General features: G+C 40.7%; 1 protein-coding gene across 2 annotated transcripts; it reads left to right on the top strand.

Moving 5' to 3' along the window:
* The first annotated feature begins 30,231 nt into the window (after window positions 1-30,231).
* Window positions 30,232-38,959, top strand: si:ch211-76l23.4 (uncharacterized). 2 transcript variants are annotated; one of them, XM_052020946.1, is made up of 4 exons: window positions 30,232-30,250; window positions 34,251-34,389; window positions 34,958-35,087; window positions 36,929-38,959. In XM_052020946.1, the coding sequence occupies exons 2-4, from the start codon at window positions 34,290-34,292 to the stop codon at window positions 37,143-37,145; spliced, it is 447 nt and encodes a 148-aa protein (XP_051876906.1). In that variant the 5' UTR covers window positions 30,232-30,250; window positions 34,251-34,289; the 3' UTR covers window positions 37,146-38,959. The 2 variants fall into 2 exon arrangements, with proteins under 2 accessions (XP_051876906.1, XP_051876905.1); XM_052020945.1 differs by lacking the exon at window positions 30,232-30,250 and adding an exon at window positions 33,957-34,069.
* The last annotated feature ends 33,130 nt before the right edge of the window (window positions 38,960-72,089 follow it).

The following is a 72,089-nucleotide window of genomic DNA, read 5'->3' as shown; positions in this document are numbered from 1 at the left end:
TTGCCAATAGACTACGTCAATAAATTTTTGAATTGATACTTGTAGGTAATGTTGTAAAAAAATAAAAGCATTGCAATTGTATTGAAGTTCTGCTGGTCTCCCACTACCTTTGCTGGAAAGATGATGGAATCCTTAAGATAAGTGGAGGCAAAGAAAGGTTTTAGCAGTTCCTAGATTTTCAATGGTTTAGAGCTGCAAGTTAAAACAGGAGACTAGTGACACTGCTGTAGAATTTTACAGCCAAAAATAATAGTACTGCTCAATATGTTATTTGAACTGTCATATTGCTTCTGTAAGGATAGCTCAAACCACGTGATGAAAACAATAATGCAAACTTGGAAAAGAATACTTATTGGTTTACTGAGAAAAATATTTTAGTTCGTGTGGATGAAGCCAGGAAAGAACAGTTCATCTGGAACCAGCAACAGAACTTTGATGTAAATTGATAGTATTCTTTCAAAAATGCAGAGGAGAATAATGGATAATAGCCCCTTTTGTGCAGGTAGTAAATGTATTAACTACTCATTATATATGTACGGTGTTTGTATGTGATTCCTGAACTGTATGTTTTGATCTTTAGAACAGAAAAACAATTGACGCTATGAAAAAAAAACTTGGAAAACATAACATCCTGAAAATTAGATTGAAGCAACATGTGCCAGTATTAATATGGTTTGACAACGTGGCAGTATTGTTAGGGATTTCATTCCCTTAAATAGGCAGCATTCACTTTTGCTTTCTTGGTTTGCATAGCTCAATTTAAATAACTTAAGGACTTTTCCATAAACAAATGCAACTTAGTAATTAATTATTTCTGGTGCATTTTTTTTAAACCAAAGCATAAACAGAGCAATTGCTCTCAAGTGCAAACAAATTACAGTCGAATTCTGATTGGCATTAATTGACGCTTGCATTGGTCTAAACAATGCTTATTGGAATTATTTTATATTGGACTTCTGTTTGTTTATAGAGTCATAGCATTGTACAGCATAGAAACAGGCTCCTCTGTCCACAGCGTCTATGCTGACCATCATGCCTATCCAAACTTATTCCACTTGCCTGCATTAATTCCATGTCCCTCCATGCCCCGCTAATTCAAGTACCTATCCAGATGCCTCTTAAATGTTGTTACTGCTCTTGCCTCCATCACCTCCTCTGGCAGCTCATTCTAGGTACCATATTTCACACCATACTCATGTGAAATATCTCTCCCTCAGACTCCCTTTAAACCTTCTCCTCATCTTAAACCTATCTGCCCTAGTTTTAGACACCCCTACCATGGGAAACAAACTCTGGGTATCTAGCCTGTTTATGCCTCTATCATGTCCCCTCTCAGCCTCCTTCCCTCTGTGGAAAACAGACCCAGCCTACCTAATCTCTCCTTATAACTCAAGCCCGCCAATTCAGGTAACATCCTTGTGAATCCTTTATGCACCCTCTCTAGCTTAATTACATCTTTTCTGTAGTTTGGCAACCAGAACTGCATTCAATACTCCAAGTGTGACCTAACCAACATTCTACAGTAACATGGCATCCCAACTCAGTGCCTCAGCTGATGAAGGCAAGCATGGCGTTCGCCTTTTTCACCACCTTGTCTACCAGGGTATGACTTTCACAATGAATAGTAGAGCCCTGGGGGGTGTTGTAGAACAGACTGACCTAGGAGTACAAGGACATAGTTCCCTGAAACTGGCATCATAGGAAGACAGGGTGGGGAAACCGGCTCTTGGCATGCTGGTCTTCATCAGTCAGGGCATTGAGTATTGGGATTTTACTTTGCAGTTGGACAAGATGTTGGTGAGGCCGTACTCGGACTATTGTGTTCAGTTTTGGCCACCCTGCTATAGGAAAGATGCCGTTAAGCTGAAAATAGTGCAGAAAAGATTTACGAGGATGTTGTCAGGACTCGAGGGACTGGGTTATAGGGAGGGGTTGAGCAGACTAGGAATTTATTCCTTGGAGCGTAGGAGACTGAGGGATGATCTTATAGAGGCGTAGGAAATCATGGGGGGCATAGAAATGAATGTGCACAGTCTTTTTCCCAGGGTTGGGGAATCAAGAACTAGAGAGCATAGATTTGAGGTGAGAGGGGAAAAGTTTAATAGGTACTTGAGGGGCAACTTTTTCACACAGAAGACAGTACATACTGTATATGGAATGAGCTGCCAGAAGAAGTGGTTGAGGCAAGTACAATAACAACAGTTACAACATTTGGACATGTAAATGGATAGGAAATGTTTAGAGGAATATAGGTCAAACAAGGACAAATGGGACTAGCTTAGATGGGCATCTTGGTTGGCATGGACAAGTTAGGCTGTGCTACTTCCATGCTGTATGACTCTATCACTCTATGGATCTACTTGTGTTGACACTTTCAGGGAACTATGTACTTGCACACAGTCTAATTGTAAAGCTGTCACAATTTAGACCTTATGGCATAGCTGCCTCAATTGTCATTAAAACTTGTTTGTATCACATTTATAAAATCTACAGAGTAAGGTTAATTATAATATTGATATCTTTAATTGCTGGAACACAGGAAGAAGACTAGAAAATAGAAGCAGGAGTAGGCCACCTGGTCCCTCAAGCTTGCCCCACCATTCAATATATTCATGGCTGATCTATCCCAGGCTTCAACTCTTCCTCGTGCTAGATCCCCACAGCCCTCATTTCCCTGGTCTTTCAAAAATGTATCTACCAGTTTTTAATGTTTCTAATTATCTAGCCTCTACTACTTTCTGTGATTCACTACCCTCTGTGAGAAGAAATTTCTATGTACCTCAGTTTAAAATGAGTGGCCTGTTATTTTGTAACTATGCCCCCTTGTTCGAGATTTCCCACTAGTGAAAACATCTCAACATCTACCCTGTTATTCCCCATTTGGATCTTATATGTTTCAATGAGATCACCCCTCATTCTTCTGACCTACAATGCAGACCTTACCTGTTAAGTCTCTCTTGATAAAACAATTCACTCATCCCAGGAATTAGCCTGGTGAATCTCCTTTGGACTGCCTCCAATGATACTATATCCTTTCTTAGATGAGGAGATATACCAATCAGATATAAACGTGTCCACAAATATAAACAAATGTTATTATTTGTGTAACTTCCTTTTTATGCTGATCAATGGACTTTAGTAGACAATGCAGCAAAGTAACTAATCTTTATTAATGTTAATCTCTTAGACAATCCAAAATCTCCTTAAATTGCAGGAATAAGTTAGCTTACTTCAGCTCTTTATCATATTGGAAATTTCTTAATTGAGTTTTTTTTTCAAAAATTTCTCATAAAATTTAGTTTAAATAGGTTATTAACAATATTGGCTTGAGGCATTTACAATATCATCAAAGTATCCTGATAATGACGTTTTGCTCTGGGATACTGTTAAATGAGTGCTTAATATATTTGCATAAAATTCCTCTGAGTAGTTTTTAATGAATTTTTGTAAGTGATTTGGATGAAACTGCAGGTGGGTTGATTAGTAAGTTTGCAGCCAACATGAAAGTGTGGATAGTGAGGAAGGTTGCCAAAGGATTCAGCAAGATATAGGTCAGTTGGGCAGAGAAATGGCAGATGGAGTTTAATGTGAGCAAGTGTGAGGTGTTGCATTTTGGGAGGTCAAATGTAAGGGAAAAGTATACAGTAAATGGTAGAGCATTGAAGTACAGAGGGATCTTGAGTGCAAGTCCATAGATCCCTGGAAGTGGCAACACAAATAGATAGGTGGTAAAGAAGGTATACAGCATCCTTGCCTTCAGTCAGGATGTTGAGTATAAAAGTCAGGAAGTCATTTTGCAGCTGTATAAAACTTTGGGCCATATATGAAGTATTGTATGCAGTTCTGGTCACCACTTTACAGGAAGGATGTGGAGGTTTTGGAGACGGTGCAGAAGAGGTTCACTAGGATGTTGCCTGGATTAGAGAGTATTAGCTGTAAAGGAGAGGTTGGACAAACTTGGATTATTTTCTGTGGAGTGGCAGAGGTTCAGGGGAAACCCGAACGAAGTATATAAAATTGTGAGAGGTATAGATAGGGTAGATGGGGTCTTTTTCCTAGGGTGGAAATATCAAATACTAGACAGCATAGCTTTAAGGTAAAAGGGGGAAAGTTTAAAGGAGGTTTATAAAGTGAGTTTTTTACACAGAGAATGGTAGGTGTCTGGATCATGCTGCCAGAGAAAGTGGTAGAAGCAGAAATGATAGTGATGTTTCAAAGGCAATTATACAGGTTCATGACAGGCAGGGAATGGAGGGATATTGACCATGTGCAGGCAGATAGGATTATTTTGGATGGGCATTATGGTTGGCACAGACACTGTGGGCTGATGGGCCTGTCCCCGTGCGGTACTGTTCTATGTTCTTAACCTACTTACATTTACAGGCTAAAATATGAGGGGAATTTCACAAGACTTTGTTAAGTATTTAAGCGTTCTTATATTAGGTTTCTTCGTTATATCTAATGGCTGCTAAATATTCATCAGAATCTTCCAACAATACAAGACTTTCAAGGAAGGCATGTGGATGAAATTAGATTTATTTCCTGTAGATAGAAACATGCTTCTTGTTGGCACCTCACAAGTACCAGCAGAAATAATATTGCATTTTAGAGTAAGAACCAAGACAGCAAACGCCAGGCACTCCCAATGGGCGAGGGAACATCTGTGTCTTTAATAGATTTAGAAATGTGCCTTTTGACAACTCCTAATCTCTTCATTCCTTCTCATTTCTCCTTATGACATAGAAAGAGGTTACTTAGCCCTTCAAATCTGTTCTTGCTCCCAGAGCAATCCCATTCCCCTGCTTTCCTCCTCTCCTGCTTCATTTCATTTCATTCTGAACGCAGTGCTTTATTATAGTTTAATCTCAAAATAGTCTATCAAACCTGCTGTCAAAGTGGATAATGTTATTTTATGGTGGAGAGATTCTAATATGTCATGTTGGAATATGAATTAATAGCACAACTGGATGACAAAGCAACCGCTGAACACCAAACCATCATGTCCCAGATGTTATTACTCTCAGTTTTTCTAGAGATCTTCCTGCTGTCATGACCTCCAACCTCATGGATCCTCAAAACCTATGTGGTCTGTTTCTACCTCCTATCCAATATGTACTAAATGGACCATTATTGATCAAGATGTCACTCCAGCCTGTTGCTGTCTCACTAACCATCTTTCATTTTTGCTTCATTATTCTTCGCTCATTTGTCTAGTCTCTATCCAGTCAGGTATGTGACTACTGCCACTCTCTGGGGTCTTGTTATTCTCTCCTTTTCTTTTTAGCATGGATATTCAGTCTCTCCACATTCCTTAACCATTGCCAAGATACGAAGGCCTTCTGTTTGCAGCTCAAAAGTAGCCCAAACCTTATACCCAACATCACCTCTCTTCTGCCTGACTAAACATGCTCTCACATTGCACAATCATTCCTTTAACTCCACTCAGTTCCTTCAGATATAAGTTGTAGCCATGGAAATCCAACAGCTTTCAGGAATGCCTGTATTCTTGTAGAATATATCGACCAATGTTCATCCAAACTCCTTTCCCACTATATTAAATACTTCTTTGACACTGCTTTGTCACTTTGAAGGTTATTAATCTTGCTTCACATTTCATCTCTGGCCCTTCAGTCTGTTCCCACAATTCTCTACCTCAAGAGGGGAACATCTTTTCTAAGCCTACTGGCTCCCACGCCGACCTGGAGGACATCTTTTCCAAAATAAAAGGGATGCAAAGCACTCATCAGGTCAGACAACATCAGTGGGGAAACAGAGTCAATGTTTCGGGTTAAGAGCCTTCATTGGAACCGGAAAAGTGAGATAAAACATTTATTAAAGTTGTAGAGAGGGGAAGGTGGAGAGAAGAGGGAATATCCATGAATAGATGCAGACTATAATTGTTAAGGTAACAATTGCTTTGAAAACTAACAGTTGGAGACAGAAAAGAGAAACAAATTGAAACAGAAGTGTACAACTACATCTGTGGAAAGAGAGAAAGATGGAATGGCTATCCAAGATTGTTAAATTCCCTATCAAGTCTCAAAGACTTCAACATTCCCAGACACAAGATGAGGTGTGGTTCCTCAAGCTTATATTAGGCATTGTCTGAACAATGTAAGAGGGTGAAATCAAGAGGTTAGAGTGGGAATTGGGTGGAAAATTAAAAAGACAAGAGATTGGAAATTGGGGGTTGTCATTGTGGACTGACCAGGTGTTCTGCCAATCTGTGTTTGCTTTCTCCAAAGTAGAGGGAACCACAACATAGCACTGAATACAAGACACAAGAGCAGAGAAAATGTAAGTGAATTGCTGCTTCACTTGGAATGACTCTTTGGGTCCCTGGATGATGGAAAGGGAAGAGGGAATAGAGCAGGTGCTGTATCTTCCTTGGTTGCATGGAAAAGAAGGAGTGGTTAGTGGGGTTGGAAGAGGGACCAGGGAGTTCTAGGGAGAATGGTCTCTTCTAATTGCTGAAATGGAGGTGGGGCAAGGTGTAGTGGAGTCCCATTGTAGGTGGAATCTTCTTGGAGGTGACGGAAATGATCGAGGATAATCCATTGAATGTGGAGTCTGGTGGGGTGAATTTGCTGGAATCAAAGGTACAACCATGACATATGGTTTAATTATGGTATAACTATCTGCACTTCCATCTTCATCAACCACTCTCATTCTCAAGGCATTTTTCCATGCAATTGCAAGCGTTACAACACCTGGTCTTTCTCTCTTCCCTTCTCACCAACCAGGGACCCAAAGTCCTTCCAGGTAAAGTAGCTTTTCACTTGCAGTCGTTCCAATTTAGTGTATCGCAATCAATGCTCGTGGTATAGTCTCCTATAGACTGGAGAAACCAAATACGGATTGGATGACTGCTTTGCTGAACAACTCCATTCAGTACATGAGAGCGACCCTGACCTTGCAGTTGTCTGTCACTTTAAGTTTCCATACCATCCCCACTATGACCTCTGCTTTCAGTGCCTTACATTGCTCAAAGATGTCCAATAGAAGCCCAAGGAACAACACCTCATCTTCTATCTGGGTAATTTGAAGATTTTGGAACTTAGTATTAATACTTGGTTGGCGTGGATTTGATGGGACAAAGGGCCTGTTTCTGTGCTGTTTCTATGGCTAGGACTTAATTTTTTCTCTCTCTCTGTATGGCTGTACTGCACCTTACTGTTTCAATCTGTTTCTTTTTTTACTTTTCGGACTCCTACCACTGGTTTTTAAAGTAATTAAGTTAGGGTGATCTGCACCCTATCAAAGATGCTCTCTCTGTTTTTTACCTCTCCTCCTCTCTGCAACTTAACAAGCTTGTTTTTCCTCACTTTTTCAATTTTGATGAAAAGTTTTTGAACTGAAATTTTGACTCTGTTTCTCTCCAAGTTGTTGCTGCCTGACCAATGGAGTGCTTCCAGCATAATCTGTTTTTGATCTGTTTTTGTTTTAGATTTCAAGTATCTGCAGTTTTTTTTGCTCCAATGATATATTTATCCCATTCTTCAAGGTATGTATTCTGTATTCCAGTTCTTCTCCATTCTACTTGATCTAATGTAGAAACCTTTCACATTAGAACTTACTCTTTTCATTCCTGAGTGAGAATATCTCTCACTGGGATAAAGAAGGTCCTGGGTTGGTTCTGGCTTAATTCCTGTACATCTGCCGATATTGCCCAACCCTCGTCTTTCTCACAGTACAATGTTGTGGATACCCTTGTGTTTACTCTCTACCCTGCACCTTCAACAATTTGTTACTTCTAAGTAACATATATTAGGACATGGCTATTGGTCCCCTCCCTGCCTTCCTTCACCTTTCTAAAGACTCCCATAGGACACTGGTTCTTCCTTTCACCAATCCTACCAAATTCTTGTCTTCTCATGCAAGTGTTACAGATATAATGTCTACTCATTCATCTCATGCATTGGTGTCCTGAGGTCCAAATGCTTGCTCCTCCCAGGAGTGAACTTTCTCTAACCTGTCTTTGCTGTTTGGACAATAAGGCTACTACTAGTGGGAAGACATAATTAAATTCTGTGTCATTTCTGTCATACCAAAATAAGTTCAATGACCTTGCCAGAGCTGTTAAGGTAACAATACAGTTGTATTATTCTCTGTACATATCCATCTGCACTTACAGAACTCCACTTCTAACCATTCTTCTACAGTCATTGAACTACATTTCACTATAATTCCTCACAATAGCAGTAGATATGTAAACTTTTAACTTTTGTTATTATTGTAGCTTTAACTATCCTACCTGTGACATCCACCACTCTTCATGATAATTACATTCTCAATAAACTTGACAACACTCAGTGGAGAGAAACAGATGGAGGACGTTCTGGTCGGGTTATGTGAAGAGGGTGGGCAGAAACTTGAGTAGAGCATAAGTTCTGGCATATTTAAGATGGGTAAATGGTCTGTTTCTATGTCGTATCCATCACCAACACATTACCTACTTTCTTGCAGGAGAAGGTCACACCCTACTCCAGAAGTGGCCAACAAGCAGAGCACTGGAGAAACAAAGGACTGCAGACACTGGAATCTTGATGAAAAACACAATGATGCTGGAGGAACTCAGCAGGCCAGGCAGCATCTGTGGAGAAAAGCAGGTGGTCAACGTTTCGGGTCAGGACTCTTCTTCAGGACTGAAGATAGGAAAAGGGGAAGCCAAGTATATAGGAGGGAAAAGCAGAGCAGATTTAAACTGTTTGTACATCCACTTCCACCCCAACAAAATGTGCTGTTGATAAAAGGCAAGGGTTGGAGTCATGGAGGGGGAATCCTTTGCTTTATCTTCTTTTTCTCTTATTGCTTCTGCCTCACCCCACAGGGAAACAGCAGATGCTTTCAATGACAACTCTCTTTCTCTCTTCATTCTCCCTTTAAACTTTTAATTAGTGATTGTTCTCCTGGCTCTGATGGTGTGAAGACACCTCTGTCACTTCAGGAACAGCAAGCCTGTGTTTTAGATGAAGCAGAATCATTCTTCACTTCACTAGCACCGTGCAAGTTAGGGGTTAGGCTACACAAGTTGTCCTCAGATAATGACTTAGCAGGCATAAGTGGACAGCAGCTAGGGCAGGCACTAGTGTCACCTCATTAAAGGACAATACTATATTCTGTATTACCTTTGTCATGGAGCCCAGCCTGCATAAGGAAGCTTCTGGCCATGTACCATGAAAGTGTAGGTGCAATGGGTAAACTGCTAGTGAGCTTGTTCCCATGGAATTTGTCTGTTCTGATTTGGGGCAAGACTTTGCTTAGAGCATGGAGGCCGTGTTGTCCAACTGTAATTATCTCCATCAACCCACCAGAAATGCCAACTGTCATGAAGGAGCTCAACTGCTATTATGGAAACTTGGAAAGCTGTCATTTTGGCTGAGGGACTGCAATTGAAAGAGGGTTCCCAATTGTTATCTCAGTAGTGCACCCTATTCTTTTGCAGGGCTGTTGGAGTACTGAAGCACATTCCTGGGAGAGAGGTGTTGGTTCCAGGGAAGAGGGAACTGTCAGGAACACAACTTTCCATTATCCACTCTCCAGTGCCCTTGTTAGTCCCATGTGGGCAGCTGCTCCATGCTGAGATCCTGCTTTGGGGCCAGAAGGCTTTGATCAGTTCAAAAAAAAACATAGGCAGGCCATCTGAAATAGCATAAATATTGATCTATTGGGAATTAGAGGAATGGTTTTGGTGAAGGGTTCTTCAATGATTTACTCTTCTTGAGAGCTCTGGTTGCCCAAGTGGTGGTGATGGCTGCCTCCATATGATGCCATGATGCCAAAGTTAAGGAGTCTGTGGCAAGTGGCTTCAAATCTGATACCTGTTCAGCGTCATACTGCGAAGCTCCTCCCACAAGGTCCAGACAATGGCAGTATTACTCTCACGTGACATTTGTTTCTTTGGTCATGTTGTGGGACATAAGTACTTCAGAGTCAGGAGAGAACTGGAATCTGGAAAACTCTGGAGCAGATCAAAGAAAACAATATTGACTAAAACAGCATTAATTTCAATAACTACTGTCATCTACATCAGCTCACATTCCCTGTGGTGGCAGAATTCTAATTGTAAGCCAGCACTGCAACTGCTGTGAGAAAATATTAAATTGTCCATTCTAGCATGAAAGATTTTTGAAAAGTTTATTATCTGAATGGTGAGGGATTACAAAGCTTTGAGATGCAGAGGGATCTGTGTGTCTTGGCACAAGATATTTGCAGAAAACTAGTATGCCTAGCACAGCAAGTAATAGAAAAACTAACAGAATGTGATTGTTCATTGCTGGGGGAATTGAATACAAAAGTAGGAAAGACATGCTTTGGTTAAATAAGGAATTGGTGAGACCACACCTGGAGTATTGAGCTCCTTAGATTAAGGAAGGTTAATGCATTGGAAGTAATCAGGGAAGAATTAGTAGGCTAATGCCTGGAACAGGAGGATTGTCTTTTGAGGAAAGGTTGAACCATCTGGGCTTGTATCTGTCAGAGTTCAGAACAGCAAGAGGAAACCTGATTGAAATGTGTAAGATCCTGAAGGGTCTTAACAGGCTGGGTATGGAGAGGATGTTCCCTCTTTCAGGAGAATCTATAACTAGCTATCATTGTTTAAAAGTAAGGGATCATTCATTTAAGAGAAAGGATCATGAATCCTTGGAATTCTCTTTTTCCAAGGGCAGTGGAACAGAGTCTTCTATTACTTTTAAGGCAGACACTGATACATACTTGCTAAACAAGGTTACTGCAGCCGGACAGGAATGGAGGTCAGGTTATAGTCAAATCAGTCATGACCTTATGAAGTGGCTGAGCAGGTTTAGGGGCTTGAATGCCCTTCTCCTGTTCCTAATTTTAAAAGTCCGTATGTTCACATGTTTCTGCTAGAAGGCATGAGCCAGCTTTGGATGGCTGGTGCAAGACGAATAAATCAAAGTTCTGCAGATGCTGGAAACTTGAAACCAAATAGAACATGTAGGTCAGACAGCATCTGTGGAGACAGAAGCAGATCTTGTGTTTCAAGTCAATGCCTTGCTTCAAAATGGATAAAATCATGACCACTCCCAGGAAAGGATGCTTTGACCCACATGTTGCAAAGTCTTTGGTCAATAAACGACTGAACTTTGTGTGGAGAAATCCCTTTTGATAGATAAAGATGCCAAGTAGTGTTGGGGAGCATACAAGGTAAAGTGGGTGTGGTTTATGGTTCCCTGCAGCCCAGTGAAGTATCCTGTGTGAATGAAGCTAGTAAGATAAGATTTCTTTATTACTCACATGTACATTGAAACACACAGTGAAATACATCTTTTGCGTAGAGTGTTCTGGGGACAGCCTGCAAGTGTCGCCAGGCTTCACAGTCTCTACAGAGAAATAGATTCCATGATGCAGGGAGGCTTAGTGACTTTACTGATAATTGGTGAACTGTGAACTGTGAACTGTGATGTTGCAATCTGTAAGGAGCCCAATGCCAAAAAATGAAGCACTCACAGTGATCATGATAGCCAGAGATGACAATGTTCATGCCTTGGATTTTGGATGGTAGCTTCATCAGGTGACACCAACCTAGGTGAAGGCACCTCATCCCCTGGTCTCAGTGAGGTTAATGCAGGGGTTCTGCTTTCCAAATACCTACCCGGGATATGGCGTCCTGGTACCCTCCTGACAGCTGTTCCTTCTCTCTGCTACCTTTGTTGCTATTTCTCCTCCACTTCCATAACCAAGGGCAGACCTGCCGCACATGACTCCAGTCAAATTGTTTATAGGTCAGACAAAAACAGTGAAATACTAGCAAAATGATGATCATGTCAGATAACAGGCCAAAGAATCATAAGTTATCTCAAAGCACACGGAAAGACAGATGCTCGAGCATATCAAAATCAGAATTCTCCAATAACTGTAGAGGCTTAATCTGAGTACACTGTTTTCCATAGTTTGGGATTGTACAGTGAATGCCTAATCCACTATGGTAGGCATCGCATGTCCGGCTTGAAATCATTACACACCTCTTATTCACAATTTTGGAAGAACTATTTAGCATCCAAATATTTTTTATGACATGATCAGATTTATGGATACAAATCCACAAATCCTCCTCACTAACATCAAGGGAGCTATGCACATCCCAAAGGATGCAGTTAGGTGGAAGTACTTGTAAGGTATATTTATGAATGAAACCTGCTGATTTCTCTATGTCTACGTGCTGTGATGCAGTCAGACAACACTCATTTGTTGTGCTGCTTCTTAATGTAACAGTTTGCAGCAAGTCAAAGTATTATCTTGTAAGTAGCCTTGGTGTGCTATTTTACGAACATGTATCGTCTGTATCTTTAATGTGTTTATGAAGAAATTATATCATCAGTTAAGAAGAATCACAGGAGGAAAGAGAAAATGTGGTGGCAGAAGAGTAGGAAACAAATCTGATGATGCCACATCCATCTCATATGTGCTAAATATACACACAAACATGCAGTGTGGTTGGTGGTGTTTACTTGTAAACTTTGAACAGAAAGCGAAGCAGGGGTAAAGAGTGGGCAATGATGAACTGTCTCACAATAAAGCATCCTGACAGCTAATAGCAGACATAAGCCAGTAAGACGAACTGCTGGTCATCACATCATTTACACATTAGTTGTCTGCAAACCCTTGTGATTCATGAGGGTACTTGTCTTTTTTGAGAATGTATGAAAGCAATGGGACTGTTCACTTGGGAAACCTCAAACCCTATGCAGTTTCCAAGTATGTGTGGTGATGCTGATGAAAGGATTTTATTTGAGGCAGTATTGCATTACTAACTCTTATGCCTGATTTTACTGATGTCCCCTTTGGTAGACCCACAGGCAATAATGCTGTGCACTGAAATTATTTTGCAACAAGCAATATTGTACCGGCATGTAGCTGTTAGTCGGAGTCTACTACAGGGGAAAGCACAACCTCTAATGTCTCCCTAGAGAGATACAAACCTATTATGTATGGGTCCTCATAAAACATCAGGTATGTTGTCCTGGATCTGTGCACTTGGTTGCAAAGGCAAGTTTTTATTTTACTGCCTTTGTAACAGCAGCTCTCTAGTCTACTCTGCCCAGACACTACTTTCTGCAGCTTGACTGCAGATGCCAAAAGGATGCAATGATTATATATTTTGGGGACAAAAATAGGTCTAGAATCTTCTACATTAAGAAACCTACATCATAATAGAAGCAAAATATCTTGGGTAACTTTGTGTTATTTTACTCAAGAAAAATTGAATCTTTTCTCTGTCCTATCCATCCCTCCCCAACCTCTCTGCAACTTAAAACCAATGCACTTTCTCTTTCACAATTCTTGCAAGGGATATGAAATATTAACTCTGTTTCTCTTTACGTAAATGCTACCTTACCTACTGAGTTTTTCCAGCATTTTCTGTTTATGTCTCAATGTTCTCCGACTTGTGCTTCCTATATCTTGGGAACCTAATTTGAATTTACTTATTGTACTTTCACCTGATTCTGATGAATGTCCTGTCTGTCCTATCAGGCATATCAACAGTTATAAATAAAATAACTCCACTTTGCTACTCTGTGAGTACTAAAACAAGGCAGTAACAAAAATCATCCCCTTGATTTCATTTAAAATGTTTAATTTCTCAGAGGGAAGTTAATCCCTGGATTCTGAGGGTGGTAGAGGACAGATCATCAGAAATATTTAAGGAGTAGATAGATCAATATTTGAAAAATCAAGGAATTGAGGGCTATGGGGAACTAGCACAGAAAAGGAGATGAGCTGTGATCATATTGAATGCTGGGGCAGAATTGAGGGACCTGGTGTCCTATTTTTGTTCCTATTTTCTTGTGTTTTTCCACTTGTAAATCATTTGGTGATGTCTGTCTTGAACAATAACCTCCTGTGACATTTGATAGTTGTCTCACACAGCTAAATATTCACCTATTCAAAACCAATAATGCACACCAAGATGGATTCAAAGTATCTGCCACAGACACCATTACCCAAACGAGTCCAGTTATCATTGATCAGGCCTCATTGATTCTGACGTTGATCGTCTGATAGTAACTGAAGTGGTAAACGTCATGAGACTTTGCTTGTTTGGAAACACTGTGCGAGTGAACACCTTGATCGAACACATCAGAGCCCTGCACAAATCATAGATGGCCTACCACTGGACTGGAGCTGACACTGTTATTGACCATGGCTGCTTGAGACTGATCAGAACAGGGCTGCATCTTGAGATGACCACTGTGCTCTGGCCAAGGACAATCAACTGAGGAGAAGAATGGCAAAGACCAGAGAGTGTTTCAATTACTTTCCAAGCTGTTAAAGCAAATGGATTAATTAGGCAACAAGGAGAATTTATACAAATGTTCATTTAATTCTTGTCCCTTGATGTGGTATAGACTGATTGGGCCCTTTTGCTCATCTGATGGTGTTGTTCTTTATGGGTCTTCTTCCAGTCACACACAACACTCTTCTCAAGTGCCTTATTTAGGTTGTCACTAGTATCCTTTGGTTCTTTGTAACTAAGGGCACACGAGTTTCTGCCAAAGTCCAACTCCTCATCCTCGGTGAGACATCCCAGACACAGCAAAGGAGCTGTGGTGAAGTTAAAGGCTAATAATAAAAAATAATTAATGTGTTTTCCTTTTATGGGAACATCTTAAAAACAGATGGAAATCAAATTGGAATGTTTGCCAAAACTTTGATCAATTTACCAATAAAAATCACAGCAAGACAGCCTTGCACTCCTTCATTAGAGAAAGAAACATCTTTGCAAAGTGAACCTAACAAGCTTGTAAATGGCTGTCCGGAAAAGTTTTTAATAACATGGCACTATAATATAACCAGAAACATCTGTACTTAAGTTTGAACTCCGCATGTCCATTTTAGAGTATTACCCTTTTATAGTAAAGTGAGGTGCATGAAAGGAAATATGTAACACAAAGCAACATACTATGAATGCTGAAAGTCTGAAACGAAAACAGAAAATGCTGGAAATAGTTGCAGATCAGGTAGCAATATGAAAAGTGACAAAATTAATATTTAGGCTTCTTCTGTCACAACCAATACCCACTGCCCTTCTCACAGTACCTTCCCATGCAATCACAGAGGATGCAACACTTGCCCATTATCTGCACGGTAGTGTAGTGGTTAGCGTAATGCTTTACAGCGCTAGCGACCCGGGTTCAATTCCGGCCACTGCCTGTAAGGAGTTTGTATGTTCTCTCCATGTCTGTATGGGTTTCCTCTGGGTACTCCGGTTTCTTCCCACATTCCAAAGGTGTACAGGTTAGGAAGTTGTGGACTTACTATGTTGGCGCCGGAAGCATGGCGACACTTGCGGGCTATCCCCAGAACACTCTACGCAAAAGATGCATTTCACTGTGTGTTTCGATGTACATATGACTAATAAAGACATCATATCTTATCTTATCTCTTCTCTTTCCACCATTCAGGAAGACAAACACTGCTTTCAAGTAAATCACTAATATATTTGTATGTTTTGCATTATTGTGTATTGCCTTCAGCACTCACAATGTGATCTCTACATTGGAGAAGCCAAACACCGATTGGCTGAACAGTTTGTAGAACAGTTGCATTCAGTTTGGAAGAGTAACCCTGAGCTTCCAGCTTCCTGTCACTTTAATTCTCTATCCCACTCTGACCTCCCGGTCTTTAGCCTCTTAGACTGTTTTGACCTAACATGATCTTGTGGAACAACCCTCACTCCTTCCTCTGCACCTGTCTGATGTTTGATTTCTAACTTTTCTCAATTCTGCTGAAACCACATTGACCTGAAATATTAATTCTGTTTCTCTCTCTATACCCACTGCTGAATAGTCTGGAATTCTCTTTTTTTAAATTCTAAGTTAGCTGTGTAACAGTTTTAAGCAAATGCAGGGGAGGGAAGAGGGGAGGAAAGATTTAGTAATGTTTTCCTGCCAAGTAAATACACTTGAAGTGAACCATGCACAGGAAACAATGTCTGAATAGAAGTCACCCTCATTGTGCTGCTTAAAGTGATCCTAATTTTATTTGCAGGCTTGTTGGTTATTGCATGGGAAGAGAGTGTTTTTAGAAGAAATGCACTGCAGTATGGTGTTCAACATCATCTTGAGAATGGAGATGGAGACTACCATTTTGTTTAACAAAAATGGGAATTTTAATTGTAATTCACTTGTCTTCCAATATGATTCCGAAGACAATTTTTGCTTACCAGACGAGGCCAAAGGTAAAGGAGGATAGAGGTTCTGGCCATGAGGACCTAAACTCCAAAAGTCTTCCTGTAGTAACAGTTTCATGGCAGAGATAATATACCTGGAGGCTAATATTCTTCAAGATGCTATTCATTGCCGAGAGAGCTCCAGCCCATGGGCAGTGCCTGGATTGCTTTGGCTGAGGCAGTGAAGATCAAAGCAGTCTTCAACTTCTTAGGCTCTGCACCATTTCAGACATGTGTCCAAGTATGCAGCCCTTTGATGCATCAGGGAGAAATAAATGGTGAACACCATTCTTCCAGGAAGCTTAGGTGACTTGTTCATTTTCAGCTCGTCCACTGTGCCTCTATCAACAACTTCCTCCTGGGGGAAACAAGGACTATCCCTTTAATTTCTGGTGTCTGCCTTCCAGCCAGCCTTGCTGGATGCTCATATATGAGCCATAGAGCTATGCATAACATATATACAAGCTATACATAACCTAACAAAGGTTCCAAAGGAGGTGTACTGTAAGACTCTCTTATTTCATCATCAATTACAGCTCCTACACAATCTGGATATTACACAGGCACTGGCTTTGCCTGTGGCAGGTGGAGGAGATTTGGTGAAGAGTTCAAAGTTCAAAGCAAGAACTGACAACAAGTACGTACTGTTGGCTGTAGATTTCATTTCACCTGATTGAGGCTCAGATAAAAGGACAGTCCATGGTCAACTGCAAGACCTCATGACATTCCAGCTTGGGTGAACAAGTAGTGAGCTACCTTCACACTGCTCAAGTGTTGACTCCCACAATAGAAAGTCTAATTGTTGCCCTTTGAAATTCAGTGGTAGCACCATGGTTATTATGGACTATCGACCCTCAAGCTTGAAGTAATGATTTATAATGAATTTAAATGGTTAAATAATCTGGAATAATTTTAAAAATCCCGGTATTGATAATCGTAACCATGAAACTATCTGGTTCATTAATGTCCATCAGTGAAGGAAATCTCCTAGTCAGGCTCCAGGGCTACAGCAATGTGTTTGGCTGTTAAGTGTCCTCTGAAACTGAGTAAGTCACTCAGTTGTACCAAATTGCTACATATAAATGTAATAAGAATAAAATCAAGCAGGCCACATAGCAACAAACCAGGCATCAGATTTGGACACAATGAAGAAAGCCCAGTTGAGACTGCAAAGTCATCCTCACAGACATCTGGAGTTTGGTGTCTACATTTGGGAGAGCTGTTCCACAGATCATTCAAGCAACACCCTGACATAATTACATAATCATCTTACAGACAGTGTGTCAGACTTCTCCGTCACAATCCCTGTCCCACTGGCAAGATAGACCCATTAGAGATGGTGGTACAGTGGTATATGGGTGCAAAGGAGTCACTCAATATCGACTCTAGATCCCATGAAGGCTCATGCCATTCAGTCAAACATGAATAAAGAAACATTTTCCTAATTGCTACCCAGGGTCTGCTTGCAGCTTATGAATAAGTGCTCTTCTATGTTGAAAACAACACTGAAAAATCAGGGAGACTAATAAGGAAACAGAATGAACATTGGGTGGGGACTTCAATGTCTATCATCAAGAATGGCTCATGAAGTACTGAAGGTTGAGGTGCCAGGATGAGTTTGCATCATGTGGAGAGAGAACCATAAAGGGGGATAAACTAACTGATTTTGTCTTCTTCAATTTACCTTTTGCAGATGTATCTGTCCATTGGTAGGAGGAACCCTCTGCATAATTCTTCACATTGAGGTACCCTCCAACTTATCAAATGGGTTAGACAGATTGATGATAGATGTAGCAGCTCAAAACTGGAAATCCATAAGGTACTGTTGGTCATCAACAATATGGAATTGTGTTTTTCACCGATATTATGACCCTAAGACTCGCCATTAGAATCAGGTCAGGCTAGTGGACCAATCCTGTTCAATGATGAGCGTAGAAGGATATGCCAGGAACAGTAACAGCCCAGGGTGCCAAATGGGTGAAGTATAAACATAGGACGAGATGAAAACCAGCATATAACAGAGCTAACCAATCCCGCAACCAATAGATCAAATCAAACATTTGAAGTCCTGCCACATCCAACCATGAATGGTGGTGAACAATCATTCTGCTAATGAAATGAGTAGGCTCTGTGGAGAGCACCATTCCCTGCATCATGATGACACAGACAATAAAACTTTATTTTAAGTTATTATGTATACAGACATTTTCCAATGCAACCAAAAGTTATTCAAATGCAGAGTGTTTTGCTATATTTTTAAGAAGTTGTGCCTGAAAAAAATGATTTGTTTTCATAAAGAGGCACTTGAATTTCAAAAATATCTTAATATTGTCCTGAATTTAATGTGATACAGTCTGGCCCTAATTTCAAATACCATGAATATGATTTAATATGTTTCACATGTGCAACAAAGAACATTTCTTTTTATCCTTTAGTCATTATTGCAGATTTTCCTAATAGGCCTCCAAGTGGACAGGCACCATATGGTATTAATTATCTTGAGTGTTGATTGGTGCACTAACTGTGACTGAAGTTTTAAGTTAATTTGAGTTAAATCACAGGACTAAACTCTCGTGTGGATAACATGGAAGAAATGACTGTTTCATGTAGTGAAAAGGAAATCCTCTGCTATTCATGGAAACATAGAAACCTATGGCACAGAGGAGACCCATCAGCCCATTGTGTCTGTACTAGAAAGAGTGGCATGATCAGTCTCACATCCCAGCGTTTTGTTCATAAACCTATTAGCTTCTCATCCTCCAAACCCTGACTAACTCCTTTTAAAAAAATATTTACGGAATCTGCTTCCACTGTCTCCTTCAGGGAGAAAGTTCTAGTTCCTAACAACTTTCTAAGCGAAAACTAAACATTATCTTTTTCCTCAATTTCTTGCCAATAATTTAAAACCCATAGAACACTAGCCAGAGGGAACGGTTTGTCTCTATTAAAACCTCTCATCATTCTTGGAAACTTCTATTAGCCTTTTTTATTCCAAGGAGATTAGATTTGACTTTTCCAATCTCTCCTCATAACTGAAGTCCCTTACAAATCCAGTCACGTCCTGGTAAATCATTACATTTTCCTTAAATGCGATGTCCAGAACTCTCCACAATTTATTAGCTGAAGGCCAACCAGTCATTTATAATGGCTGCTCTTTTTTTTAATTCCATTCTTCTATTTCTAAACACAAGTACTGTTTTGGATCAAGATGTGTTTCTTTTTTCTAACCACTTTTAAGCGTTAGTTTATATGGACATTGAGATCTCACTGCTCATCTATATACACTGCTCCTCTATTCAATATACTCAACTATCCTCTCATATGGGTCCTCTCAAAGTGTGTCACTTTACACTTCTCTGCGCTGATCTCCATCTGCCACACCTCTGTCCATTTCTCCACCCCATCCAGGACATCCTCATTACTGTCAGCTACTCTGCCAGGTCTCATGTAATCTGCAAACTTTATTAGAATGTGTATAAACATTGAAAAAGGCACCTGACCCAAAAAGGATTGTTGGTGAACACCACTGCAACCTATCTCTCAGTCTGAAAAATACCTTTCTGCCACTACCAGTTGTCTCTTGACACTGGATCAACTTTGTAACCATACTTTTACTTTCCCCATAATTCCATGGGTCCCCATCTTTTTGGCAAGCCTCCTATGTCAAATGCCTTCTGATAGTCTATATTTATAAATATTAACCAGACTAACCTTCCATGTTACTTCATCAAAAAGTGCAAATGAGTTGATCAGATATGAATTACCTTCAATAAATACATGCTGGTTCTCTTTGACTAATCCATGACTTTCTAAATGAAGGTTACTGTGTTCTTAATAATGATTTTCAATAACTTTCCCATTACATATTTTAGGTTGGCTGATCTGTAGTTTACTGGTTTATCTAACTTCCCTTTCTTAAATATTACATAAATTTTGTCTGGCACAAATTTTGTATTAAATGCTGATTGCAAATTTATTACCAATGCCTCCGACATTTCCACCTTGGTTTCTTCAAGCAACCTAGGATGTACTACATTCCAATCAGTGATTTACTAATTTTGACTAACATTAATCTGTCTAACACGTTTTTCTCCTCCATTCCTGGTCAAGAAAAAGAAGGAAGCATACATTGAGTTGAGAAGATTGGGGACGAGTGAATCCCTTGGTGACTATAAAAAGATTAAGAATACTCTTAAGAGGGAAATCAGGAGGCCAAAGAGAAGGTATGAGATGGATCTGGCAGGTAAGATTAAGAAACGTCCCGAGAGGTTCTATAGCTATATAAAGAGTAAAAAGGTGGCTAGGGAGAGAGTAGGTTCCCTTAAAGATCAGCAGGGCCACCTATGTCTCAAGCCGCAGGAGATACATGGGATTTTTAATGGATATTTCTCCTCGGTGTTTACTGAGGAGAAAATCATGGTTGCTCAAGAGATAAGGGAAACTAGTGGAGATGTTTTGGAGAAAATTCATATTACCAGGGAGGAAGTATTTGCAGCCATACAGCACATTAATGTGGATAAATCCCCAGGGGCCTGACCAAGTGCATCCTCAGACCTTGTGGGAGGCTAGAGAAGAAATTGCAGAGGCCCTTGCAGAGATGTTTGCTTCATCATTTGCCACTGGTGAAGTTCCCGAAGACTGGAAGTGGCTAATGTCATTCCTTTGTTTAAGAAGAGTAGCAAGGACAAGCCAGGGAACTACAGGCCAGTCAGCCTGACATCAGTAGTGGGGAAGTTACTGGAAGGAATTCTAAGGGATAGGATGTACCAGCATTTGGATAGACAGTGCCTGATTAGGAGGAGTCAGCATGGCTTTGTGCATGGAAAGTCGTGTTTGACGAACCTTTTAGAGTTTTTTGAAGAGGAAACCAAAAAGGTAGATGAGGGTAGGGCAGTGGATGTTGTCTATTTGGACTTTAGCAAGGCCGTCAAAAAGGTCCCACATGGTAGGCTGGTCTGGAAGGTTAGGTGTCATGGAATCCAGGGAGAGTCAGTTAGGTGGATTCAAAATTGGCTCGGAGGTAGGAAGCAGAGGGTGGTGATTGAAGGTTGTTTCTCGGTGTTACGAACCAGCAACAAACGCAACACACTGAGTCATGATTCAGTGTTAAAAACTATTTTATTAATCACTACTTATGATAATTCAAAAAATAAAAGTAAAAATGTTAGTATGTTAGAATTCAAAAATGTTAAACCTTGAACATTAACCCCAAAAACTAAACTCTTCATGTGTGTGTGGCAAAGTCCCAAACTCCAAGTCCAACGAATGGTTCTTAAAGTTCAGTTCCGCAAGCCGTATGGTGAAACATGAGCAAAGGCTTCTTCAACAACCACCGTTGTCCGAAGATAAGACGTAGATGTAGAGAACATAGGGAGAGTAATTACGAAATCCAAATGTTCCACGATGGAACCCAAACGACACGTCAGTGTTTACTCGGTAGTGACTTCCTCGCCCCGAAAAGCATCCAAATTGTGGTCGTCCACACAAATACCTGTTTCCTTCTACAGGTCAGCAACAAAGTGAACTCCACCGGATTACCTCCAATTTCCATACATGGATTTCAGTGGCAGACACAGTTATTGTTTCTCATCCATCGATAGAGAAAACTAGCAGGCTGGTGTCTCTCTCCCTTCTCTCTCTCTCTCTCTTCCTTCGACTGACCTCTTCAACAACGTCATTACGTCCTTTATCTTCTATTGACGTAAGCACGCCACACACACACACACACACACACACACACACACACACACACACACACACACACACACACACACACACACACACACACACACACACACACACACACACACACTCTACCTTAAAGGGACATTCACTGAGTCCGTAACACTCGGAATGGAGGCCGGTGACTTGTGGTGTGTCATAGGGGTCGGTTTTGGGACCCTTGTTATTTGTTATTTATATAAATGTTTTGGATACGAATGCAGAAGGCTTGATCGGTAAGTTTGCAAATGACATGAAATTGGGAGGTGTTGTTGATAGTGAAGAAGGTTATGTTAGATTACAGGGGGATCTTGATCCCTTAGGGAAGTGGGCCAAGGAGTGGCAAATGGATTTCAATACAAATAAGTGTGAGATAGTGCATTTTGGAAAGTCAAACCAGCGTAGGACTTGTACTATGAGTGGTAGGGCACCAGGGAGTGCAATGGAACAGAGGGACCTAGAAGTGCAACTGTATAGTTCGTTGAAAGCAGTGTCATAGGTAGACAGGGTGGCGTTTAGCATGCTGGCCTTCATCAGTCAGGGTACTGAGTATAGGAGTTGGGACATTATGTTGCAGTTGTATAAGTCATTAGTGAGGCTGCACTTGGAGTACTGTTTATAGTTTTGGAAAGACATGGTCAAACTGGAAAGAATGCAGAAAAGATTTACAAGAATGTTGCCAGGACTAGAGGGCCTGAGTTATAGGGAGAGGTTGGCAAGGCTAAGTTTTATTCCTTGGAAAGTAGGAGAATGAGGGGTGACCTTATAGAAATGTTTAAAATTATGAGAGGCATAGATAAGGTGGACGGTAGCAGTCTTTTGCCCAGGGTAAGGGACTCCAAACCTAGGGAGCATAGGTTTAGGGTGAGAAGGGAAAAATTTAAAAGAGACCTGGGGGGCAACTTTTTCACGCAGAAGGTGGTGAGCATATGGAACGAGCTGCCAGAGGAAGTGGTTGAGGCAGGTACCATAGTACTATTTAAGAAGTACTTGGATAGGTACATGGAGGGGCGGGACTTAGAGGGATATGGGCTTGATGCAGGAAATTGGGGCCAGCAGGGTGGGCCCCATGGTCAGCATGGACTGGTCGGGCTGAAGGACCTGTATCTGTACTGTATTGCTCTATGACAATTACTATCCTGTCTATAACTTCCTTTTCTCCATTAGTGTAACCTTCACACCACTCGACTGCTTTGTGAAGATCAATGTTACACATTAATTTAATACTTTAACCCTGCCGTCTTTCTCTTGATAAGATTTCTTTTTGGGTTTTCTCATGGCCAACCACACAGGATTTTATTTGCAATATGTTTTGGTGTTCAGGTTAATGTTCCTGCTAATCTATTCTTTTATTCTCTCATTATTACTGTATTAACTATTTCAGTTTTCTCTGGTACTTTCTATAATCTACTTGTTTATTAAATAAATCTTGCTCCTGCATGCTTACTTTGTACCAAAGTTATCACTTCCCTGAATATTCTCCATTGCTTGTTTACTGCTTTGGCTTGAAATTGCCTTCTTAAATCTCAGAAATGAGCTCTTCTGTACTGAGCATTTTACCTTCGATATTTTCTGGTCTCTTTCCATAAGTGTTGATATCTGGATTATGTTGTGGTTGTTATTTTCCAGTTGATCTATTGTGACATGCTTCACTTGCCCTACATCATTCCTCCAAAGTCTCACTGGGCTGGAGACATACTGAATGAAAAGGTTCTGCAGAGAAATAAGAAATTACTTTCCTCTTCTGCTCTTAAAGCTATTTTAAGGTAATTAAAATTTCCTAACTTTTGTCAAACAAATTTGTTTTCCAAACAAATTTGCTTATCTGTTTCCTTAGTATTTCTATGAGAAGAAATCCCCTCAATAGCACAGCTGCTCCCAATATTTCTGACGTCATGTCAAAGAGATTCAAGAGAAACAAAGGACTGCAGATGCTGGAATCTAGATGAATAACACAATGATGCTGGAGGAACTCAGCAGGCCAGGCAGCATCCGTGGAGAAAAGCAGGTGGTCAACGTTTGGGTTCAGGACCCTTCTTCAGGACTCTTTTCCCCAGGGTAGGGGAGTCCAAACCTAGGGAGCATCAAGGGTACATCCTGTTTAGCAATGTAACCTCATCCTTACTCAGTATTGCCACATCGCTCCTCTTTGCTGTGATCCCTGAGTTCTTTTAACCAAGAATATTCAAAATCCATTTCTGGCCTTGCTTTGGTAATGTCTTTGTTAATGCAGCTATCTTATAATCCCAAGTGCGCCTTTTCCCTGCAACTCAGAATTCTTAGTAGTTACTTGATGAGCATTGATGTCTATTTTAATATCCTTTCAATCCAGTCCTTCCAACTTCTTGAATATTTCTTATCTTATTGCTGAATTTTCAGACTTCCTTTTCCCATACCAAGCTAATGTAAACCCTTCCCAACAGGACCGGGGAACTTCACAGTGTGATTATTTGTCCTGGCTTTGTCTGGGTGCAGACTACCAATGTGCAGGTGCCCATTTCTCCAGAACCAGTCTCCTTACCAGGAAGGGTGCAGTTCCAACAACACTCATTAAACTTGGCACCAACAAGGACAAAGTGCATGCATAAGTGGCACCCCATCTACCACCCTAAGCATTCATTCCCTCCATCACCTCTGACCTCTGTCACAGGGGCAGCGGGCAATTGGAGTACCACCATTTACAGGTTCATTCTCTAAGTTGCACATCATCCTGATTTGGAAGTATATCTCTAAAGCAAAAAGGTGTCTCACCACCATCTTCTCAAAGGCAGATCGGAATGCACGTTAAATATTAGTCTCGTCAGTGACATCCACATACCAAAAACTGAATAAATGAACAAATCTTCACTTTTGGATTGCTTTTACGGTTTTCTGTGTTCTTCCCATTTAGAGACTCTAATATCTGTGCCTTTCTGTCAGACTGCAGGCTGTGTATGGATGAATGGAGTGAAGTAGAGGGGTGTAGACTTCATTCATACAGACAGCAAAAATCTGCACCTTGATGAAACCAAAAATCTGGGATGCAGAGCACTTATTACATAAAAAGGCTTCTTGAGCATAAACTGTTGCATTCTTCTGGGCTGTTTAAAAGATTTTTTATTGAATGCATTATTGATTCAAATGGATAGGTTTTGGCAACCAAAAATTGCTTTGCCTTCCATCCCAAAGAACTCACAGAAGCTGTTCATTTTAAGGATCCAGATATCATAACTAAGCTGTCAGCCTCTCTATGAAAACCACTTCTAAGAAGAAATTTAGGATGCAGAAATGTGTAAAACATTGAGTGAGCAATCAATTTTACCTTGGATCTGGGGCAGCCAGCAACCTCCTAAAACTGGATGGCCCTGTCTGTTGCTGTACTGTAGTGCTGAAGCCTGTGATAGCTCATGGTCTCTCGCAAAGTCACTTCCTGAATGCATTCCCAACTTTTAGTGCACCCAGTATACAGACATTATCCATGATTGCTTAAAGTGAAGCTGTGCAACAAAAGGTGAGTGAACCATCGTAGTCACCATATCAGTATCCCTCTAAGATGCTGGAGAATAGTGATGGCACTTTATTCAACTAAATAAAGGTAGGATGACAGAGAGAAACAGAAAGCATTTCTTCTTGTGTGGTCACTTGTGGACAGGCAAACCAAATCTAGCCCATTCTACACGAACAATGTATACATTGAGAGTAGTTAGTTGCATGATACACATTCAATATTACAGTAGCTAATATTACATATGTTACATCTCTTCCTTGATAATGAAAAACTGAAAGGGAAAACAAAGCTTTACAAATAAAGCAAATGTTCAAAATAACTGTCTAGGGTCAAAAATGAGCTGCCTGAGGAACTCATTGGGTTAGGCAACATCTGTGAAGGGTCTCGACCTGGAACGTTGACTGTCTATTTCCCTCCACAGATGCTGCCTGACCCACTGAGTTCCTCTGGCAGCTTGCTTTTTACTCCAGATTTCAGCATCTGTGTCTCTAACTGTCTCGGGTCTGTGTACTTCACTTTGACATAAAACCTTGGGTTGATACACCATCTTTCCAGATCTGGTTCTAAATGGCTGCAGTTCTCCCAGGGCCTATGGCTGAGCTGTGTGATAATATAGCAGTATTTACCATATCCACATAGATGTATATGATTTAGTGTGTTGGTATTGTTTAATATGGTATCCACATTAATGGTTAACACCTTAGTTACTGAGAGAAATGCAATATATTGCCTAATCAAGGAATGGTCAGTGTAACGTCTGTGTGAGAGACAAACTGTAGAGTCAGTGGAGCTGAACTGAGCAATGTAATTGAGAAATCAAGCTGACATGTTTACTGATCAAACGTATAGGATGACTGGAGGCATAAGTGATTGCAGATGTTGGAATCTGGAGCAACATAGATATGGATGATTGGATGGTTGGATAGGATGATTGGATTGTCAGGAGGTGGCCAGACAGGCTCCAACATTGATTAAAGGAATAAACAAAAATACATGAAGTACACTTCTGAAATGGGTAGTGTAATGAAATATATGAAACATAGGCTCGCTGGAGAGATCAAGAGAAAGAGACAGGAAGAGAGAGAGAGAGAGAGGAAGAGAGAGAGAGAGTGATTGGGCCCACCTGCTTGTTTGCACCAGTCCGTTCTTTGACTGTATAAGAAGTGGCCAAAAACTCTAAATCAGAGGACTGGAGCTTCAGTCAACATCAACACGTGCACTCCTTAGGAAACCTGTGGGGACTGGCCTGCAAGTGTGACATTATGCTGGTCTACGACAATGAAATCCACATTATAGTTCTCATTATTCTTGGGTTTCAGTTCCTTTGAAGAGCATTTCCCAACTGCCTTCAGTGTACTCTTGTATGTTGACAGCACAACTTGCTGGTTACAACTGCCTTTAGAATGATTTTTTTTATCCAAAATAAACTTTATTCATAATAAAAGGCAAACTGTATACAATAATAAAACAACAATAGTAAAACAGTGCAAACCTTTTACATTCATGTGATTTGCTTCAGGAAGACATTACATGTGGTTCCTGAATCAAGTTGAAATGCATCTACTATGTGTTCCTTCCACTGAATCGGTCTCACTTTACACCAGGTGTATTGTGTTCAACTGGCAATCTGAATCTCACCCAGTTCTGTCCCCCCACAGCTCATTTCATCCACTCCAAGGGCACTGATGTTTTCTTCATTGTGCATTGTCTGTAGAAATGAATTTCTAATTGACATTATGCACAATTTTTCTCATGGGCAAAGCAATTCTTTGACAGTCTTTAAAGTTGCTGTCCACAATATGTGTGACATCTAAGCCACCTTGGCAGCACTTTCCCTAACCAGCTTTAGTCTCATGCTTCACCCCACTGTCTTCTTTCCATTGGCCACCCAATATTTTTAGCCTGACTTTGGATAGCTCCACAGCTTTGCGTACTGTATACATTTTTCTTGATTTAACACTGTCTCGCACCATAACCGTTACCTCAGACATCATAAGCAATTGGATCACTGATGAGTGGGTCCTCCAAGTCTGTGAAATGGTATGAGTCTGCTAACAGTCTTCACTTCATTAAGAAATTATTAGAAGACTCTCCCTTCTCCCGTGTGCAAGTAAAGAACTGGTAATGGCCAATTGTCTCATTTCTTGGCAGCTTACAGAGCGCTTGTGATAGATCTAATACATTTTCCAGGGTCTCATTTGAGGGCTTTATGATATGGTACATTTCTCTCCTCTTGTGACCAATGAGAAATAATAGTATCTTTACTTTCATCTGTTCTAGTTTATCTTGCACAACCAGCTCAGTATGTGGAGTTGAATTTTCTCTCCACTGTCTCCTTTCTTTAGGCTGGAAATCCAGCTGGGACATCTTTATGTGTTCCACAGTGCAGAGTCAGAGAGGAGAACCAACCGGACAGGCAAACTAGATCCAGCCCATTCAACACCAACAATGTTAAACATTATGCATAGGGTACATAAAGACTATTAGATAAGTCACATGGGGATAGATGGTAGTGGCTGCAGTTTCTCATGCAATGGGTGGGAGAGCTTTTGAAGTTGTGCCTTCTTGTAATTCACACCTGATCAGTAACAATGCACACATATTTTGGGAGAATTAGTCTGCATCCTGTTTTACTATTGCTAAACTCCTCTTTGATTCAAACCCTGCTTCTATTCCTTCATTTCTGCCTACAAAGTGCATCTATAAAGAGTGCTCATTTATTCCTGGGAAACTCTCAATTATAAGGGTTGCAATAGGTTCAAAAACTCTCAAAGGTCTCACATTGTCAGAAGCAGGTCAAGGCTGTGTTATAGAATGCCAGAAAATAAATCCACAAAGCCATTGCCAATGGCAGTAATACTTACTCAAACTATGGATGTCCCTTATCTGGAAACTCCTCAAATTCCAGCTGTCTGAGCTGATGTTTGCAATCTCTAAATCTTCCATGGCTGATGCTAACTGGTGTGACCAAGAAATTCTGCAGTGACACTGGCCTTTATTGTCACACATTATAATGAGCAGACTGGACACCTGACATGTGGTTTGCAAGACCAATTGAATTTTGCTTGGAAATCTTTGGGCAGAGACCTTCAAAATGACTTTGATCCTATTTTGCTGCCCAAAGCAAGTATAGTCTAATATTGCCTGAAAAACCCTCTGAAAGTAATTTGAAATTTTCAGGACCGAAATGTGCTCTTGCAACATGAACTAATACTTTGGGCCTTCTGTGTACATTTGCCTGAAGTAGAAATGTTAAATACCAAAAACCATAGCTTTAAGGTGAGAAGAGGAAAGTCTCAAGGGGATGTGTGGGGCAATTTTTTTACACAGAGAGTGATAGGTGCTTGGAACGTGCTGCCAGGGATGGTGGTGGAAGCAGATACAATAGAGGCGTTCAAAAGATGTTCAGACAGGCACATGAATATACATGGAATGAAGGGATATGGATCATGTGCAGGCAGAAGGAATTTGTTTAACTTGGCATCGTGCTCTGCACAGATATTGTGGACCGAAGGGCCTTTTCCTGTGCTGTACCGTTCTATGTTCTAGAGGGTTTGGTGTGACCTGTTGTAGGTGCATGGTCAGTGCAGGGAATAGACCATATGCCATTATGGTGAGGTTTGAGACATCTTTGATAGAGGAACATTGTAACTTAGGTGATAAAGACAAAAGTGGTAAAAGAACTGGCCACTGCTAAAGTTATGGATAACAGATCCTGGGATTCAGGTTGGGAATATTTTTATTTATTGCATGTGGATGTCACTGGTTATGTGTTTATTTAGTGCTTAGCTTCTCAAACTGGTGTGAAGTTACTCCCATTTCTGGTGAAGTTACTCCCATGGTGCTGTTGGATAGGGAATTCCAGGAGTATTCACAGTGAGAAACTGCAGCGCATTTTGTAGAAGGCATGCACTGCAGCCACAGTCAACTGATGATGGAGAAGTTAATGTTTAGGATGGTGGATAGGATGCTGATCAAACAAGCTGCTTTTTTCTCGAAGGCATTCCATAATTTCCTCTCCTTCTTAGACCATCCCTTAGGACCCAGGATGACTTACCTAACACTCCAGTTCTCTGGGTTCCAAGGGGGAGACCTGTAGACTATGCCACAGAGCGGGCAGGAGGTGCTGGCTGGGTTGGTGGGTGACTAGATTGGAGGTGGTAGTGTGCTCATTCTGACATTTACATTGCGTTTTTATGAGCTCCTGCCAAATGGACTCAAGATTCTCAGTGCCATTCCAATGTTCCTTCATATTTTGAATGATCACAGGCTCTGGGATTCCAGGAATGAGTGGGGGTTTTACACCTTTTCAAGGAGGCTTTGAGAATATTCATGAATTATTTCCCCTCTCCTCCTAGTAATCTCTTGACTGAGTTTGGAGTAAAATGCTTATATTGGGAATCTGGTGTTGGGCATATGAACAGCATGGCCTGCCCATCAAAGCCAACTGAGTGTAATTAGAGCCTCAGTGTAATTGCAGCCTCAGAGCCATGAGTTGTTTGTCTGGGAGAGGTCGCTGACACTTGTTTGCTTTTCATGCCGGTGGATTTAGAAGATTTTTCAGACACAATATGTGTTTTTTTTTGAGGTACCTGCTCTGGGTAGTTTATGGCACTGAAAGGTACAGGAAAGCAGGAACTTTGCTGCCATGAGCCTAGTGCTGGGTTTGAGGCCGTGATCTTCCAATGTTCTTTTCCTCAGATGGCCAAGGCTCTGCTGGTGCACTGGAGGAGATAGTGAATTTTATCACTGAGAGTTGGTTCCCAAGATACAGGCAGTGGTGCACTTTATCCAGGATCTCATCATGAATCTTTATCTTTGAACAATGGTGTTATACAGTGGGGCAGGTTGGTAGATGATCTTTATTTTGTTGATGTTTGGTGTGAGCCCATTCTTTTATACACTTCAGTGAAAGAGTTAACGATGACTTTGAGCTTAGCCCCTGAACATCCACTCAATGAATGGCTGGGAGAGACCTTGGCTCTGGAGTGGAGGTGATAGAGGTTGAACAGTTTTCTATTTTGATTGAAAGTGTCAAAGAATGTTGAAAATGCTTTTTGTATTTTTCTTCAAGTTGTGGAAAACTGAAGATTATGTCTATTGTGCCTCTACATGGCACAATGTATTTGGATTTGCAATAGGCTGTTGGTAAACTGCTACATAAAAGGTTAAAGCACAAGGTAAGAACTCATGGCATTGGGATTAATATAACAGCATTGATGGAGGATTGGCCAACCAATAGGACACAGAGAGTTGGAATCAACAAATCATTTTCAAGCTGGCAAATTGTAACCAATGGAGCAACACTAGGATCAGTGATAGGGGGCTCATCTACTTAAAATCTATATTAATGAATTGGATGATGGCACAATGAATAAAGTAGCCAAAATGACTGATGATACAAAGATAGGTGGCAAAGCAAGTTGTGAGAACAGAGGGATTCTACAAAAGGATGATGATAATTGAGTGGACAAAAATTTGGAAGTTGGAATATAATGAGGGGAAATGTGAGCTTATCCACTTGTTTAGAAAAATAGAAATGCAGAATATAATAGATAGGAGATGACAGAAAGTTGCTATACAGAGGGATCTAGTTGCCCTCACACATGGATACAGAAGGTTAGCATGCAAGAGTAGGTAAGTCTCGCTGTAGTTGTACAGATGAAACCACATCTGGAGAACCATGTACAATTTTTGTCCCCTTTAAGGAGTTATACTTGCAGTGGAACAAGCTCAAATACGATTAATTTCTCTTAACTTCAATGAGCCTATTGTGAAGACAGAAGCTGACAACGTTGTCTCACCAAGTCAGACTGCTGTTTAGCTAGTTTGTTGGTCAGCTCTCCCAATTCAGACTCCAGTCCAAAGATGGGAGGGCCCTAGGGAAACTGAGGAACAGAGGGACCTAAGTGTACAAGTCCAAAGATTCCCTTCAAGTTGTAGCACAGTTGCATAAGAAGGTGAAGAAAGCATGCAGGATGCCTGCCTTCATTAGCTGACACACAGAGTTATAAGAACAAAGAGATCTTGGTGCAACTTTATAAAACTTTGGTTAGGTCACAGCTGGAATATTGTGTGCAGTTCTGGTTGCCACACCATAGGAAGGATGTAATTGCACTGGAGAGGGTGACAGGAGATTCACAGGATATTGTTTGAGATGAGGTGTTTCAGTTATGAAGAGAGGCTGGACTTTAGGGGAGGCTGAGGGTGGACCTGACAGAGGTATACAAAATTATGAAATGCATAGGTGGGATAGATAGTAAGAAACTTTCCCCAGGGCAGAGGTCTCCAAAACTAGAGGACAGACTGTAGGTTTAAAGCAAGGTTTAGAGGGGATCCAAGGAAGAATTTCTTTACCAAAAGGGTGGTTGCAATCTGGAACACACTGCCAGAAATGGTGGAGGCAGGTACTCTTACAATATTTACAAAGCATCTGGATGAGCAGTTGAATCATCAAAATGTTCTAGGCTATGGACTAAGAATGATACTGTTGATTAGTATAGATAGGTACTTGATAACATTTCAGTAATTTTGTCTTCATTTTTACTAAGAAAATGTTTTTTTAAAGCTTCGGTAACTATTAACTGAATTTAAATTTGACAGCTGCCATGCTGGGATTTAAACACAAGTCTATGGGTTGTTAGCCCAAGCAAATAGTTACTAGTGGGATAACTTAACTACTATACTGTGCCCCTTAATTGATATTTACTGATGTAACTAGGACATTTAGATGGGCATAGAACAAAGAATGTGGAGACCATAATTTAACTGAGAGCTTGAACCTAACAAGGTTGTTATTCTGGCTGGAGGTCTGTGACCAGTGGCATTCCGTAGGGGTTAGTGCTGGGACCTCCGTTGATTGTGATAGACAGTATATAAATGATCTGGATGAAAATGGAGATGGATACCAACGTTAGTAAGTTTGCAGAAAACACAAACATTGGTGGTTTTGCCAACAGTGATGAAAGTCGTCAAAGGATACGGTAAGATATAGATCAGCTACAGTTATGGGTGGAGAAATGGCAGATGGAGTCTAATCTGGGCAAGTGTAAGCTGTTGCACTTTGGGAGGTCAAACGTAAGGGGAAAGTATACAGTTAATGGCAGGACCCTTAACAGCATTGATGTACAGAGGGATTTTGGGGTCCAAGTCCATAGGTCCCTGAAAGTAGCAAGACTAGTAGATAGGTGGTCAAGAAGGTGAATGGCATGCTTGCTTTCATCGCTAGGGGCATAGAATATAAGAATCAGGAAGTCACATTGCAGCTGTATTACACTTTGGTTAGGCCACACTTGGAGTATTGCTTGCAGTTCCCGTCGTCCTATTTACAGGAAGGATCTGGAGGCTTTGGAAAAGGTGCAGAAGAGATTTACCAGGCTGCTGCCTGGATTAGAGGGTATTAGCTGTAAGGAGAGGTTGGACAAACTTGGATGGTTTTCTCTGGAGCATCGGAGGCTGAGGGGAGACCTGATTGAAGTTTATAAAATTATGAGAGGCATAGATAGGGTAGACAGCCAGAATCTTTTTCCCAGGGTAGAAATGCCGAATACAAGAGGGCATAGCTTTAAGGCGAAAGGGGGAAGGTTTAAAGGGGATGTGCAGGGCAAGTTTTTTTAAAACAGAGAGTGGTAGGTGCTTGGAACGCACTGCCGGGGTGGTAGTAGAAGCAGATATGATTGTGGCATTCAAGGAGCTTTTAGATAGGCACATGACTATGCAGGAAGTGGAGGGATATGGATCCTGTGCAGGCGGAAGGGATTAGTTTAATTTGGTATCATGCTCGATGCAGACATCGTGGGCTGAAGGGCCTGTTCCTGTGCTGTACTGTTCTATGTAACCCTCAGCAAATTTCCAAGTAGGCAGTCTCCTCAATGGAAGTAGTCAGTAGTCGCAGGGGTTAGGAGGATGTGCATTGATAGCCATCTCACACTTACTAAGCAGTAATTTAGCCACCTTCCTGGTCCTGCAAGGTAGTTGCTCCTCATCAATTGTATGTGTTCACTACATAACAAATATCCCATGGTGTGATATGGCTGGAGATGATTACAGAGACAGAGAAATTGGAAAAAACGAGAATGAGAATCTTAAAATCAAGTTGCTGCTTAAGCAGGTGCCAATATAGGTCAATGAGCACAGGGTTAGGGAATTGGACAGGCTTCTGAGAGTGAAACACTTTAAGGGCTGGGGGAAAGAGTCGGGAAATGGGAGCGGAGGGATTACTGTATGAGGAAGAAGTGTAGATTCAATGGGCTGGATGGCTTCCTGATGTGCCATAGCAGTTCTAAGATTCATTCAGTTCACAATAATTCTCTATTTATTTGACAAAGGAAGATACTTCTTAAACTTCTGTAAAATAGTGCAAAATGATACCTACTTAAATGTGTGACAAGAAGACCATCTTCTTTTGTTAAAAACTGTCACACAATATAGGGTTAACAAAAGTTATTTTTTTTACTTGCTTGAGAAATCTAAAACACATGGTAGGAACATTTTTAGCTCTATCCAGATGCTAAGTGCTTATTTTCTGTCTTCCACTCCCTGAACATGTGATGCTGGCAGCCATCACCACATGTTCCAACACAACATTCAAATCAATTCCAGATTAAAGATCTCAAAGTGTTTGTTGCATTGAGGGACTTCACAGCAACTTCTTCGTTCAGCATAGAGTAAGGAATTGTATTTACTTCTCAAAGCAATGCGCAATCCATTGAAATGCTTTCTTGCAATGAAATTCCTAACGCTATTTTGATTTTTTAAAACTCCAGCACTAAATTGTTTAAGAATTGTGATTTGAATATGCATGTACTTTACTACAGCTTTTTACTTTGCATTATCTCTTTACTTCAGGATAGTCATTAAGGAAAGCTTCCTACCTTTCAACTCAGGATGTTTCTCAGACTCTTTGTGATTTCCCTGTTTCTTTTGACGATGGTGCAGAGTAGAAAACGACCTTTAACAAGCGATGTGTGGAACTACAGAGATGGATGTGAGTAATATTCTCCTTGTAACTGATTAATTGTGCTTTAAAATATTAAGTTCCTTTACTGAGAAATCCTGATCCAATAATCTATGGGAACCATATTTTAATCAAGGATGGACACTTAATTTAATCAATGAAGACAACAAGATTTTTCTTTTGTTCTTATATTTATATGTTTACAAATGTTCTTATATTTGGATATTTATATGTTTACTATTTGCATAGTAAAGTTACATATTAAAGCAGAATATGAAAGCACAGAACGCCAAAGATTTTTTTTTACCTTAAGTAACATTACAAGCTGATTATAGTTTGATTAAGAACACTGTTTCGTCTCAAAGGCTTAGCTTTAGAAAAGTAATAAAAATTGCTCAGTTTTACATTCTATTTCCAATTTCCAAATTGTAATATAACATTAAGTTCCTCCAGAGTGTTTCTCAGCATGTCAAATAATGAAAACAACTGCAGGTAGTAGTATTTCTAAAGGGAATGATGATAGTTTACATTATCAGTATCTTTAAATGAAACAGTTCAATTAATACGAATGATATAAATATTTAACTTTTTTTTGCAGCTGATAAGGTTAATATGCGTGGAGTTGCCAATTTGACAGAGATATTGGATAACTGGAGATTTGACATTTTGACTCAGATGAGAAACATGTTGACAAATGATCACCAGTCTCTCCTCCCTGACTATTCCAGGTGATGGATATTTTAGATGCAATAACTCAAAACTGATTGATTTAATTGTCTTTAACCAAAATAAAGCTATCGTGGGAAATTTTGTTCAATGAGATATAGTGGGAACACATGAGTAATAGTTTTATTTAGCTAATTCAAATGTAGATTCAGTTTCGGATTCAATGGACATTTCAATCTTAATTGTCACCTAACTTAATATAGGAATTGATTCATTAAATGTACAAATAAAACCTTTTTTTGCCAACTCAAATTGTTTCTCCGCTGTAGAACAAAGAATGGGGGCATTTTTCAACAAATTTATACCTCAATCCAATGGTTACATTCAAAAAATTACACAACTCTGACATTTGTTTGATTTGGCAACCTTTAATTCAATGCTGGAGCCATCGTATTGCACTTGGATGCACCAAAACTAGTTTCCATAACCTACTTTTCCAATTGCTAATCTGTGCCTGAAAATAGAACTAAAATAATCTGATTTTAAAATGTTTCTGCAAAGAGATAGAATTTCGGTTCTGAATTATTTGGTTCAATTTGTGCCAGGCTGGCATAATCTTGCATGCAATTTCCATAGTATTTTTTGGCAACCAGGAACATCATGGTTAGATTCAGCATCAAAGATGGGGTATGGCTGTAATAAGAAGCAAAGATTGAAGCTTCCAAATGTTGATTGTTGTTATCTACCCAAATGACTTCACATATTGGAAAGTGGGGATCACTTTGCCTGAAGTAGAATATTATTTAGAATTTTATAAAGCAAAGCTGAATGGCAAAAGGAAATATAGGTGGTGCTGTGCTCTCAAGACCACATGATAGTATCGATATTAGATTGTTGTGCATAACCCTGAATAATGAATAACTATAGCCACATTATCAAATAAATATCCAATATCATAGACTGGAAAAAGGTACACCCTTTAATGTTTCTTAATTTTGTTGACCTGAATGAGTGAAGTATTTATTTCTTTTGAAAATGCCACTGTAGAATATAGAAAATGGCAATACTGAGTGCAAAACAAGGAAATAATCCTTGGATCCAGTTTTAAACTGGGAGTGTTTAATACTGTTTTTGCTACCTCAAATTCACAAATAGTTACACAGATATAATATCTGCATGTCTATCAGCTGGTGATGGGGACAAGTGATGTATTTGTGAAGTAATTTACAATGACACAAAGAAAATATTTTTAATCAAACATAATATTCTGAATTTGTCGAATAATTTGAAAATTACCTGATGCATCTTTCTACAAAACAACATCCACCAGAAATTTTTAGTAAGTTATTCATTCCAATACAACTTTAAAATCAGATGCAGATCCAGCAGTTGAACGGTACAGATAAATTTGGACATTGTCTCCTGTGGACAACCTGTACCAGCTTAAAATTTACTCACTTTTCGGATGTCACCGAAAACAATTTGCAAATCTGCAAACTGTTTGCATAGATTGACTGTGTGGAAATAAGATTTTAAAACAGCAAAAAAGTACCTACCATTGTACTAATGCCCCTCTAGATCATCAAGAACGCTGATCTGCTGAGTAACAGAGTCCGAATATGTATATGGAACACAAGTTACATCAGTAGAGATATGAATGCATGTTACTTCCCCACAGGGAGGGAGGGAATACCAGAAAGCAAATCAATTTGCCCCAGCCTGGTACACCTTCTGGAATCCAGACCAAAAGCGAAGTAGTTAAGAGTCAATTACTAGCCCTGATAATTTAGGATAACCAAAAAAAATGGAGAAAATACTAAACAATGGCTCAAAAAGAGATTAATTTTAAGAACTACTATGTAAAATTTGTTGCATTTTTAAAATCTTTTCTATTCTGTTTCAGAATCTCTCCCCTCTCCGAGGCACTTGGTGATCTCTACAAAGAGTTTAATTCTCTGAAAGAGCACCTAGGAGATCTAACTGAAAAGTTTGCTGCTCTGGAAGTCTCTGTTGATCAAATTAAAATGAAGCTTGCTGAAACACCAAGTGGACCCAGGCAAAAGCAGAACCTTCCAAAGAGAAAGGTTCTGGTTCCAAAAAAGAAAGTACCCCAGCAATAAGTCAATGTATGAATTATCTACACAGTTTACAAATCATATATATTATATATATACCTAAGGGATTTGTTGCAGTTGGTTACAGTTTGATGGTGAAATGCTCAAAGAAAGATTTTGTTAGTTAAGAACATTTCTTATAATATACTTCCAAAATCTTACAATCACAATTTCGTGTAGGCTGGTGTTCTCACACTATTTTGTTGATATTTTCTTCACATTATCTCTGCATCTTAAATAGATGTGACACCAGTATTTCTGAAAATGTATCTTTTTCAGCATTTGTACTAAAAGCTGTTAAATTAAAGTAAATGCAGCAACACTGTGCCTTTTATTTGATTCCAAACAGCATGTATTTAAAGATACAACCCTACGGGGAAGAAAATTAAGCTACTATCACTCCTGATTATGTACGGGATACTTATCACTGAGGTCTAATACAACTAAGTAACGGTACATTATTGGCACTGACTTTGTTGCATTTGTCATAATTTTATGCAATATCACTTATCACAAACAATTTCCCTCAGAGAACATGAATGTACCCTTGGAGAGTACAGACACCTCACTCTTGAGAGCACACACTCTCCCTGCAGAGAGAACAGAGCCCTCACCCTGCAGAGAGAACAGATTCCTCACCCCTCCCCCTCAAGACCACAGATCACTCACACTCGGAGAATAAAGACCCCTCACCCCCAAGAATACAGAGTCCTGTATAGATTGAGCAGTAAAATTTGGGGGAGTTGTTAGGAATGTGGGAGAATAAAATGGGTTACAGTGGGATTAATGTTGAAATGGATGCTTAATGCATAGATTTGGTAGGACAAAGGGCCTTTGGCACTATTGTATCTATGATTCCCCTCACCCTTGGAGAGCAAGCATCCTGCACCCTCAAATAGCATGGACCCCGCACACGTGGAAAGTATGTGCCTGCACCCTTGGAGATTATGGACCACAGAAAATGCTGGAAACCCTCAGCATGTCAACTAGCACCTATGGAAAGATAAAGAGAGTTAACGTTTGAGGTCTGATGAAAGGTCTTTAACAGAACAAAAACAAAGACAGGAACAAAATAGGAGCAGGAGCAGGCCACCTGGCCTCTCAAACCTGCACCACTATTCAATATGATCATGACTGATCAGCCCCAGGCCTTAACTTCTATCTTGTGCCATCTATTTGCTGCCCCTTCATGTCAAGCTTTGATTTTCTTTTTTCCCTTCTTCATCCTGTGCCACTGTTTTCTCATTTCTTTCTGAGTTATTAAACTTCCCATCACTATCATCCTTCTAATTTATTTAAAGCCCTGTCTATAACCATATTTATGTGTTTCACACAGTTCAAATGAAGCCTGTCCCAATGCAACAGCTCCCTCTTCCCAAAGTACTGGAGTACTAGTGCCAGTTCCCCGTGAATCACCACCCATTTCTCCTATGCCAACCATGTACTTCTCTAATCTTATTAGATAGATTATTAATCTTACTTATCCTCTGCCAATTGCATGTGGCTCAGGTAATAAACAAGAGATCATCACCCTTGTGGTTCTGTTTTGACATTTTCCCAGCTGTCAATGTAAGCTTGAGAAACAACACTCATCTTCCATCTGGGCATGTTAAGGCAGTAACATTGTTAGAGGCAAATTATTGCATGGGAAGTTTGTTCTTTGCTGTTTAACGTGTGTTACTGATTTCACAATTTTATGTTATAGCCAAATAAACCCAATGATATATTTCTTTGCTTCTGGAGGGTAAAATTAAGACTGAATGAAAGAATGAAAATCATAAAGAAACTCCAGACACTAAAAATCTGAAATAAAAACAGAAAATGTTGGATAAACTCATCAGCGTTTGTGGAAAAAGAAACAGCATTATTGTTTCCGATGGAGGGTCTTCGACCTGAAATGTTAAGGCTGAGTTGAATTATTTTAAATAAAGTTGACTTATTGTTAAATAATCAAGTCTAGGAATTATGCCTTTTTATCCATTAATCACACATAAAGAGCGTTTTGTGCATGTTTTAACCATTTGTGTATATTGCTGGCAGGAGTCCAATTTCCCAGCACCCAGGAAATTGGACCAGGCATTTCTCGTTGCATTCTGGATCATCATCATTAATGTGTACAGTACAGGTGTATGATTGTTTGTTGCTCCAGATTCCAGCATTGACAGTCTCTTGTGTCTCCACAGGTATCTGACACACTAACTGAAAATGGATCAAAAGTCTGCAACCTACAACTATCATTTTTCACTCATAATAAAACAAGAGGCAAATGGCACACTAAGTCACGAACCCCACTGTGTCTTTTAACCCTTTCCCCGATTACTCCTTTACCCCAACTTCCCCTTTGCCATGGAATTCACCCTCCTTCTCTACTTACCTTCATCTCCATGGCATCCTGTGTGAATTCAGCGTGGAGACACTGTCAGTGAACATAGACATTTTCTACTTCTTCTGAAAGGCTGAAAACCACAACAGCCATTTCCTAAACAGAGTATGTCCAATTTGGTAATTTTTTTGGTGAACCAGCAAACCCAACACCCATTTGGTTTACCAAAAATAGGTGAAAACTAATTTCTAGATTTCACTGTATGGATACATATTCAGGGATTTTTCATAATCCTATGCAATCAATGTATTATTTCTTGTATTTTCTTATGACAGAGGAGGCCACCAAGTCTACATCAGCACTCAGAGCAACTCCACTAGTCCCATGCCCCTGTTTATTTCCATGTAATCTGTTCTCTCTCACTTGTCCATCAACTCCCCTGTGATTCCTCTGACACCCCCGGATTAGGGGCAGGTTACAGTATCCAATTAACCAACCAACATGTCTTTGGGAGAAAATCAGAGCATCCAGGAAAGCCAAAAGGTCATTGGGAGAACATGCAAATTCCACACAAACACCTGAGGTCTGTATCGAGGCTGGATCACTCCCGGGTCACCAACCAGTAAGCTGCCTTATACCTTCATTTTAAGATAAATTTTCTGTGTCTGGGCCATTTGAAGATAGTTCCATAAAGAGGCTCTTCTGCCTTGACCTGAGATACAGCTGCAACAGCTAGAAATATAAATGCAGTTACTGGAAGGTTATTCAACCACCAGGATCTACACTGAACACATTTTTCCAACAAGTTTTCTGATAATTGGCATACTAGAAAACTATTACATTACAGCATTGCCATAATCTTCCTGCACCATCACAGTCTGCATCATAATGTACAACAATGTCATCCAGTGAAGGAGGCCCAAAAGGCAGGGTCAGAACAAGGCACCAACACTGATTCTGAACTCCCACTTTTGAAACTTATTTACAGTCCGATAGAGAGATTTACCAAGGTTTCACCAATGACTGACCCATCAAATTTATAGTCATAGAGCGACACAGCATGGAAACTGGCCCTTCAGCCCACTGAGTCCATGCCAACCATCAGCCACTAATCCTACAGTAATCCTCATCTTCAAAAAATTCTTCCCACATTCTTATAAAGCCCTCCCAGACTCTACCCCTCACCTACACACCAAGGGCAATTTTCAATGGCCAATTAATCTACCAATCTGCACATCTTTTGGATGTGGGAGAAATCCAGAGCACTTGAAACCCACTAGCTCACAGGGAGAATGTGCAAACTCCACAACAGACAGGACCCAAGGTCAGGATTTAACTGTCTCTGGTGTTGAGGCAATAGCTCTACTAGCTGCACCACTGTGTGGTCTTGATTTATAGACAGATGTGCACAATGCTACAGTCCAATACAGCATCCAGTTTTCTCCCTCCGATCTGTTGCTAAATCATTTTTCATCTTCCAGTTAATGCTCCAAATGCCCCATTGTTTGATACCCCTGATGAATACTATACTTAATGCCTCTGACTCCCCTCTCTTAATGGACTGGTTTGAAGATACAGAGGAGGTATTAATATTCCTTTTTCATCTCTTGCACTTTTCCCTTAAGCTGCCTCAGACTGCCACAACAGGACGAACATAAAACAACCAAATATCAAGGGAGTGATAACATTCTTGTGTACAACATGAGAGAATAATGTAGGAGAAATTGAATAGTGGGATCTCACAGCTGGAGGAAGAAAGGGAAAATTAGTAAGTGGTAAAGTCTGTTTTCCCTGCCTAAGGTTTTAATACGAGAACACTGAGTCATGTACAACCTATATTTACACACGTATCTCACTCATTTCTCCATTCTATGAGCTTGAAACTTGCATGTAGAAGGATTTTTGTTCTGTATTAATCCTGTGCAGGGCTTGAGCTGGTACGCTTTATTTAATCATGATGGAGGAGCTTCATATTGTGTTTATTACATTGCTGTTCTTGGGTTGGCTGTGTTTGATGAATTAATTTAGAAAGTGCTTTACACTGTACTTTAAAAGGTATCCAATTTGTGCTATACTTGTTTTGTGGGTGATTGATGAGACAGAATAAGGGAAGCTCTAGTTCTTAGCTGTACATGTAGCTCTATGCATCATTGCCTGTGAGGTACTTCCAATTATTACTCTTACAATCTTATCACGTAATACCCCTGAAGAACTTTGTACTTATTTCCTGTGTTGTTCCTTCCTGTTCAGGAACAGATTAGTTCCAGAGCACAGTGAAGATTCTAATGACACTGCCTCATCCATATCACAGTTCCTCAAAATGCCGCTCACTGACAGAGCAGGAGAAATGCAAACTCTCACATATGAAAAGGATAAATGAATGGTTAATGTGGAGATTAATATTGTGCTGTCACAATTGGAGGATGGCCAGGAATTTTTGTATTGTGTAATGCTAGGAGTCTGTTCTACCAACATACTTTTAATACAGGTCAGTGAGTTTGGAGACAAGAATGATTGTATGACTATTGCTCAGGCCCACTGAGGTTTTGCACCAGGAGCAGAGACTGGTTGTGTACCGCCCTGGGTGGGAGGGAATTGGGCTCTGTTGTGCCATAAATCCTTGTTGCTGTGTGACTGACTCCACGCTCCTTTGCTGTATCAATTGGTAGCTGATTTATACCCTTGGTGACATGATTGGTAGAGCTACTGTGGGAGGAGCTGTGACAGCTGGCAGTGTGAGTGACAATTAATAGAGGAAAAGAAAAAAAAGATTTAATAATAAAATAATTCAATCAGATGTCATAAATTACAATTATATTCAAATTAAGTATAATCAGTTCACTAAAATAGTCCCAATGCTCTCCAGTTGCTTACAGTTAATTTTAGAATTAATCTTAAGCAATTTCATATTAAAAATTTCTTGAGGTGTGCATAGTTAATCAAATCATCATGTTAACATGGCATAGAAAAAAGGTCATTGGATTCACCAAGTGTATTTGATTTGGCTGAAACCACCAGTTTCGAAGACAGAATAACACCGCATGCCTCATTATTGTAGATGTGATTAATTTTACTATATTCCCATCAGCCCAGTATTGTGCTGAGACAAGAGTCAGCCAGCTACTGCAAGCTGTAGGTCAGCTGCCAAATGGTTTGGACTTTGATATGACATTTTGACAGCTTAATTCACATGTAATGCTAGCTTCTACCTCGTCTACATGTTGATGAATATTTATTCTGTACTATTACCATGCTGTACCTGTACTGCTCCATTGTAATTGATACAGTGTATTAAATACATGCTGTGTCTGAGTTGACCGAAATATATTTAAGGAGAGCTTTGCATTGCATTGTACGGGGAGAGAAAAAAGTTAAATCATCACTGACCGAGACTGTAGAAGGGTCACTGGGTTTGCTGAGTGTGCTTGATTGGACCAAAACCCTTGGTATTAAAGGTGAAATGAGGCAATGTGCTTCATTGGTTGTAATGGTGAGTACTTTCACTGAGATTACCATCAGAATAAGATTTTTGTGAGGTGTGGTGACAAACACTTGGGAGCTTGTTTCATATATGCCATTAGGCCCAACCTTTGATTTGGCAGTTTGACAGGAGTTTAGCTTATGTATAAAACTGGGTATGGTTGATATTTATATAGCAAGGGATACTTCGATACAACTGTTTGTTCAATCAATATTCACAGCTAGTCAGACAATGTACCAGGAGAGAGTCTGGCTGTATGATGGAGTAATGCCTTTAGTTGGGATGGGGCGGGGGGGGGGGGGGGGGGGTGGTTGTTACCTGGAGTTAGGCTTGAGTCCTTGGCTACACACAATCAGTAGAAGTACTGTAGAAGGGGTACAAGTGACAGCAACAGTTTGTTTGACAAAGAACTGTTTCAGTAAGATGGAGAGAGGGAAATGTTGAATCATTGCCACACTTGTGGGATTGGACAAACAGTCATTTGTTTTAAACAAATCCCTCAATTTCAAAAATGGGCAGGCACAATACACTTCTGTGATTATGGAAGCGAGGATCTTTAATGAGATCAATATTGCATGAGGATTCTTCTGAAGTGGGACGCGATGAGCAACTTGCAGCTTCTTTCACATGCACCAGAAGGCTCAACAATTGAGAGGTGCTTGAATCATAAGTAAAGCCATCCCATACATTAGCTGGGTGTGCTTAATATTATTATATGTACAGGGCATCCCATGCTTTATTTAAAAAATTATCAGCATGTTTGCCTGTTGCAGTTACAGAAGGAATAGGTTGGATTGCTTTCTGATGTGCATCCTGCCTGCTGTTTGATTGGCTCCTGGTTTCATTCTGATGAAACCATGACTTAAGCTTCTATTTACACAATGCGCTGGACTGTCTGTCTGTTTCTCACAGATAAGTTCCTGCTGCAACGTGTGCCAGCTGCAAGCTGACAGACCGGCTGAACTACCCGAGTTTGGCAAGTTGGGCTTCAGGTGGACCCTGTGTCGCTTGTCGACCATCAGTGTGTGGTTAGACCCACTCTAATCCTGAGAAATTTCACCGAGGTTTTCCACGTCATCTTGAAGGAAGGGCATTTAAAAGTATAATAAATAAATACTCCTGCAATTTACTTTACCTTCTGGGTGAAATACATAAATATCCTCTCCACTAATGAGGTCAGTGTGCTGTATTCCTTATCTGCACCCCAACACTTTTCCTCACTGTCTCTCTCTTCCTCTGCCTTCACCCCCATCCCCACCCCAGACCACACCTCCCCCCACCCCACTCCCCATCCCGGACCACACCTCACCCCCACCCCAATTCCCGTCCCAGACCACACATCCCCCCCACCCCAATCCCCGTCCCGGACCACACCTCCCCCCAACCCCAATCCCCGTCCCGGACCACACCTCCCCCCATCCCCATTTAGGACCACACTTCCCCACACCCAAATCCCCATCCCGGACCACACCTCCTCCCCCTCCCCAATCCCTGTCTCAGACCATATCAACTCCCCTCCCCCTCCCAATCTCCATACCGGAACACACCAACCCCCCTCCCAATCCCCGTCCCGGACCACACTCCCACCACCTCCCCAATCCCCATCCTGGACCACACCTGCTCCCCCTCTCCAATCCCCATCCCCGAGCACACCTCCCCCCAACTGTTTGCGGACACCACCCAGGCTGTGAGCCGCAGGCATCGTTCTCTCCCGGGGTCTCAATGTGTCCGAGGTCTGCCGCTCCACCAGGCTCGGCGGAGGATGGAAGAGCGATCCCCCAACGTTGCGGTGAGGGAGCCTGTTCAGCGGCAGGCGAGAGGTCGGAAGGCTGATGATCAACCGGGGAAACTCCCGCTGTTGGACGCGCTGGAGGGGCACATGACCACGTGAGAGAGTTCAATCAGAATAAATAAAGGAAACAAAAGAACAATTTAATATTAAAGTAAATATTGTTATTAATTACAAATATAATATTAAATACGATTATTCCTATAGTTACAAATGCTAGAGGTAATATCAATTTTATATTAAATCACGTGTAAGGTATCTGAGGAAGATGGTTAGAGAAAAGTCAAGTGATCAGCACCATAACCCAGGCCAGAGAAAGTAAGAAATAAAAATAGGACATGTTGGAAACATTCAGCAGCATCTGTCGAAGGAGAAACAATGTTTAAGGTCGAGCACCCTTCATTAGAAAGTATGCTGGCTTCACAGAGCACACCTGGTGGAGTTTAAGACGCATTGTTTACACGATGGAATAGGACAAGAAACCTCCAGTGATTGTAAAGGTGAGGAAGTTTATTGAGAATCGCATTATCCAAAGTTTTGCCAAAATTAAAGTCCAGCGACTTGGAGCTCCGTTAACATGTGCTCTCAGTATCATTCAGCACTCATTCTCTAAGATACTAGACAATAGTAGTTTACACTGTTCTCAGTTTATACTAACAAATAACAGTACTGTATTTATAACAACTTGTATGTGCAAAAATACATTTCTTGCAGTGGCTTTTTCTACAGAGATAAGCTGTATTTCTATATTGAAACATTGCCCTAACAGATGCAGAGCATTAGGTCGGATTACACAAGCTTTAATGTGGTACCAGCCAGTATTATATATTTTACAAGAACCATAAAACAAAAGGGGAAAAAAAGCACATCCAACATAATCGATCAGTTCCTGTGTTTTTTATTTTGGCATTAGGTGTTCCGATTCTCAGGATCAGATCTGGTCTTAACTGGTTGTGGTTCTCCAGGGGTCTGTTGGCCACTGTGATGATTCCATTCTACATGGATAGTCGCCAATTCTTTTGTATTTCCATCTCTGCTCTGAACAAGTAATCTCTGTGGTGATCTTCCTGAGATGGCATATATTCCTCTACTTTGGGACACCCCTCTCTAGTGTGTGTTTTGAGTCACCACTGCCTTTTATTGCACCTGGTATCAGTCTGATGTGAGCCCATCTTCGCCAGTGTCCTAGTTGAGCTGGAGTGTGGTGGAAGGCTTGGCAGCTCAAATAGGGTCTGACTGTGATGATTAGCCTTCTTCAGCAGTTCTTTGGCTCTTCACAATATTCTCTGCCCATCCATTACGCAGTGGAAAGTGAGGTAATGTTGTCCAGTGATCAACCTGCCAGTCCTTGGATGACCTTTCAAAGTTGTCTGCTGAGAACTAAGGCTCAGTATCTGTCAGTGACACCTCAAGAATGCCAAATCTGGCAAACTGTTCTCTGACCTTGTGAATGACCATTAATCAATAGGTGTTCTCTGAGAACTCTAACCATACCAGAAATTTGTAAAATAGTCCACTGCCACCCTCTAGGTGGAACAGATCTGACATGACCTTGCTGGCTTCACATTTCTGCACATAGTTTTTGATCTTTCTATACATCCCTGGCCAGATGCTTTTGCTTGCTCTACAGAGGCAACCATTCAATTCCAGATGTTTGATCATGCTGTAGCTTTGTTCGTTGGGAGCAATTAACCTTTCACCTCTGATCAGGTCACCTTGAGGACAGATGGACTATATCTCACATTGAAGTGCAGTCTGAAAACAGATTCATCCCCATCATAGTGTCTTTCTCTATCCCGTCTGATTCACTTTCTTCAGGCACTGTGTATTTGGTAGCAACCTCAAGCTCTGTATCAATGGCTGAGAGATTCCAATCTGTCATGTTATATCGATTGTCACAACCTCATTAACCTGGTATCACTTGAGAGCTTGAGTTAAGCTTGGTTATGTGTGTTGACCACCTGCATTGTTTGCATGGACAGTTCTGAATGTTCACATTGTTTTCCTGTATCTTCACAAGCATTTTGTGTAAATTTTTGGTGCCTTGTGATCACTTTGCCCATGTACTGGTCTCCATAAAGTATTGGTGAAACTTCTGCAGTCCAAAGTTCACATTAAATAGCAACTTCTCAATTTGTGCTTAAATTGTTACTGCTTGTTTATGCTATTGGTTGACTATCCTGCAAAAGTGTTGCTCCAAATCCCTTTTCTGATGTGTTTCTTTAATGATGTAAGGACATCAACTGGTGACATTGTTTCTGTCCTAACAGATGCTGCCGGACCTGCTGAATATTTCCAGTATTTTCTGTTTTTATTTAGATTTCTGCATAGACACTTTTATGCTTTATATTGGTCCCTGTCTGAATGGCTCACAAGTCGCTCTGATGGGGCAGAACTTGTCCAGATTGCAGATGTAACCCAGAAAGTGTTGTAATTCTCCGATGTACATCAGGTTACAAGCAAGGTACCAGTAGTTATCCAGATTGTATGAGAAACAATTCCAAGAGAAGGTCAAGATTCAGATCTTGCAGACATGGCAGGAGAAGGGACTCTGAATGCATGTCAAGGGCGAGGCAGCTCTGGAGGGAAAAAAATCCTCCCCAAACTCAGCCCAGAATAATTCAAAGTTTCAGTCAAGGGAGGGGTGCCTTTTTAGAAACATCAAACTAGTGATTAATGCAGTTCATTGTGTATTTGCTTATAAGGAATTTTTTCTTTCAAAGCATCACATAATAAGTAAATGCTTATAATCATCACATCATTGCATTTGAATAAAATGTATATAAATATTGATTTATAGTGTTTTCATTAAGGACCTTATGATTGGATGAATAAGTTACTGCCCTGTGCAGTGTCCACCAACTGCCAGTGCATACACACATAATTTGTTGACCTGGAAAATATCCTACCAGTTGTGCAGAGACAAAGTTGAACTCATGAGTTAGTGATGAGAAACATTCAACTGGCACAAAGTCATCACTACCTTCACTGAAAAGAAATAAAACATGTCAGAAAATCAGCCAGAATCTTGTCTGTGACACCTTGGGGCAGGAGGTTACCACAGGAGATGGGAGGAGAGGAAGTATCATGTGACTGTTGTAAGAGATTTAGTGATGAGGTGCACAGATGGCACCCTTTGTTAACAGGATTACAAGACCCACACATATTGTCTGAAAAACACGATGATGCTGGAGGAACTCATCAGGCCAGGCAGCATCTGTGGAGAAAAACAGTCAATGTTTTGGATCAGAACCCTTCTTTGGGACTGAAGGTAGGAAAGGGGGAAGCCCACTATATAGGAGGGAAAAGCAGTGCAGTGATAGGTGGTGTTACGGACTCAGTGAATGTCCCTTTAAGATAGAGAGTGTGTGTGTATGTGTGTGTGTGGCATGCTTACGTCAATAGAAGATAAAGGACGTAATGACGTGGAAGAAGAAGAAGAGAGAGAGAAGGGAGAGAGACACCAGCCTGCTAGTGTTCTCTATCGATGGATGAGAAACAATAACTGTGTCTGCCACTGAAATCCATGTATGGAAGTTGGAAGTAATCCGGTGGAGTTCACTTTGTTGCTGACCTGTAGAAGGAAACAGGTATTTGTGTGTGGACGACCACGATTCGGATGCTTTTCGGGGTGAGGCAGTCACTACCAAGTAAACACTGAAGTGTCGTTTGGGTTCCATCGTGGAACATTTGGATTTCGTATTTACTCTCTCTATGTTTCTCTACATCTACGTCTTATCTTAAGACAACGGTGGTTGTTGAAGAAGCCCTTGCTCATGTTTCACCTTATGGCTTGCGGAACTGAACTTTAAGAACCATTCCTGAACTGGGAGTTTTGGACTTTGTCACACACACACGAAGAGTTTAGTTTTGGGGTTAACGTTCAAGGTTTAACATTTTTGAATTCTAACATACTAACATTTTTACTTTTATTTTTCATATTATCATAAGTAGTGATTAATAAAATACTTTTTAATACTGAATCATACTCAGTGTGTTTCTTTTGTTGCTGGTTCATGACAGTGGATAAAAGCAGGGAGGCGGGGTGGGCACAAGGTGGTGATAGGTAGATCCAGGTAAGAGACAGTGATAGGCAGGTGTGGGGGAGGAGTGGAGAGCAGATCCACTGGGGGATGGGTCAAAGGTCAGGAGGGAAAGGGAAAAAAAAGTAGGAAAAAGGCTAGGAAAGGGGAGAAGAAGCCTGGTTGGGGGGGGGGGGGGGAGGGCTGTTGTGGGGAAGGGGTGGGGATTACTTAAAGTGGGAGAATTCAATTTTCATGCTATTAGGCTGCAAGGTTCCAAGATGGAAAATGAGGTGCTGTTCCTCCAGTTTGCACTGTTTACTTTGTTTCCCTAACATTATATTGTCTACCTGGAACAAAGGTGAAAGACTCCTTCAAATGGAATAATAACTTACGGTTCATCAGCATTTTTGAATGGCTGGTGAGTAAGTTTAACGCCAGCAATGATCTGAACATTAACATTTTCAAAGGCTTTCAGGGATGAATCCAGACATTGCGGAGCCAAACTTCCTACTTCCAGTTTCATCAGCATTTCTTTTATCTTAAGGCCTGTCTTATGGAGCCCATTGGTTCTCCAGAACAACCAACTGAACCCTTCAGTGTTGTTCAGTTGAATGCATTCTTTCAGCAGGTTTGGCTACAATGGTCACTTTTCGACTGTGCCATTATCTACCACTTGATGATACAATACTAAAGAGATTCTAAGAAGACGTGGATATCAGAACAGAAAAACCTCTTTGAAGGTGTCAAGATATGTTGATAAGCCTGTGAAATGAAAAAGATGAGATGTTTAGTTTTATAAATAAAGGTTTAATCTGCAATAATATATCTGAGACCAGAATGGGTGGAGAAATCTAGTGGTGAGGGAACCAGAAATTTTGCTCTTGAATTTTAAACAAAAATGTTCACATTTTACAGCTGTAATCCCACTGAGAGGCTGGCAGGAAATTCTAGGATTTAGAGCCTTTGGTAATGAAGTGATATATTTCCAAGTCATGATAGTGTGCAAGTTGGAAGGGAGCTTAGAAGTGGAATCTCATACATTCACCGCCCTTGTCCTTCTTGGTGGTAGAGGTAGTGGGCTTGGGAGGTGCTATTGTAGTAGCCTTGATGAGTTGCTCGTGCATCTTGGAAATGGTACATGTAGCAGACACAGTAAACAGTTATTATTGTATCTTGAGCTTGGTGCTAAAAAGAGCAAGTGCTTAAGATGGTGGATGAGGAGCAAATCAGGGAGCTACTTTGTCCTGGATGGTGTTGAATTCCATGAATATTGGTGGAGTTGCCTTCATCTAGGTGATGGAAGGACTGTGCAACATTGTCTTGATTGTTGCTTGTAGTTGGTGAGTAAATTTAAAAGATTCAGGTGGTGACTTGTTCACTGGAGGATATCGAGTCTCTAATCTACCTTCATAGTTGTGGGGCTTTTATATGACTAGTCTGATTAGATTGTTTGTCAATGGTACAAGCACCCAGGATAATGCCACTGAGCATCAGGGAATTGTGAACAATGTTGTGTTCAAATATTACTTCCACTTACTAGCCCAAGTCTGATGGTTGTCCAGTTCATGCTGCCTTCTTCATTATCTGAGAAGTTGCAAATCAAACTGAATACTGCATTGTTCTGTGAACAACCCCACTACTGATGTTATGCTGATGGTCATTAACAAAGTAGCTGAAGATGGTTGACCTCAGAGCACAGTCCCGAGGAGCATCTGCAGCAATGTTCTAGGGGTGAGATAATTGCCCTCCAACAATACCAGGACCGCAAGCAGTAGACATATTTTTCCATCTTTATTCCCAACCTAAGTTTTACCAGATTCCTAAGCCAAATTTATCTTAGTGTCAAGGGCAGTAATTTTCACTTTATTTCTGGAATTCAGATCTTTTGTCCATATTTGGATCAGGACTGTAATGTGGGTTTGGATGTGAATGGCCCTGACAAAGCCCCAAACTGTATCAGTGAGCAGGATATTGATGAGTAACATTTTTTGATAACGTTGTTAAAAAGGTCACAGGATGAAAAATTGTAAGAGATTTATCTATCCTCAGAGGAAAAAAAATAGCCCTGCATTTTTGCATTGTAACTACAGAAATTCCATTACCGTTAAATGGAGTATTTCTTCTTTAAGAACTGGTTTTCTATTTGTCTTCACGCTGCAACACTGCCACTTTCCAGTAGGTGACTGCACAGACCACAGAATGGCCTATAACTCAGTTTTCTGAAATGTCAACATTGTACTTCTGTACTCATGCTTCCAGAGTGGGCTGGTAGATCTGATGGATGCTTGACTCATGAGGTCTCTGTGTATGCATTGTGTACCTGTGCACATACTTCAAAAGCCACAAAACTCTTGTAACATGAATCATGCCAGACAGAAACTCCTTAGGAGAGAGAAAAATCAATGAAATTTAGTATAATGTTTCTGATAACCATATTTTTGAACAATACTAAATGCCAACCTCTGAAGTTATCTAAACGTACAAAACAATGGAGAAGTTGGGTAGTGCTGAAAAAATTGCAATGCCTTATTGATTCTGCCAAAATGAATTGGTGCAGGCAACACCTAATATTTGTGGTCCCATCCCACAATCAAGATTATAATCTCCCAGAGCAGTTTCTCCCCCTCAAAATGTACTTTATTCATAAAATTTGCAAATATATAATGCAAAATGTTCATCATCACTATTCATAATACACTTGCAAAATTACCATTATATAAGTGTGAGATTATTTTTTTCTCTATGTGCGTTCCAGGACCAAAAAGTCCAAGAGGTCCCCAGTGTGTAATGGTGGGGGGGGCCTTTAAACTTTATTAAACTTTATTTATACAGCAAAGTAGCAGGCCCTTCCTGCCCAACGAACCCGTGCTGCCCAATTACACCCTGGGTCTTTGGGCCTTTCCCCACTGAGTCTTTGTGGTGGCTGCATGAAACTTAATTGTGTCCCTCAGCAAATAATCCAGTTTATTTCATTTGCAGGCTGCAATTTCTTTTGAAATACCAGTACCAATTGAAGCTGGTGTGTCTTAAAGGAAAGATGGTTAACTGCCATTTGCTGCTGGGAAGGTCTGGAATAATTGTCTGGATCCATGTTGGAGCAGGGCAGAGAGGGGCATGTGTGGCTCTGGACACCTTGGTGGAAGAGATGGAGAGGGAAAAGTCTACCTTCAGGGTCTCAAAATCATCTAGATCCATCGTATATACAAGTGAAAGGAGATCACTAGCATGGTCAACACCAAGAGCTGTACAGGGAAGGAAAAGATTTAATGAAATGTCAGACAGAGTTAGTTCCATGATCCTTTCTCGCTGCTCCATACCGTCCACTCCCAACTTCCCAGCTGTTACCCAACAACAATCATAACTCATTTATGTGCCCCTTGCATCTGCTCATTTCACAGTCTCTTCTGATTTTTATAATGTGGTTTGGGTGGGGATATCTTGCCAGTTCCTCTACTCTCCATGTGCCTTCAAGCAGCAACAAACTAACACCTGCCTAGAAATTGCTGATCAAGTAGAGAAGCAAAGAAATAGCAGTCGATCACGATCTACCAGTTGTGAGAAACTGCTGAGACACTGGCACATTTTCAATGGAGAGTAGTTTAGATGTACCATCCATCAGGTACGATTGGCCTGCAGGCAGGGTAGGGGCAAGAATAAGTCACGTGCCAGTTCATTTTAGGTTGAGGTACAAACAAGTTCTGCTCCAGATGATTCAGGTGAGGACTTTGAAGGGGCTGATTAAGGCATATAGTCATGTATAACGAGATGCGTGGGATGTTGGCATGAATCCTGTCCCTACTTTGTACGAGCTTTGTGTGAAGCCTGAAGACCACCCTTTCCAGTAAGGAAATGATGGCAGCTCTATTTTGACACATGCAGACCAACAAATAAGTTCTGTCTGATGGCTAAGGTCTCAGCTTCCACTGCAGCACAGGCAAATACCACTCAACTCCTGAGTATTACAGGGAAGCTAAGAATGCTGCCAGGCTAGCTCATATCATGAAGCTCTCCGGCATATTAAGTAAGGAGTGAAATACAAAACAAATTTACTGCATCGTACAGAATCAGGTTTATTATCACTGACTTATATGCTGTGAAATTTGTTGTTTTGTGGCAGCAGAACAGTGCAAAGATATGAAATTACTATAAATTACAAAATAAATAGTGCAAAATAAAAGGAATAATGAGGCAGCGTTCATGGGTTTATGGACTGTTCTGATGGCGGAGGGGAAGAAACTGTTCCTAAATCGCTGAGTGTGGGTCTTCAGGCTCTTGTACCTCCTCCCTGATGGTAGTAACAAGAAGAGGACATGTCCTGGATGGTGAAGGTCCTTCGTGATGGACGCTGCCTTCTTGAGGCACCGCCTCTTGAAGATGTCCTTGATGGTGGGGAGAGTTGTGCCCTTGATGGAGCTGGCTGAGTCTACAACCCTCTGCAGCCTCTAGCGATCCTGTGTATTGGAGCCTCCATACCAGGCTGTGATGCAACCAGACAATATCTGGAGCGAACAAATCTTTGCTGTCTGTTAGGAACTTTGTTCATGCAGTGGGAGCAGATGAACCTCATGATGATTCCTCAATGGAACTGAATACTTCCAAGGGGGGAACCACATAACTCAAGCTTATCATGCACCAACTCAGATACTTAAAAGCTGGTGAGGTCAGGTAGACAGTAGCCAACCTTCCCAACATCTCGATTAGCAATCCCTGTTCTTTTGGGCTGTAATGAGTGAACTGCCCTTTGCAGTGGTCTGCCCCCACTGCTCTCCTCTCTGCTGCTCTCCTTTTTAGGTAACTTCCCTTTCTCTACTGCTTCCCCCACCTCATGCCATTTCCATCTCTACAGCTGCCCTCTCTATAGCTCCTCTCTCTGCTATCCAGCTGTAGGCCTCTCAAGCGAATACTGTTGTGATGCTGAGGTTGGTGTAGCTCATTTTGCTACGTGTCTGTAGGTCAAGATAAGGCAGCCATGGCTCTACCCATCTGGATGTGATTCAGTAAACCACCAAGTGCTCTGGTTATTACACTATTAATATTACCTTAATCATCCCTTCAACTATAGTTGTGTTCTTGTTTAGCTTTAAGCGTTGAGTGTCAGGAAACACGAGAAAGCCATGGATACCATATTAAGCTGGAAAGGGCTGAATTCTCATTTCAGTTGAGTGATCAATGTTGTCCAGGAGAGTTTGCTCAACAGTCTACCATATTTGAATTAAACACAGAAGATGGTGGCCCAAAGTTTGCAGTCAGCAGACAGACCAAATCTCTGAAGAAAAATTTTACTTACTTCATAAATTTCCCACAGGAGGAAGCAGAGGAAAGCTAATTCTATCCATTGGGATGAAGCCCTGTGAAGCAGCAGTGCTTTCTGGGATGTAAATTCCATCAGAGAGGGAAAAGGAGGGGGTTTGGAGTGGGCAGAAAATTCTGCACCTTCTGACTCAGCCAACTGTCAAAACTCCAGATAGCTCTAGATGCTTACTAATATTTCTGGCATTCAGAAATATTTGATAACTATTTTACATTATTAAAGCTATTGAAAAATTAGAAATTACAGAAGATATATATCAGCTAAAGCACTTAAAACTTTGAAATAAATAAACACTTTTTGCTAACTTGTACCTGCTATCTTGTAGCTATTGCCCTCCATCGAACTGAATTGGGAAGATGCCCCTGAGCCAGATCCGACATACTGCAGGTTGTTCAAATGGATGCCCCACCACAGATCTGAGCGCTGTAACTTTGGCAATGCCTCAAAATTCCCACTGGTCTCTAGCTGTGGAGTGTAGCAGTGTGGTGACAGTGTGCAAGTATCTATTATTTCCTTCATGCTTGGCAAGCCAGAGAAAATGATGGTACGCAAAGTCTGGTGAGCAGCTGCCATCTCATGATTAATTGCACTGATTCAATCCCATGCACGTGGGCTGTGGACTCCTTCAAGCTGTCCAATATTGTGCACAGAATCGCAGCAAGCAGTACAATGCATCAAATAGTCAGTGGTGCTCAGCTATTGTTTTTCTTTTATTGGTCCTCACTGCTGTTTGCTGTGGTTGGACCGAGACAGGAGCTCTCCTCTGGGCAGCTTCATCTTTTCCTTGTCCTCTTAATCAGGCTTTAGTTGTGCTCAGGGAATCCCTCAGTGCAAAGGTCTCTCTCTCTCGATCACATAGTATGCTACTTCTGTTCACAATCCTGATACCTGCATATGAGTTCCAGTCATATTATAATAGCTGTGACACTTCAGTTCACTAATTAATTAAGTTTGACTTCAGAAGCATGTGTCAATGGTGGTGACTGTGTAGTACTGATAGTCATAGAAACTCATCTGATTCACCAATGACTTTGGTGAATAAAAACTGTCGTCCTTATACAGTCCAGCTCATTTTTGACTCAAAATTCGCAGGGCTAACTGCCCTGTGCAATGGCTGACAGAACCTTCGGTTGGACCACACTGTTGCTTGTTCTGTGAGTATGGCTATAGCACACAAAAGTCTGTCAAAGTTGTACTAACAGAATCATATCATATTCCAGTACCTTAGCTTCCAGCAAACACCCTAGACCTCTGTCATGATCCACAAATAGATCCCATCCCACTAGTGGTGCAGGCATTGTGGTATGTAGTGGAGTAAACTTCCTGGGTTTCCTCACCTCTTACTCATGAGTCTCATGGCATCAGATCAAACCAATCACAGAAACTTCCTGCTGCTTTCTGCCTATCAGCTCCTTCACCTTAAATACTATCTGGAAAAGGCAATGGCACAGGTTATAATCAGTTTTGGGGACTTGTTCAGTGTCACTCACCACAGGGCTCAGTTGGATCATTGCTGGCTTGTGAGGCTGGGCCCTGAATGTGGACATTTTTTTCTTAACTCCATCTAATCTTTCCCCCTTTAAATCTAGATCTCTAGTTAGTGGCCTCTCTGCTAAGGGAGATAGGCTCTTCCTGCCCAACTTTGTCTCTTACAAGGACTGTGTGGTGACAACCCCTAGACAATTCAGTAGGGAAAGACAAGGTGTAGGATTTATCTCATGGCAGTTGTCTGTAATGCTGTAATCTGTGTCTGGAATTTCAAGTATATTTATTTTAAAAATGAGCAATAAAAACATTTAGAATGTTTCCTTCTAAATAAGGTCCTGATTTACATTTACAACCATTTTTGGTTAACCTTTCCTGTTAATCCTACTTCACATGAAGGATGGAATTGGTCCTGTCTCTGTGCCAGGAGAAATTAGCTAATATAGTCCACACGTATTAAAGTGCCCATGGATAAATAAGGCATTCACTTAATTTGAATAAATGGTACAAAACATTTACTATGACAATCCCACACACATTCTCCCACTCCCTCCCAACCCGGAAATACTTAAGAGTAATTGAGTTCAAAGAAATTAGTGTTAGTAAAAAAAACTGGCATGAGAGAGATTAATGCAATTGAAAACTGAAAAATCGCTCTGATGACTTGCATCATAGTGATTAGAAAAAGATTGTTCAGGATTGGTTGTCATTGATTTTCATCTTCCAAAATACCATAAATTCTTGAAGGGACCCATAAACTGGAAGGCAGTAAACATAACCTAACTTTAAGAAAGGAGGGAGTGAGAAAACAGGGAGCTATAGCTGAACGTCAGTGGTAGGGAAATGCTAGAATCTATCATTAAGGAAGTGGCATAGGGACTTGAAAATAATAATAGAACAGGCAGAATCAACATGGATTTATGAAAGAGAGATCATGTTTGACAAATCTTTTAGTATTTTTTGAAGTTGTAAACAGCAGAAAGGCAAACCAGCTGATGTGGTATATTTGCAACTACAGAAGGCCTTGGATAAAACATTTATTAAACAAAATTACACAGGATTGGAAGTAGTATACTGGTATGGCGAGAGGACTGGTTGATAGACAGAAAACTGTAAGTAGGGATACATGGGTCATTTTTGGGTTGGGAGGCTGTTACCTGTGGGGTGCAAGGGGGATTGGTATTGGAGCCCCAGCTGGTCACAATCTATATCAGTGATTTAGATGGAACAATCAAGTGTAATATATCCAACTTTGCTGATGATACAAAGCAGAGTTTGCAATGTGGTTGTGAGGAGGATGCTAAGAAGCTTCAGGAGGAAAGAGACAGACTAAGTGAGCTGGCAAGTACATGGCCGATAGAATATAGAGTGAAAAATATGAAGTCACTTATTTTGCTCGAAAAATAAGGCAGTGTGTTTTTTTTTAAATGGTGTGAGATTGAAATATGCTGGTATTTAGAGGGAATTGTGTGATTTTGTACATAAATCATTAAAAGTTAGTGTGCAGCTTCAGCAAGCAACTAGGAAGGCAAACAATACATTGGCCTTTCTTATACGAGAATTTGAGTACAAAAATGGTAACACCCTGCTTCAATTATATTGGGCCTGGTGAGACTGCATCTGGAATATTGTGCGCAAGTCAGGTCTCCCTACCTTTGTAGGATATACTTGCTCTAGAGGGAGTACAGAAAAAATTCAGCAGATTGATTTCTGGAATGAAGGGTTTGCCATAAGAGGAGAGAATAAGGAGACTGGGTCTATACCTTCTTGAATTTGGAAGAATGAGAAGTCACAGAGTCGTACAACATAGAAACAGGCCCTTCGGCCCAACATGTCCATGCCAGCATCAAACCTACCTACACTAATTCCACTTTCATGCCTGTCTAGATGCCTCTTAAGATGTTGTTACTGTTCCTGCCTCCACCACTTCCTCTCGCAGCTCAATCCAGATACAAACTACTCTGTGTGAAAAATTTATTCCTCAGATCCCCTTTGAATCTTCTCTCTCTCGCCTTGAACCTGAGCACTCTAGTTTTAGACACCCCTACCATGGAAACAAACTCTGGCTATTTCCCCTCTCATAATTTTCAATACCTCCATCATGTTACCTCTCAGTCTCTGTTTCAGGGAAAAGTGACCAAGCCTATCCAATCTCTCTTTATAACTCAAGCCCTCCAATCCAGGCAGCATCCTTGTGAATCTTTTCCGCACCCTCTCTAGCTTAATCACGTTTTTCCTGCAGTGTGGCAACCAGAAGTGCACACAATACTCCAAGTGTGCCCAACCAGTGTCTTGTACAATTGTAACATGACATCCCACCACTTGTACTCATTGCCTCAGCTGAGGAAGGCAAACATGTCACATGCCTTCTTCAGCAACCTGTTTATCTGTATTGCCACTTTCAGGAAACTAAGTACTTGTACTTCAAGTCCCTGTTCAACAATACTCCCCAGGACCCTGTCGTTCACTGTGCATGTCACGCCCTGGTTTAATACTCCCCAGGACCCTGTCATTCACTGTGCATGTCACGCCCTGGTTTAACTTCCCAAAATGGATCACTTTGCACTTGTCGGAGTTAAGTTCCATCTGCCATTCCCTTGCTGACTTTCCCAGATAATCTAGATCCTGTTGTAACCGTAGAAAACCGTCTTCACTGTCCATTATACCACCAATGTCAGTATCATCTGCAAACTTACTAATTATGCCATCTACATTCTCATCCAAATCATTAATATACATGACAAACAGCAGAGAACCCAGCACGCCACTAGACACAGACCTCCAATCCAGAAAAACAACACTCCACTATGACCAAGCCAATTTTGTATCCAATTAGTTAGCTCACCCCGGATCTTTTGTGTTCTAATCTTCCAGACCAGCCAACCACATGGGGCCTTGTCAAAAGACCACGTAAGCAACCTCTACCAACCTGCTCTAGTCAATTTTCTTGGTCACCTCTTCAAAAAGCTCAATCAAATTTAGGAGACAGGATTTCCCCAAGCCCAAAGCCATGGTGACTATCCCTAATCTGTTCTTTCCTTTCCAAATGCAAATAAATCCCAACTCTCAGAGTCCCTTCTAATAACTTTCCCCCTGCTGATGGAAGGCTCATTGACCTGTAGTTCTCTGGCTTACCCCTGCTGCCTTTCTTAAATAAGGGCAAAAAATTAGCTATCCTCTAGACTCCCAGTACCTCACCTATGGCTAACAAAGATACAACATTCTCTGCCACGGTCCCAGCAATCTCCTTCCTTGCTTCCCATAACATTCTAGGATACAATTGGCCAGGCCCCAGGGATTTGTCCACCTTTATGTATTTCAAGACCTTCAACACCACCTCCTCCAGAATATTGATATGCTCCAGGATGTCACTGTTTTCTCCCTGAACTCACTAACTTCCATATCCTTCACCTTAGTGAATATCGATGAGAAGTTTTCAAGACATCACCCATTTCCTGTGGTTCCACACATAGATTACTACACTGATCCTTAAGGGGACCTACTCTCTCTCTAGCTTCCCTTTTACTGTTAATATAGTTTATAGAATCTTCTGGGATTCTCGTTTATCTTATCTGCCATGGATATCTCATGACCCCCTTTGTTCCCTCCTAATTTCCTTAAGTGTAGTCCTACATCCCTATACTCAATTGAATCACTTGATCCCAGCTGCCTAAACCTGACATGCCTCCTTTCTCCTGACCAGAGCCTCAATATCCACAGTCAACCAAGGTTCCCTCATCCTGCCAACCTTGTCCTTCACTCTAACAGGAACATGCTAGCCCTGAAGTCGCCCTACCTCTCTTGAAAAGCCTCCCACTTGCCAGACGTTCCTCAATCTGCAAACAGTCTCTCCCAATCAACTTTTGAGAGTTCTGTCTGATGCCATCAAAATTAGCAATGCCCCAGTTCAGAAACATGGGATTCCTGTGGCATTTGAGCAATATCGACTAACTCTACACAACAAATTTACTATGTCTATCTATCTCTCTATCGATATATATACAGTGAGTGAGGTATTTAATACAATAAGTATACTATTTACTAAAGGTATACAAAATAGGATCCTGCCCCCATCTCAGTATACCTGTTAACACCATCTGTGAAGTACAGATTTTAAAATATGTTTAACCTCTGTGGTACAGGAAGGATAAATTAACCAAAACTGGAATACAAAATGAAATTACAAGATACATCTGCTCTTTTCCAGTTGTGAAGCCATTCCTTGTAATCAATAATGGTCTCATTGAAACGTATACAGTTCTTACATGGTTTCACAGGGTGAATGCAGAACTGATATAACCCTGGCTGGGGTGTCTTGAACCAAGAATTACGATCTCAAAATAAGGGGTTGGCTATTTAGGATAGAGATTAGAAAATATTTTTGCACCCATATACCACTGAGTGTTTGGAATTTATAATCTCAAAGGGGTCTCAGTCACTGATTATATTCCTGGCTGAGACTGATGGATTTTTAGAAAGTAAGGGAATCAAGGGATATGGGATTAGAGCAGGAAAGTGATGCTGAGGCAAAATATTAGCCCTGATCTTATTGAATGGTGGAGCAGGCATGAGAGGTTTGTGCTTCTATTTCTCGTGTTTGTAGCCTCATTTCTTTCTGAGACTGCCCCCCCCCCCACCCCCCGGAAAAAGTCTCCTCACAGTAATGTACAACTTTACTTTCAAATTACCAACTGCCTAGTCTTTGGTTCCCCTTTCTCCAAGAGGGTGTTTGGTGATTGTCATGAAAATGTAAAGAGGTGTTTATATGCTGACAGAGATTAAGGGTGGAAAGGAGAGCGATGAGCTCAGAGGAGTGCGAGAAAGAGAGAGTGAGAGTATGATGAATTCAAATGGAAGTTGTGAGCGATGTTGTAAGTGGAAGAAGGATCAGAGCCATGACTGGAGATGTAGGGTGCAGGAGAGGGATTTGTAGAAAATGGACAGAGTTGAGCAGTCATCACACTAGCTGCCCACACTCACTGCTGACTTCCAAATAAGCAACAAGCTTGCTGGAACAACCTGGATGACAGTTTGTAGAGGAGAGTAGCTGCTTTCTCTCATAATCGGGACTTTGTGTGATAGTGGGGAGATCTGTGACATAATGTCATCACATGAATGGGTTGGAACAAGTTTGGCCATACAAAACATTGGAAGAAGCTGTCAAAAACACTCAAATGTTGCTGAATTTCTCAGACAATCAAACATTCAAAATTTACTGAAGACTATTAAACATACTAAAAGCATAAAATAAATTTTAAAAATCTGGAAAACAAAAGCATTTTAAACACTGAAAGAATTTTTAAAAATCTAAATTAACTCCTACTTACCAAAGTCTTTTGCAGCCTTTCCCTTTGTTGAAGCTAATGGTGAAACGCTCCCTGTCATGCATCCAAATAGTAACAGGATATTCTTATGGATTCCCCATCATAAGGAATGCTAGAGGAGTCCAGGTCAAAGGAAAGCTGAAAAGCAGTGGTGAGCTGCTGGCCAGAACTCTTGACTTGTGCATTTGCATGTATAATTTCACCAGCATTTCTCTGCAAAATCTGAGATGAAAATGGAATAGATCGACAATAGTGGAGAAGTCAAGGAGGTAACATTTCAGCACTGTAATGTCACAATTGATGAATGGAGTCTCTGGTGTAGACCTGATTTGAAGGTGGGTGTAGGTTAAGGTTGTTACAAAATGTTCAAGAACATCATCACCCAATGGGTTGGGATGGTGAATATGGCAGAACATATTATCAGTCAGTGTGACCTCAATAAGTACGAAGTCAGCATTTAAGAGTTAAGTTTTAGCAAGGCTCAGGATGTTGAATTATTGTTTTTTGGAGAATGACTGTCTTTTTTACAAGAAAGCAGACAACCCAAGAGTAGACACACCCATCTCCGATTTCTAAGACACACCCATCTCCGTTTTCCAAAACACAGAACCAGAGACCTTTCCAGGCATTGCCAGACAATTTATAAAAATGGTAATGAGCTCTCTGGCATCAAAGGAAAAAGAACTGGAAGGTGAATGATGAAAAGTCACACATTCACTAAATTTTAATTAAAAAAAACCATGATATTTCATTCTGTTTAAGGGACAGTAGATAGTTTTGCTATTGATTATAGTCTACAAACTAATGTTATGAAAGATGAACCTGTGAAGAGTGACAGCAGCAATCAAGACTGCCCGATTTGCCTTGCTTATTGAAAGAGTGCCATGGAGGATGGAACAAGGGACATATTGTTGTCAGCAGTCGAGGAGATGGCCAAGCTGGCCAGCCAACTGGCATCCTGTTGTGAAAGGAAGCAATATCCTTAAGCACCTTGCTGAAGCTGTGCTGCACAGCATCAATATGTTTTCTGTATATTACACCCTGTTCTTGTAGTGGAGCCAACTAACATGGCTGATGTGTCCAACCAGTTAGCTCTGATGTTTTCCTATTGCACATTGTATCTCTGAGTCAGATGAATGTGAAATGTTTACTGACTTCCTTTATTGTCACTTGTAAATTTAGCAACAGGCCAACATGATTTAAATGTGATTGAAACGTTTCCTAAAATTGTTGAATTTTCTTTGAGTCTTGAGTGCTGTAACCTGTCTAGTTGGAAGATGAGATGCTGTTCTTTGACCTTATGTCCTTGAATGGTGGAGATGGAAGAGGTTAAAAGGCAATGTCATGTCTCCTATATGGGAGGCTGCTGTAAGAGGGGGAGTGGGTACTGCTTGAGTTTGAAGAGTGAGTCAGGCAGTGACAGGGAATGCTCCCTTTGGAAGCCTGAAAAGTAAGGAGAGGGGAAGACATGTCCAGTGGGAGCATCATGTTGAATGTGGTGGACATTACAGAGGAGACTCTGTTGAAAGTGGAATTTGACAAGGTGGGAAGTGAGGATAAGAGAAATACTGAGACACAAGAAATTCTGCAGATGCTGGAATCTGGAGCAATACACACAAAGTGCTGGAGGAACTCAGCAGGTCAGGCAGCATCCATGGAGGGAAATAAACAGTCGACGTTTCTGGCCGCGACCCTTCATCAGAACTGGAAAGGAAGAGGGCAGAAGCCAAATACTGCCCTTGCCCTGAGAGATGAGTGGGTAAAAGCAGAAATGGGGGAAGTGGGAGCCCTTTGAATAATGGGGGAATGGGTAAACAGAGTTAAGGAGAAGGGAAATCCTCTTGGAAGTAAGATGTGGCAGGTGTCATCATCAGACAGACACAATGGGGCAAATGGTGTCCTTACAGGAAGCAAAGAGGGATGAGATGCAGTTAAGATACTTGTGAGATTCTGTGGGTTTGGTAATAGATATTGGTCACTAACCTCTCACTTGAAATGGGGATAGCAAAGTTGAAACAGTGAAGAGAGGAATCAGAGGTAGGCCCTGTGAAAATTAACGTAGTGTGGAAATTGGCAGTAAAGGCATTGGAACCTTTGTGTTCTGTTTGATAGGAGGATGCAGCACCAATATAGTCGGCAATGTATCAGAAAAAGAGGGGAGAGAGGGAACTAAATCGAGGATTGTTTCCTGTAACCCACAAAATCCCATGTTGACTCTCAAGGCTACATCTTTGATTTGGAGAAAGTGAATGGAGTTTTAATGTGATGCATCTCTGACTCTTCCCTTCCCTTTCTTAACTTCTCCATCTCCATATCAGGTGATATGTTAGCAACCAGTATCTATTAGAAGCCCACAGACTCCCACAGCTATCTTGACTACAGCTCTTTCCAACTTGCTTCATGGAAGGACTCCATTATATTCTTCCAGTTTACCGGCACCTTTATCACTGTTCTGATGATGCTATCTTTCACACCAGTGCTCCTGAGATGAGTTCCTTTCACCACAACCATGGTTTTTAGTTGATTCTGATACATTACTAGTGGTGTAGGACTTGTGTGAACACTGGAGTTTTCTATCCCAGCTTACCTCTGATTTCTCCCAGAGTTTAAAAGATTAATCCATGTTCATTGAAATGTGATATCTGTAGACAGTTCTTCCTCAGAATATCATGACACAAAGGTTACGTATAAATCAACACAGATGATCAATTGGGTATGTGGTGTGGGGTGGTGGGGTCAGGGTTGGGTGCAGGTACATCTGCCAGATATCTCATTGATATCAATGGCCAAGGTCTTGTAAGATATCTTCAACCAAGGGTGCTGAAGTTTATGAAAATCAAAAAAGCTGCAGATGCTGGAAATCATGTGCAGATGTTGAGTATGAAATACTGCAATAGACAAGAAGGAAGGATCAGAACATTCATATTTACCTAAGTAAGCACCATAGTAGTGCACCAGCTGATGTCTGGGGTGGTTAACAGGCAAGTGAAAGAGAACAGGTTACAGGGAATTAGGTGAGTTGGGAGTGTTCTGTCAGCCAGCATAGGCTTGATGGGCTGAATTGAGAAGATTATGTCAGTTTTGACCTTGATGCACTCGCCTGGGGAGTGCTTCAGACTTTTAGTACCACTGTGAGAAAATGTGTTTTTTAATTTCACTTCCAGAATATAGCTCTAATTTTAAGTGTCCACCGTTCTCCCATCAGGGGAATTATCTGGAAACACTATTTGTCATATCCTACCAACGAGCAATTGATCCCCATCCTTTTCAATCAATCTAATTTTCTGAGACTCAAGAGCAGCTTCTTCCCCACTGCTGTCAGACTTCTGAACCAATCACCTCTTTCAAATCCCTGTCCTGGTGGTGTTGCCATGTTCTCAAACCCTTAATTCTACCTCTTCTGTTATTGTCACTTCAACATTTCTTCTTGCACTACCTTAGTGTGCACAACTAAACTTTGCACCATTCCATTGTTTTTGTGCTTGTCGCTATGTTTATTGTTGTATTTATTATAACCATGTATCCTGTTTAGTCTGTGAGCTTCACATGAGCAAGGAATTTCATTGCACCTTGATGTATATGACAATAAACTAACCTGAATCTGAACCATTCAAACAATTACCAATCTGTGTTGCAATCCTTTCACCAAATATGAGCATAGTTATAATAGTGTTCCCAGTTTCTCTTCCCACAGGTGTTGCCTGACCTGCAGAGATTTTCTAGTATTTTCTGTTTTTATTTCCAATTTCCAGCATCTGCAGTATTTTATTTTTATTTCCAAGTATATTTATTTTTGCTAATAATCTCTTGCAGGAACTTAATGATGCTTTCTGGAAGCACAGTGATGATGTCCATAAACATTCACCTTTCCACCTTGTTACAAATCTCTTCATAATTTTTGTCCAGAGTACTGAGAATAACCTACTCATAATAAATCAGTACTGATTATCTACATCTAGTAATTTTTCAAACTCTAGGGAACCGTCATGAGTTTAAAATAGATTGCTGATCCTTTATCTTTCCTGTGTCATGGTCCTGGAACTTCAAAACTAACAGTGCAATGAAAGTCTCCCAATTGCAAGGGCTTCAATGGTTCAAGAAGGCAGCTCATCACCGTCCTCTCAAGGATAGTTAGGGAAGAGCAATTTTGCAATGACACATACATCTTGTGAATGAAGCTTTGATGTTGAATTTCTCAATTCCTCCTGTCCTTAATTATAGGGTGAGATTTGATTCATAGGCAGAATTTCTGAATCTATGTTTGGAAAATTATGAGTAGTACATCTGCAATTACTCCACTTAGTATTTGAACACTGTGAAGTGAAAGGGGATATAAGCAGAGAGTTTGGAGTGGTTGGACCTAGACTCACTGGAGTTTGGAAGATCGAGAGGTGATCTTATTGCAAAATTTAAGAGGGGAATTGGTAGAGTGGATGCTGAGAAGAAGTTTCCCCAAATGGGAATATCTAGAACCAGGAGGCATGTTTTTGGTATGAGGAAGTCACTCATTTAAAATTGACGAGGAGGAATTTCTTCTCTCAGAGCGTTGTGACTCTTTAAAATCCTACCAAGAGAGCTGTGGAGACAGAGCCATTGAATATATTGAAGGCAGAGATCGACAGTTAATTGAAATGCATGGGAGTCAAAGGATTTGGGGAGAGGGTGGGAAATTGGTGTTGAAGTGATGTTGAGGCCAATATTGGATCAGTGAGGATGTTATTAAATGATGCAGCAGGCTCTGGGTCCTGTAATTTTCTTCATTATCATTTCTAATACATATATCACAGTTTATAATTACTTGTTTTAACATTATTTTATTTGTAAATGTTTAAAGTTGTGTTATCTCCTGAAAATATGTGTTCCTTCTCACCTTTATACCTACACTATTTCTGCTTACTTTTTTTTATAATGTGAACAATGTTACCTTCAGCTACATGGATTGGTTTTGAATTATTACCAGAAGCCTTAAAATCAACCCAGTGTCTGAATGTGAAGCAGTCATTTAATTCCATCACTATTTGCTTCTAATGGTCGCAAGTTAATGAGCTCTGGAGACTTTTTTTTACTATGTAGCAAATCATTTAAGAATCACTTTGAATATTGTGCAAACAGCCAGGATGATTTTACACTCAATTATGAAGACTTGTGTGTTCAGTGTTTATTGGAACATATTTATTGTCACACAGCTAATTATTTGGGTTGCATTTTCTGCCTCTAATCTGAAGTTTTTTCACTTTTTGAAACAAGAGAACATAATGTGCAGAATATGTTAGGTTATTTGGCCCTGATTTTGTGTGGAGTAGGATTTATGAGGGAGGAGGAGCATTTCTGATAGGTATCTGGTATGCTGTGAAATTAGGGTTCTGTACTGTGTCCATGGGGTGTTTTTGAGGGCAAACTGACTGCCAAATCTCCAAATGACTACACTTTCAAGTTTCATTGGCTGTAAAGCACTTTGTGACATCTGAGGACCTTGGTATTGCAATATAAATGCAGGCAATTTTTAGTTCAGAGGCAGACTATGACAAGTCACATTGCATACCCAGGTCAGTGGAAACCCTTCATGTCTAAGAAACCATGTTTTGCTGTGAACACAAGTTTAAAAATGTTGCATAATTATTCTTGGCATAAACAAGTACTGGGATGTTCTTCAGGGCTTGTCTGACTCTGCCACCGTGTTCAGAAGAAATCTCGTTTCCACACAGATGCAGGCTCTCTGCCAAAGTTATAATAGTGCAGGAGGAGAAACTGGAGGATATCCTCAGCCAGAATTAACTGAATCTGCCATGAGCTTATTCCTAGATGATAGGCCTGTGCTGCAGATGAACCTGAATATTATTGCCCTGCAGACATGTGGAATGATCAATCTTCTCAGACTCAGAAGTTTTCAAAGAGATGCTGAAAGAAACTGAACTTTTGGTGGCTGGTTTTTAATCATGTGCATTACGGAGCAGTCAGTGCCAAAATCAGACAATCCATTTCAAAGCTAAACAGGTGGTCACCTTCTCTCAAGTGCAGATGCCAGGCCATCTGGTCTATAATTCTTCAACTTATCTTTCATAGCTCTTCAGTGTTGGACTAACCTGCTGGTCTGTATGGACCTTGTTTTCCAGATTTCATTCCAGAGTTCTTGGCTTTTATCTTACCTTTAACATTTTGACAATTTCTTGCAGTTTTTGACGTGAGAGTTTTCACTGGAAGCCTTGAAATCAGCCCTTCTATTTCAATTTTATCACTATTTGGTTCTCTTATCATCAGTAGATGTCAATTTTGACCGTCTCTTGTGGTTCAAGTGCATCATTTTGTTAGTAATTCATCTGTTTAATTTTTTTTATAATTAAATCTAATTTTCTGATGTACTTTGAGATACTGCCAGTATTAAATTAAGATTAGAAATTTTGACAAATTACATGTTGGCACTTGGCCATTCAATGTGAGCAATTAATTCCACAAACCACCAATTAGCTTTAATAGTGGCCACAGACAAGATGATTCCATAAAATTAGTCTTACTTTATAGTAAAAATATTTATGTCTTAAAAATTCAGCTGTTCCTCTTTTCCATGTTACTGAAAGTAGTCGAACCTCCTGTCTCTGGCACAGTGGCACTGCTAGTTGATCCAGTGGTTCACAGCACCAGAGACCGGGGTTCAATCCTGACCTTGGGTGTTGTCTGTGTGGAGTTTGCATATTCTGTCTGTGACTGTGTTTGTTTCTTCTGTGTGCTCTGGTTTCCTTCCACGTCTCAAAGATTTGCAGGTTGGTAGGTAATTGGCCACTGTAAATTGCCCCTAGCATGCAGGTGAGTTGGTAGAATCTGGGAGGAGTTGATGAAAATGTGGGGAGAATAAAACATGGGATTAATGTAGGATTAGTGTAAGTGGGTGGTTGATAGTTGGTGCAAACTCTGTGGGCCTATTTCTGTGCTGTCTCTTTGACCTTTCATCATGACCTTTCATCACTATGACTTTTCTTAGGGACAGTACACTGTAATGGCAAGACCCTTAACAGTGTTGATGTACAGAGGGATCTTAGGATTCAAGTCCATAGCTTCCAGAAAGTGGCTACATAGGTTGATAGAGTGGTAAAGCAGGCATATGGCATGCTTGCCTTTATTAGTCAAGGCAATGAGTTCAAGAGTCAGGAAGTTATGTTGCAGCTTTATAAAACTCTAGTCAGGCCCCATCTGGAGTATTGCATTCAAATCTGGTTGCCTCATTATAGGAAGGATGGAGAGGCTTTGGAGAGGGTGCAGAACAGTTTTACCAGGATGCTGCCTGGATTAGAGGGCATATGCTATAAGGAGAGGTTGGACAAACTTGGGTTGTTTTCTCTGGAGCGTCCAAGGCTGAGGGGAAATCTGATACAAGTTTATAAGATTATGTGAGGGATAGATATAGACAGCTATTATCTTTCTCCCAGGGCTGAAATGTCTAATACCAGAGGGCATGCATTTAAAGTGAGAAGGGGTAAGTTCAAAGGAGATGTGCGGGGCAAGTTTTTTTTTTACACAGAGAGTGGTGGGTGCCTGGAATGTGCTGCCAGGGTTGGTGGTGGAGACAAATATAACAGAGGTGTTTAAGATGCTCTTAGATAGTCACATGAATGTGCAGGGAATGGAGGGTTATGGACATTGTGTAGGCAGAAGGGATCAGTTTAGTTAGGCAGGAGGAACAGAAGCCTGAAGTCCCACACCACCAGGTTCATGAACAGCTAGTTCCCTCGAACCATTCAGTTCTTGAACCAATGGGCAAAAACACTAATCACAACAGTTTGGCAACACTATGGTCACTTTGATCACTTTGCACTAAAATTGACTTTCTTTTTTCTTGTTCTAATTGTGTTCTTTCTTGTAAAAATTGTGTGTAATTTATGCTTAATTTATGTTTTTCTTGTGAATGCTGCTTTTATGATACTATATGCCGACTTGACTTGATTTAATTACTAGATTAATTAGTTTGGCACAACACCATGGGCCAAAGGGCCTGTTCCTGTGCTATACTGTTCTATGTTCTCTGTTCTATCTGCCTTTACTACAAAAATCAATGTAAGTCTTGCTTTTGAAATGTAAGCTTTTTGCAGAAGTGATTTTGTTGTACTTGCAATATGAAGCTTTTTATCAATTTCAAACATTAGAAAGAATCACGTGAGTAGAATGTGGAAGGCACCTGCATCATGCTGTTTGTGACAGGCTTCACAGTTAGTCTTATTAATTTGGCCATTGAGAACATATTATTATGGAAATGAGGTCAAAGAAGTGTCTGTGTGTTGGCAAAGTCTGACTGATGTTGTGGTCTATAGTGGTACTCAAAATTTCTGAGGCAGCTACAGAGGACTTTTCTGTACTGTATCTATCTATGACTCTATACTGCTGGTGATTCATTACTGACCATGATGACAATATTGTTGTAAGTGTCATCTTTCCCTTATGTCTGAGCCCTGCTGTAATAGAACCAGTGCTTCATGGGAGATCCATAACCGTGAAGTTTGACAGTGCAGCTCTATGACACCATGGGGTTACACTTGTGCTGATTAAGTGCCTGATTCTGTAAAGTAGAGATCAAGGATCAGGCACAGATGGGACTTGCAACAATATCATTGTCACAGTCACTGACAGATCACAAACCGAATACTCTATTGGCGTGATTGATTCTTTCTTGACATATATCAATCCATATATTGGTTCTCAAATGAATCTGGGTCTCTTCAACACCAGTCACAGAAAGTTAACATGTAAGTTTGGCAACAATTAAAAAGGAAAATAGTCTCTTAGCCTTTACTGCATGGTGAAAAGGAAAATTGGGCTGGGCCATTAAGGTCTTTTCTTGAACAATACACAAGTAATGAGGGTGAAATAATGAAGTTACTTTGTTTCTCACAAGGGAGATAAACAGCATGGATATGACTTTATAAGAACGTGGGGGAAAAAAGAGGGAAGGGAATGTCTTTACAGAAAATAGGTTGAGAAAAAGTGTAGTCAGGGTGCATGGGATTCAGTGGATATTGGTCACAAGCCTATTCCCAGTGATGGAGATAAAGAAGCAGACAGAGGGCAGGCAGAACAGGGTCAGCAAAGGACCACAAGAAGATGAAGGAAGGGTAGAAAGTAGAAGTAAAATTGATGAGATCTTCCAGTATAGAGCATAAGCAGGAAGAAACACTGATATTGTCATCAACATACTGGGTAAAGATTTACCTTCAACAATGACAAGGAAAGAGCACCTACTGAAGACCTACGTGAGGAAATTTGGGTTTCTACTCCATATTTCTCTCCTTTTTACCTTGGCTTTCCTGAGGCTAACCTTTATCTAGTAATTTCAGTGTCCAGCAAGTGCTGTTTTGCTTTCCTGCTTTTGCCGAGTGCTTCGTTGCAATTTTTTTCTATGCCTGTGCCATTATTCTCTATTATCAGCAAATCAAATCAATCTAAGTCTTTAATTCTCTGAATCTGATCTGTCAAACTGTTTTTATTGTAATGTTTCTTCTGCTGTTTGCAGTATTTTGTATATCCACAGCCCAGGGGAGAGATGAACACTGCTTGCTGACTGGAATGAAATGGGCTGCCTCAATTGGCCTAAATTTGTCAGTGAAGAGCAGCCTTTGTTAAGCCTTCAGGCCCAACAATTGAAGCAACTTATTGCAGGGAGCTGCACTGATAGAAAATAGGTGGCCTGGGGTTTCACTGTCTGGATAATGGAAATGCACCAGTCTTTCCCTATATGCCCACCATCTTAAAAAATGCTCCATTCAGTCTGTGATGGAATATTTATCTGTTACCAATCACTTCAAACAAAATTTCAGAATTTAAGAATAGTTAAACTGAGATTCCAAACATTGAATTATATGGAGATGAAAATAACTGAGAGAGAGCATTTTGAAGCCAAAGAAAAACATATGCTGTGCATGTTCTCTTTTATATCCTTTTACAGGAATTACTTTCCGTGTATAATTGATCATCCCATGGTTTTCAATTAAGCGGAAGGATTATACAACTTTCTGCATAACATTTTTCCCCAAATATGCTACATAATTTGTTTAGAAAGCTATGAGCCATTATTACATATGAATGTATGAATTAGGAGCAGGAGTATGTCACTCAGCCCCTCAAACCTGCTTCACCGTTGAATAAGATCATAGCTGATCTGACTGTAATCTCAACTCCACATTCTCAACCACTTGCTTTTCGACTATGTCTGCCTTAAAATTATTCATGGTCTCTGCTTCCACTGCCCATTAAGGAAGAGACTTACTAAAATATTAGACAGAAAAAGATGAGCATCATTTTCAAAAAAACATACATACAGTACACAATGTAACATGCTAGCTAACAATATATCCTACTAATTAGTGGGTCTGAGAGTCTTTTATCAGGAGTTTTAGTATTTGATTAAAAACTAAGACTACCAGTCTTTTTTTAATCACTCCACTTTTTATACTGATATGCAATTCCATGAAAAAAAGTATTAACTTGTGCTGTCCAGTGGTTGGAGTCATGGTGTCTCAAACCCATGCTTTCCCTTACACCAGGACACCTTTTAGTGAACAATCCATGCAACAAGACCTGAGTGTCCTTGTACAGCAATCACTGAAAGCAAGCGTTCAAGTGTAGCAAAAAGTGGAAGGTAACTGGGACATTGGCCTTCATTGTAAGAGGTCTCGAGTACAGGAGCAATGATCTCTTGCTGCAGCTGTACAAGGCCTTTTTTCATTCAGAGGGCAGTGAACCTGTGGAATTCTCTACCACAGAAGGCAGTGGAGACCAATATGTTCAAGAAACAGGTTGGTATTATTTCTTAAGGCTGAAGGGATCGAGAGATAAAGTGAGAAGGCAAGAACAGGATATTGAAGTGGATGATCAGCCATGATCCTTCTGAATTCTGGAGCAGGCCTGAAGCCCCAAATGGCCGACTCTATGCTTATTTTTGATGTTTCTATGTTTCTGTATGGAGGAGTTATTTGGTTCCAACCATAGACACAGTTTGAAATGAATCATGGCAGAGCACAAATCAATAAAACTGAATTTCAAATGCTGCTCTGGATGGGTACAGCAGAGAGAAGGAGATAAATTCTCCATTTGCTGGAACCAGGAGGTTCACAGGCAAGCAGCTGAGGGGGCAGATCACACTCGAGCTCAATGCTAGGAGTGACATCCAAAGTGAAGGACATTGACACAGTGCTACAAAAAGTGTAATATCCTCATACATGTCATTTAG

This window comes from Pristis pectinata, chromosome 8 (assembly GCF_009764475.1).
Source record: "Pristis pectinata isolate sPriPec2 chromosome 8, sPriPec2.1.pri, whole genome shotgun sequence".
Lineage (NCBI taxonomy): Eukaryota > Metazoa > Chordata > Chondrichthyes > Rhinopristiformes > Pristidae > Pristis > Pristis pectinata.
The sequence above is the reverse complement of the archived record's forward strand: the minus strand, read 5'-3'. Positions and strand labels throughout refer to the sequence as shown.

Bases quoted from the DNA above. Each gene is read 5' to 3' on its own strand.
- si:ch211-76l23.4 (XM_052020946.1), top strand. From the start codon at position 34,290: ATGTTTCTCAGACTCTTTGTGATTTCCCTGTTTCTTTTGACGATGGTG. The intron at 34,390-34,957 runs GTGAGTAATATT...TTTTTTTTGCAG, and splicing joins GTGGAACTACAGAGATGGAT to CTGATAAGGTTAATATGCGT. The intron at 35,088-36,928 runs GTGATGGATATT...ATTCTGTTTCAG, and splicing joins CTCCTCCCTGACTATTCCAG to AATCTCTCCCCTCTCCGAGG.